We start from the raw sequence: 66,315 nt of genomic DNA on the forward strand, positions 1-66,315 counted from the left end.
CCTTAAATTTCTTCAAATAAAAAGTTTCTCACACTGTTTGACAATGCTACGTTCTGTTTTTTCACAAAATCTGTAAGATCTATGAAATATTTCAACCAAGGCCCATTTTTATGGCTGCTCAATAGTGTGACCCAAAATGAAAAAACCCTTTTACACTAACAAATAATATTCATTGTATTTTTCCTTATAAAACCTAGACAGGACAGACACATTGAGAGTTTGATGGAACTTGTGCTTGTTAACACGATACTCAATTTGTAACAAAATAAAAAATACATTTTTTTCAGCACCAAATAAATGGTAAAACAAAGTACCTCAGGACAAATGGTGCTCCCGGCAACAGTGTGAAAAGAAGTTACTGTGGCAGGCGAAGCGGTTGGTCTCTATTCCATGGCTCTGTTAATAAAGGGGGCAGTGCATTATATCATAATCTATAATATTACTTAACACTAAATCTGTATTATTCTGTATTACACTCTATTGATCCTGGAATGTAGCCGTTCAGTCAACGTCATTCCCAAAGACTGGGTCGAAACACAGACACTTTAAGTCCTCCAAAATACCTTTATTTGATCTCATTTATAAAATATTTAAAATGTGTATGTGTGTATGTTACTAATCTCGCGTTAGTAAACTGCATCATATTTTGGATGGCCATGCTGTAGGCTCAAAGACCTCTTGTGGAGACTTTCTCAAAACCCCATTTATTGCCTGTTCTATACTGACTGCCCGCTGACTCCTCACTACTCTTAACTGCCCCCCCTCCCTGCTGGTAAGAGCCCCTATTGATAACACAGCTGAGTGCATCTCTGACCCCCGGCAGCTTCTCTGCCACCGAGTGTTTCAGATGGTGTGTTTGGCTAACGGACCGGTACACACTGTGAGTAATTGTTGGCTGCATTCACTCAATTCCACAATACAGCAGTGGAGAGATCTGCACTCCACTGAGCGTGCCTTTCTATAGTTATTATTGTGAAGGTGGTTCAAGCTAAAACAAAGTGTTCACATGCATTTAATGACATTATGAGCATACCGATGTAAATGCTAATATGCCCCTTGTTTTGTTTGTGTGTCTGTTCTGTATCTTTGTGTTCTAGCTGCAGCTCCCTGAAAGCCTAATCGTCTGCTGAGCCTTTAAAAGCTGCACTAGCCCACTCCCTCGCTTTCTTGACTTCTGGGAACAAGACTTATGTTGCGGTCCTCGTTTTTGCATTTTTGTAAATCAATAGTTTTAACATTGCAGTTGATTTGGAGCGTGTCTCAATGTAACAATGCAGTGTGAGCTTCCAGTCTCATCCCTATGAAGATGAACTTCTTTGCATATCTTTCATCATCACTCAATCCTAATCCTGACAGCCTGCTAAAGGTGTCTTTGTGACTCGCCAAATCTTCTTCACAATGACCCGGCCCGTCTTTTATTTCACCCGTATCCTCTCCTGCATATTAAAGCTCTGTCATTGTGCTCCACCTCCGATGTTTGAACTGATCGTGACAACGCCGGTTGTCAGCGAGAGACCGCCGCACAAGTGAACATAATATATATTCAGTTGTTAATACGTTTATTTCAGCTTCAAATAGGCATCAGTTGTCCGACTCATGGGCTGAAAGCACAATCAGCCTTCAATCACCAATATTACAATGAGAAGACGTAGCGCCACTGCTCATTTCTCCGTCTCTTCTCTATACACCCACTCATTCTCGCTGCCCTCTCTATCCTCGTCTCTCCTTCTATTTCTCCCAGTAATTGTGAATTAATCAGACTTCAAAGTGCAACAAATTAGAAGTGATGTCAAATCCTTGTGGACAGCTTTACAGAGAGTCGGCCTAATGAAGGGAAATGAAGTGCTGAGGCTGAAGACAGCTTGACCTGTGCAGAGACACCGATAGTACCCAGAGACATGGTGCAGCATTACCGATCACATGGTGGTGAACCACTGCTGGGTACCACCAGTGGTTCAAAAATCTGATTTGTTGGATTATATATTTTTTCATCTTAATGATAATGATTAAGAAAAAGTTAAGTTTATCTGAATAAAAGTGTAACACTGCTTTATCTTTCTCGTAAAAGGACCCACATAAAGGCACATACATTGTTGGATCTTTCTGATTATATATTCATTATGAAAAAATATATAAAAGTCTGTAAAGAATTGAGGCAGGGAGTATTATTATTCAAACATATCCAATAAGGATGCAAAACAACACTGTGGTTGAATTAAAAATAAACAAAAAACAACCTTCCCTGTTTTTTCCCCTACTACAATTCTGTGAGAGTATCTCTTCAAGTGCTTTCCCCTTTCTTTTCATCAGTGTTTTCCACCTCAGCAGAGATAGGCACATACATCTCTCCTCTCTACTTCTCAGTTCCATTTACTGCTCCATGTCATGAGGCTATTATTGTGCCGGCCTCAGGTTCAACCTGAGTGGATGGATGGTCCGAGAAAGTTGCTGTAAAAATAGGGGACTGTGATGGAGAAGAGGATAGATAGGCGAGCTGAGGACGTCCAGGCACTTCCACTCTCCCGATGCTGGACATGTGACTCAAGTCTGACAGCGTGTCCTTGTTGCCCACTGGTTTATGATGCATGTCATGTGTAACCATGTTGCCAGTTTGAATCCAGCCAGCAACAACGCTTCATATCAAATAAGGGCAAACTAAATAATCATATTAATGCAAAAACAGCATATGTTGATCTGATTCGTCACACATTTGTCAGCAATGATGAAAACAGGAACTCTCCTGAGTATATCTCTAATTATGACAAGGTAAGTAAAAATGATGACTTAAGGCCAGTGTTGATGCACATACCTCTGTACTAATGTGTGTGTGTGTGAATAGGAAATCATGTGTATTCACCTCTCTCTCTCTGTGTGTGTGTGTGTGTGTGTGTGTGTGTGTGTGTGTGTGTGTGTGTGTGTGTGTGTGTGTGTGTGTGTGTGTGTGTGTGTGTGCGCGAATCTCTTTGGGGACACTCTAAATCTGCTCCACAAGTCACGCACCCTCTCACCCTCAAGCTTCAGAATGTCACTTTAAGATAACAACTTCGGGGCATTTCAGGGAACACACTCAGTTTATGCCCAGAGACTCTGTGTTTGTGTTTGTGAGGATGTGTATGTTTGTGTGAGGACGTGTGTGCGGTGCTTAATAGGGCTCCCGGCTCCATTTTGTGATGTAGTTATGTTTTCATTCTAAAGTTTTCATAAGAAATTGAAAGACCCATTTTTCGTTTGTTTTGGAACAGCAGTGGAGCGTCAAACCTCTTTTCATACAGGATAAGACATTTGGGGAGTTTTGCGTGTGTGTGCTTGTTGTATGTCTTTTGCGCATCTAAACCATATTTAACATGTTCCTTTTTGGAAAGAATTTGCAGTATAATATATAATAGGTAGTCACAGCACTTACACACAGGAAAGAGTCTGATGTTAAAAATAAAAATGAATAACTTTCAAAGCATTAATATAGCAGCAAATTATTTGCTAGGTAGAGATATTCTGTAGTGGAGTAATAAAAACAAACAAACAAGCATTTTAAAAGTTATTTGCTTATAGTCAGACCGACCTAACAAACCACCACTTTTTAACCTTAACCCTTTCACAAATTGTCATCACATTATTCATCCTTTTTTTAATTTATTGTAAAAACAATCCCAATAATATGGTTTATTTTGGATCACACTGTTGTAGTAAACCAGCCGATGTGTGGCTTGCTATTCACAGTGAATACAGCTTGGTGAAATTCACCAAGCACCTCTGGCTGATGTTATGAATAATAAAAATATCATTGGCTAAAATATTTCAATTTACCTTTTGGTCATGTTAGTGTGCTCTAAGTACTTTTATCATGCAATTATTGTATGATGGAGAAACATGATTGTATGCCATTTGTTTCTGCATCATGTTATCATGTTTCGTCTGTGAATCCCCTCTACTTGTGTTGCTATAGCAACATGATGCTGCTGATTTGCTGTAAAAATGAAACAAACTGCCTCAAAAACTGACAGTTTACTTAATGTGACCAACATATTTATTTCGTTTTTCAGTTGCATGGCCTTGAAAAAGCAACAGGACCCCAAATATGCACTGTACGTGATATATTAAAACAGAAGAGAAATACACAAAGTACAAAACCAGTTTGACACCAGTTTAGAGGACAATAAACATTCGGAATAAAGACAATGTCACCAGGATGACTGCACCTTACTGCTTGCTGTCAGAGAAGAGACCTCATTAAAACCATTATTTGTTCTGTTGTAAACTTTGCTTTGTCACTTCCAAACACTTTCATAATTCATAGGCCACTGACAGCAGTATTGAAGTACACACACACACACACACACGCACACACAAAGGTGGTGTGTGTGTGTGTGTGTGTGTGTGTGTGTGTGTGTGTTCATGTTATGTATCTCCACTTGATAATGACAAATGCCTCCATGTTTGCCCTTCCTCCTCTCTGTCACTTACTGTTGCTTCTGTTTTTTATATCTTTGTCCTGCCCCTAAGCATAACTAAATACAGTACTTCTCTCACACACACACACACACACACACACACACACACACACACACACACACACACTGGCAGACATATTTCAACCACAGGGTTGTCACTTCTGCTCCTGGCAACATGTCACCCACCCACAAAATCCCCTCCTAAAAAAAAGGACAAGGGACAGAAATACATCCATGTCTCGGTTTTGTCGTCATTTCATCCTCCTAGCCAAACCGAAGACCACACACACACACACACACACACACACACACACACACACATGCGCACACACACACAGTCAACAACTGTTTGTCTTAATCAAAGTGATGTTTCACAGCATTGACGCTTATTCTGTCTGAGTGCAGAGCAGAGTGGAAGGCATGACACGTGTCATCGCCACATTTGGACCAGTCACACCGAAGGTGGCATCTCAATTTGTTTACTAAGAATGACAGAAATGACTTCTGAAATGTCAACAGGAAAACATCCTTGAATCACACACACTCGCATCACACAAATAAAAAAAATGGAAAAAGGTTGACGTGGACCTAAAAGGCGACGGTGGAAATGCCAGGTGCCGTAATTTACATGTTTATTTTTAACGAATTCATTGCTGTGGGTGCAAATGTCAACAGTACATGGTATGGTAACTCGTATTTGTCTAGTTTGCCCTCCCTAAAATGGGCAGCTCTGCTGACGGTAGACTTTGTGATTGTGATTGTGATTTTCTGCAGACACCGCCCCTTTTATGTGAACAAGCTCACAGCCGGATTAAGAAACCCTGTTTGATTTACCGACTTTGATAACCACCGTTTTATTAATTTAATGACATTTGTTTTCTTCGTAATCTTATAATTTAGTGTAATTGAATTTTCTTTTATCGTATTTCCATTATTGGAATTATTTTAACTTGCGTTGAAATGTCAGCTTTTTAATGGCACTGCAGTCGTGTGGTAGTTAGTTTTTTCTCATTAACATTTTTCCTGAGGGGATTCGTTTTCATCGTTTAATATAGGCTGTGTGCAAATATATTATTCTCATGTAGATGAGCGTGACATTCACGTTGCATGCATCCTTGCCATATGTACCTTGCTATACGGTACATTTGCCTGTGATTAGTCATACAACATCTGTACCAGCCTAAGTTATTCCCCCCCTCGCAGCGATTATAAGCTCAAGCAGCCATACTGGATACACTGGTCTGTAGCAGTAGTGGAGAGCTCATTTCATCATTTGTTCTGGTTTACCAGTACACCTTCACGCTGTATAATTGATCATTTTCAGTATTTTGAAATGTAATTCCCATTGGTAATGATATGCTCTTTAATATAACATTAATAACAACCCTTTGGTTGTTATGTGCAAATGTTGCCCAGCAATGCTGTTTTGGAGACACTAGTGCATCATCTCAGCTCTGTGACCAGATGGTAAAAAACAAAGCCAGATACCATTTTCTGTAACGCTGAACATTGTATGCAAGTACCTCACATGCACAGGTCAAACGCTGAGCCATAATGGTTAAATGGATTCAGTTGCCACAGGTGATTACTCACAGGAGCATCTGGCCTTTTTGAAAGAGCACAGTTTGTTTCAGCCAACCACTTACTGGGCAGATTAACATATTGCCCATGATTGTTTTCATTAGTGTGTAAATGCCAGGGCCGTCCCAGTCCTGGTCCCTGAGGGAATCAGAACAGGCGAAGCACACTGCCTGTTTGATGGGCAGGAAGGTAGGGGGCTCGGGGAAAGCTAAGGCATATTCATAAGGCATATCTGTAAGCCCAACCCTGCATGAAAAAAACAGGCACTCTTCTACATGATGTCTCAGTGGTGCCACTAATCTGTATTATACTGTCAAGTTAGGACATCCACAAGGGGAAATGCCTCCCATTCATTTAATTCCATGGATTATTAGCCGCCTCCTCTCATGTTGATTCAGTGCGTCCATCTGAGCAGCAGTGATCAAGGTTAAACTCCGCCGCAGAACTCTTTCAAATCCATCTTTTTTCATACACTTTCCATGGAGGCAAGGAATGGTTCAGATATCTGCAAAATACCGAACCAGTTTAAACCCAGTAACAACTGAGCTTTCAGCGACTGCAGGCGGAGGGGAGATAGCAGCAAGCTGTATGGCTGACAATGACACAGCAGGGGGACTCACATTGTGGGGGTTTTGCAACTCTTCATCTGAGAGGGAAAAACCTTTCTTGCATGCAATCCCACAAGCGCCTGTCAAGGTGCTTTAATAAAATTCTGCTCATAGACCCGAGTCTGAATGCGGCTTCCTACAGCAGCCTGTTGGTTTCCATCAACATGATCGCTAATACTCTATTCTCCATTTGGATGTGAATTGCTCTTCCATATATTTTACCCTACATTCATATCATATTGTACGAATAACATTGCTAAAGATAAAGCTAAAAGTGCATTATAGCTAAAGTCCGTACCTCATTTAGGCTAAAAAATCAATCAAAAAATCAATGTGATCACACAGAAATACATGAAAGGACAAAATTATAGCCAGCATAGAAACAATTTAACGTGAGTTTATGGATCAAATCTCACGTCAGATTCAGGCTAGGGTTGCCAACTTTCTCACTACCAAATAATGGACACAAGGTGGTGTGCCACAGTGCACTGAGGTGTGGATATTGAGTTGAGTGAATATACAGTATGGAAAAGCAAAAATGTGTATATTCCATTTTGTGTATAGCTTCATTATTATTGAATATCATTAGGTAAGCTCATGTGAATAGCATGAACCTCAAAATAAATGCAAAATCACGTTTTGGACCTTTACAGCAAAAAATAATACATTTTAAATGCGAAAGAGGAAAAGAGCGGCATCATGACTCATCAAGTCTATTTTTATAGAGTCTTCTTGGGTTTAACCCACAGCTCTTTCTGAAGGTTTATCCATATTTATTAGTATTTTAACTTTTTGCAGCAATTGGTCCATTTACACTGTGCACCAGTGGGGGCATGTGATTGGATATGCAGGACGTCCTATCTTTTGTTTTCGGCTTTTGGGAAGGCTTAAAGAAAAGACACCACCATCCAAACTCTTATAGCCTACTGAGTTTCGCTTCTCAAAGAGCTCCAGGAGCAGTTTTTTTGTAATGTGGAGAAACTGTGAAGCCATGATCTCTTTTTCTGGGAATGTGTTGCGTCAGCTGCAAAATGCATATAATGATGCAGTCATTGACTTTAAGGTAATTTGAATGGTATGCCTTGATGGACCACTAAAGAAAACAAATTGCAGCAGCACGCATAAGTGCACCTAAAGGCAGAGCATTACATGGGCAGCAGGCACGCACACAGTGTGTCCTCATCAGGATGCAGACAAAGGTCGCAGGAAATTCTGTCTCCCTCGCCTTCTCTCTTTTCTCCGCTTTCACGTTCTTACTCTTATCATCCATCCATCCGTCTTCCCGCAGTTATCCAGAGCAGCAGTTGCATAGCTGCATCATCCCCTCCCCCCCCCCCCCCCGTCTCTAACACTAAAATGACCTTCACCAGCTCAACACGCCGGAAGATGGGGAAGACAGAAGCAGAAATGTAGGAGGAGGAAAGTAGAGGAAAATGAGAAGAACGGGAGGGAGGAGATGTGGTAAATGTAGAAACGGGTAAAGAAGGCAAAGATGATGGAGGTGTATGGGGGGGAGGAGATGCAGGGTAGATGGCAGGAGGATGATGAGAGAGAAGAGGAGAGAAAATGATATGAGAACAGGGAACACAAAACCGAGGAAGATAGAAAAATACTCTTTTCCCCATGAAATATGTGAAAAAAAGATGAGTGGAATGATAGCACACTTACGGAAATAAATCCTTGTTCTGCACATCATCTGCTATCTGGCTTTACGTCACCCCCCCTTTTAAGCCTCTAACTCATTTTAAGGTAAAACCCCCTTTTGTCCACATGCCAGTGGATATCAACCGGTGATGCAGAAGATACAGTATATTTCCTGCTAACAAAGATAATTGAGTCTCTCCTGGAAGAGCAGTGTCTCGTGTGGCTGGAATGACAGGAGGAAGATTCACTGTGTCCATGTGTGTTTGACCTTCTCTTTAACCTTGTTTAGCCCTGTTTCACTACACTGGAGATGAGCACACGGTGGAGAGAGAGAGAGAGATGGAGTAATATAGTAAGAACTCTCCCACAGCGCTCCAGGCTTTACTGCCTTAACTCTGACTTTCTCTCTCCTCCTCTCTGACTCATCGCAAAGTCATGAAATACTAAAGCTGTTAAAGAGAGATTATTTAAAAACAATCTTATACGTTCAAAAGGGAAAGCCGTGACTGTCAACTCCAGCAAAAGACCTAAAGAGATATGGGGAATATCTCCCCTCTGTCTTACTGTCTTAATGTCTCTATCTCACTCTTTTCTCTATCTTGCTTTCCCACTCCGAGTATAATCGTCATTAGCATTTCAAAAATCCTATCTTTATGAGTCATGCATCGCAGGCGCTCTGGTGAGTTTGTCATTGCTTGGTTATGAAAACGGGGCAACTCAGCCTCCCCACGCAAGATCCAATTCAGGGTTGTCGGAAGATATTTCACCTCCCACAAATTCACAAAACACAGTCTGTCACAGCAGCGCATAGGAACGAGTGTAGCAGGATGCAGGCAAGGACACCGAAGATCAGATGAAAATGTCCTGATCCCTGGATTCAGCACTAAATAAAAACAGTAAGAATAAAACAGGTCGGGGAGATTTGAAGTGACAGTGTTGACATGTGTCTGTAGAATAACAGTAGTTGAAGTGAAACACACTCAGAATGCTTTGTGTTCAATATGAAAGAGATGAATTAAGTCAGAGAGGAGATTTAAAGGTTGGATTTTGAATTTCAAAAACAAAACATAACACTTTATTTAACCTTTTTAAAATCTTAATAAATCTGAGTCCTGTTCACAAACAATAAACCTCATCTGAAATTTTTAAAAATGATCCTACTTCATAGATATATTTAATCCAAAAGTTTCCTCTGGGCAAACATTGGGATTGATGCCTCTAGGCATGGCCGCGGCATAATGTTTTTGGGGTAGCCTATTCGTCCGTCTGTCCATCTGTACCATTCTAGCTCAGGAAAGTTTGATGCTATTCCTTCAAATTCGGATGAACGGATAAGATTTTGATGGTCGAAGGTCAATGGTCAAGGTCACTGTGACCTCACAAAATACATTTTTGTCATTAAGAATTCACACACTATGACAAAATTCCCAACTCTGTCTCCTGCCAAATGTTTTCATACAACTTAAATACACTCTCAATTGTATTTTTTGCCGGATTTCGGATGCAGTTCTAAACAAAACAAAGAATGCTAAAAAAAACTATTTTGTTAGGTTTGGACAACAAAACTACTTGGTTAGGTCCTCTTAATCGGGTGCCATTAAAGTTAATAATCCGTAGGATCACTGACATGCATTCTTCTGCACTGATTTGAATGTTTTCTCTTCACAGAAACGACGTGCAGTACCTTTGTTAAGGTAAACTCTGGTGCAGTGAGGAATAATGGGATCCTCTGACTTTAACGTTATGCCTGAGATCAGATGCTACATTAGCCACAGATCTGTGCATACTGATATGATATCTCACTATGTATTTATTTTCTTGAAATAAATATATAATAAGCTTGTAACTTTTTATATTATACATATGATAAGCTTTAAAAATGACACATTTGATCACACATACACACACACACGCACGCACACACAGCAACAGGGTGTCTTTGAGGGTTAAACTGCTCTACAACCATCTAATTAACTGCCAACATCCAGGAGATTAAATTCTCAGTATGTAGTCACTCAAAAACACACAGCTCAACACGAGCAAAAGCAATATTTTAAAGAGCCTGTCCACATGCACATCCACACTCAATGACAGCAGCAACCTGCACAAAAATACAGAAAAAAGTTGGTGAAGGTGAAAACCAGTTATTTCTATGAAAGGAGTGAAGTTTATTTTTCTCCTACGTCCGTCTTTTGTGAAAATATTCTCATCCCTGACATTTGAAAACTCCCCCAAAAAAAGAACATGGAGGGAGGCAGTGCGGCTCATCATCGCAGCAGCTTCAAGAAAACCCAGAGAAGGCATCTGTTGTTGCTGTTAACCATGAGAGGTGGAGAGGAAACAATAAGACAGATAGCAAAGTGTATCAGCAGAGTGAAAGGGAACAGCTTCTTGCTGTTGTTATTTTTTGCCATATTGCAGTGAGGAGTGGCCTTCTTGAGAAGGACATTTCCTTGTTGAACACATTCAGTTTTTTTGTATTACTAATAAAATCAGGTCACGGTAATGTCGGACACAATGTGACACACTTGAGGAGGCATTAGAGCCTTTTTCATGCTGCTTCCATGCATGATGTTTTAGGTGTCTGCTGGTATATTCCTCCTGATCAATCACAGAAAAAATGATTTCAGGTGACATTAATGCATTTCCAGTACAGTTTTTGTGGAGTTTGATTGCAGGAAACCGTTCTGTTGACATTAAAATGTGACAGCAGTGTCACATCTTTTTGTGCAGAGGTTTGGTTCAATGTTGCAGTGATTACTCTGGTGAAGCCACATGACTGCTGTAGCATTCTGAGCGCAGGTGTCAGCTACGGAAAATCACGGCGACGATTAAGCGTTTGATAATCACAAATTGCATTAATACCATGCTTGTAGTAAGATGAGGGAACTGAAATGTCAGAGTAGCAAAGAAAGCAAACAAACAAAAAATTACATTTTCATCAGTACAAGTTTTCATTCTCAGGAAAGAGTTGGAGGAAATATTACAAAATCCCAGTGGAAATGATACCTTTGCTCTGAAAGAATGGATAACAACACTGAATTATATTTTGAAGCATGTAAATGTAACATCTAAAAGGTTTAATTTAGTTCAGGATGTAGGTCAGAAGGTTAATGAACCACACTGTTCTCCCATGTGACGAAGACGTCCCAGGATGTCAGTGCTCCGGGCCAACTCTTTGTTCCTGTGCTCATCAGCGGATTCAGTACATCAACAGGGAGGCCAAATAAACCATGACAAATGTGAAGTTTAATTAGTGAGTGCAGCTGTAACAGAACATTTCAGAAGCTGTTGCTGAGGACATGGCACACTTGCAAAATGCAGAATGGTGACTGTTATCCGCCATCTGTGCCTTACAGAATAGTCCATGAGTACTCAAACATCATTCAAACACGAGATCATTATCAGATCAGTGTCTACTTTATGGATGCAGGAAGCATGCCAAACAGGACGGTCATAGCATGGCACTCTAAACGTCTTCAAGCATTTTTTATTTCTATTTAATTTGGCTATTTATATCAAGATTCAATGTCCTGTTTAGCCCAAATAGCCAGATTGGCGAAGCCTTTGACCAGAGATTTGCGAGACAATTATCTCCTCTCTGTGGAAAATCATAAAAGTGATGCCTACCAACACTTTATACCAATGGACGATGTTTCAGTCAGACCAGGACAAACTTTAACTGAACTTACCCCCCATTAAAGCTAGCCAATTAACATGTCGTGTCTCATTTGTGCAGAAATATGTCTTGGCAAACAATAGTACAACAGTACAGTCACCATGCTATGGTTTTGTCATCATAGTATGGTTGTCAAGTTATTTCAGGTAACTCCATCTAAAGTTGCAAATTGTTGTATGTTTTCCTTTGTGTTTGCATGCAACTCAAACAATACAACAGGTTAGTTAATGAGCTTTGAAGGTGTTTGTTGCCGAATTTTACGAGTAGTTTAAGAGTAGGTCATTTGGAAAAACCACAGAGATTTTGACTTTGAACGCATCGTCATCATCTAGCAAATGTTATTTATTTAATATGACTATTATTTGGTTATTTATTTGGTTTCAAAGACCTGGTGAAGAACAGAGCTGGAGGACAGAACCATTATTATTGCAGATTATTGAAATGTCAATGATACCAGAAATGGAATATCCTTGCTATAATATGGCAGCTGTGCATTTCACCAAGAATGCAGTGATCTCTGTATCTGTAGAAACAGAGGAAAGTGGCCGAGCCCTGACCTCTGACCTGTGTAATGCTAGTACACATTGCAATTTAATACACTTGTCATCACTACATGTTGTTCCCGTTGGGTTCATCATACTGCAGCTAATCCTCTTGTTCTTGGCAGACATGTGATTCTGTACAATATAAACGGTCTGAATATGTCCTCCTCCACACCTCGATGATGTTTTCTTGGTACAAAATTACAAGGTAATCCAGTGGAGCAGCAAATCACCCTCCTCCTCATGTACACTTATAGCTGCAATCACATTTGCTTTGAGGCTTCATCGCAAAAATTATAAAAAAGCAGCAATCGCCTTTGAAGTTACAATTTAGACCTGCCGAAACGCTCAGGTACAAATTCCATGCATCAAATTGACGTTGGAACGTTTGCCGTAATGTCCTTTTTATGTATACCCTTGTAATTTACTGTGACATGTTTTTCATGTTTGGAAGCCTTGAGGAATTGAGTTAAATTAAATACATGTTCTGTGTGTGAGAACAAAGCATCCATGCAAGATGTTTTTGTAATGATGGAGGTAAAATGTTTCTTTCTTCTCAGATTTTCAGAATTTTTCCTTTTATAAATCATTTGCATGAAATAGTAATGAACATAATGTGAACAAAAAACATTACACAACAAGGTATTTGAATATTTTAATATCAGTCCGCATGATTACACAAACCCTGCTGCTAGCTAAGCCTTAGCTCTGTTGATTAAAGGATTTGTCTGTCACTTGGTTCAGCTTTTTACTCTTGGTTCTATCATCACTCTCTACACCTACATGCATAATGCATGAAAACCTTTTTAGTGGTTAATATTGGTATATGCTTTAGGCTATTTGTAATGTTCTGTGGTTGCTTTAATCTCCTTTGCATCTTTACACTAGTAAAACATATTTTATACTTGATTTGTGCCTGCAAATTGTTTTTTTTTAAATCTAATATACTGCATGTCCTCCATTATCAAGTTCATTTTAATTATTTCTATTTATATCCATATTTTATTTGATTTTTTATTTGACTTGGATTTACAAACAATTTATATAGTATATTTTTTTTATCTCTGCTCAGGAGAATTAAGACCATAGAGTATTTTTGTCTTTCATGTTCTTTGTCCTAAAGTGATGTAATGTCTCTTCCTCTGTAAATAAACAAAGGTCAGCGGTGCATGTTGGGGTAAAGCACAAAATAAATGAAGGAATGCTTTGAACATCACAGCTGTGATTATCCAAGGTATGCTCCCTTTTTAAACCTTATTTCCAAATGTGTTGAATATTAATAGAATAAACAAACGCTTAAGCTTATTCAAATTGACAATCACACATGACTTAGGGATATTAAATATAAAAGAGAGGCTTAATGAACTTATCATCAAAATTCTGCATTTACTGTATATTTGCCTTTGGTGCAACTGCAGCAGCAGATATCAGCCATAAAGCCATTTAATTTGCTCAGTGTAATATTATTGGATGGCATCACTCGGGCATTTTATCTTCTTTCTACAAACAATAATTAGTTGGTGGCTACATGGAGGTATTCTTCCTTGGTTTGTGAATTTGAGCCTAAGCAAAGCCGGAGAGTTGTTGAAGGTAAACGGAGGGCCTTGAAAGTGTTGAAATTGTTAAAATACAACATTGCATTTTCTCAATAAACCTCAGTTCTCCCCCATGTGAAGATCCACATCTCAACCTGAAATGCAGGTTGGTACAGTAGCAGTTTTTATCTTTCTCACATTTTCAACTTGGTATGATGTTGTGTAAAAATTCTGAATTAAAGAATGTCATCTCCTGGTCTCCTTTTTAACAGGACAATTGGAGGTGTTGAAAGGGAACAAAATTCCCTTGACTATGTGCTTGTCGAAGTGTTGTCCGTCACTGTCCGAAAATACAATCAGATTCACTTTTCTTGGAAGTAAGAGTTGGTGTGTTAAAACAACACTAAAGAGTATTTAGTGCCTTAAGATAATGTTTCCAATATAGTTTCAGTGGTTCATCACCTCAAAACCGGGTGAATGGCACTTCAGCATTCGCTCTGCGGCCCTCTATCTGCTGTAACCGCACTATGTAACTTTGCCTCGTCGGGTAGTGGTTTTGTAGTTCTAATGAGACTACGAATTTGACCTGCTTTACAAAAGCCAGTAGGTGGAGGCTCTGCGTAGAGATCAGTGGGAGAACACCCGGCAGGTGCGTGGAAGATACCTTGCAGCTAGGTAGTTTTTAAATTGGCGTCATGGCAGAGCCTTCAAAGAAAAGGAGGAGTATAATGTCTGATGAGGTTAAGAAAAGAAAACGGGAGCATGACAAAGAATGAGCTCGTACGAGAGTGAATATCGGACCGGCTCACACTCGTTGGCGAGAGCTGAAGGAGGCTACAAAATGCAAGACAGATGGTGACTTGGCTTTGTTGCTGCTGGACTTGTAAATAATACCGGTAATCATTTTTTTTCCAACAGTGTGCATCTGTGTACAATACATTGTCGATTATTTTATTGGCTCATGTTAGCTAAGGCGTTAGCTATTGTGCTAATATATATGTAACTATTGCTATGGCTCATGTTAGCTAATCTTAGCTAAGGCGTTAGCTACTCTACCTTGTCACTGGACATCGTTCAAATCGTTCATCGTTTCCAGAGCCGGTTCTGCATACAAACAAATAACGTGCGTGCGACGGTAGGCTGCGGTAGGCTAAATTATTTACGATGGCAGTAATGGACAATTCCCTTCCAACCTGTAGGGGGGCCGAAGAGGAAAAGTTCTTAAGTGCTGCTTTAACTGCCTTTTTCTATGAAAATAAAACCGAAGGAACATGGTTAACAAATATATTTCGGCTCCCAAAACTTTACTGGACGGAGACAAACACTGTGACCTAAAATATTTGTTGAAAATAAAAATGGGCCTAATTATGTGAAAGACAGGCAGATTGAAATAGTTGAATGCAAAATCGTATTCAACAACACACGCATGGGATCACAAATTCAAGCTCCTCATTAGATGTCTTGTGTTCAATAATTCAAATATGAATTGTCTTGCCATGTTGATGTTAGAGCAACAGAGGAATTATTCCTGTCTCAAACTTTTGGTTTTAAAAGTGTACGATAAAAACTTTTAGTCGTCCATCTTTCAATATTGCGAGAGGAAGTAAACGTCAGAGCTCAGTCATGCAGTAAACAAGCTTGTAAATCGAGTCCGTAAATGATACGCTGCTCTGCGGTAGAAATCCCATACTGTGTTCATTCAAGGTGTGTGAGAATGAAAGAGAGTCAGCAGTTCTGATCAAACAAGCAGAGCTTGTGATTTACTGAGTAAATGGGTTTTATTACTGCAGAACAGGGTGACATGGCAACCGTGATAAGATAACTGATATATTTTCTTCTAGCTTTTACGATGAACACAAATTTTCAGCCGAGGTAACAGCTAACAGCATCAGCAGGACCTTAAGAAGGCATCAAAATATTAGAAGGCATCACAATTTTAAAAAAGATATGACTCACTTATATTTCACAGACGAAAAATTACTTTAGTTTTTGTCAAAAGTTCCTTTTGACTTTACAGACACTGACTCATGTTGTGCTATTTACACCGTGTCTGGACATGTTGACCTGATGAAGACCAGGTAGGGTCATACATTACCTTTTTTAGTCCAATTTTGAAGCTTTAAGCCAGAGTGATTAATGTCCTACCTACCACGCTCCCTTCATTGAATCCTGCCTTATTATAGGACAGGATGTACACGCCGCAACCTCTCTGCCAGCTCCGAAATAGACCTGAACTTCAATGTCATCCCTGAGCATTTCCAACACATTTGATGAAACACATTCTATGATGTTGTGGGGATCACGGGTAATACATGAATCTGTCCCGTAAAGAGGCTGAGGACATGAAACAGGACAATGATGGAGCAATGACCTTGGAAACAGAACTGTCACCACATCTCTCTCTTGTGTCCAATTCACCGACGCTGGCTACTTTTATCATCTTGATTCATTTCAAAATTGTTCAAAAGAATGTGTTTTTCATGAGCAGAGCCAAATAATTCTCTTCCTCCTGTAAAGGTTTAATTCAGCCACCGAAGGTGAGAAAACTCAATTCTGTGTATGGAGGAAAACCGTTTTGCTCCATGTTGCTGTCATTCTCTTTTTTTCCCACATACAACATACATACAACACACACACACACACACACACACACACACACGTGCACGCACACACGCACACACACACACACACACACACACACACACACACAGACACACACACACACACACACACACACACGCTTGCACACAGAGTGATGTGTGTTCAATATGAAAAGCTTATTCCAGGGAAACCCATCTGATATCTGTTTCAGTCATTACCATAATAATTGGCACTCTACTGCACAGAGTAAGAGCCTGGTGGACTTGAATTGAATAATAACTAGAGAAGAGGAAGGAGGGGGCACACTGCAAAAAATATCAATCATAATAAGCATTGTATTCAGTCTGATGGGCTCATTTCCCCCTTAAAACTAGAGAATATTTATGCCCTGTGTGCTGCAGGAATTCCTCTTGATTTCAATAGTTTGAATCATCCCAGGATTTGTCAAAAAGAAGTGTCATTATTTCAAAATGAGGCATAATAATGGGAGACAATTGGTCTTAGAACACTCTTGAAACAAACAAATGAAAAGATGTATTTATATTATTAAAATAAACTTCACAGCTTCACATATTTGTAAAGATTCGTGCATATATTTTTTGCAGTGTAACAGTGAGATGAGCAGGTAATACCAATGAGCATCTGTTGAGCACAGCCCATGATGCTACTTTCACACCGTCTGTGCTTCTGCTTCACTGGCTGACAGCCACATGGATCTCACCTCCTCTGAGATCTGTCGGCCGCCATGTCGTATGAAACATTTCACTGCAGTAGCTGCACCATGTGAGGTTTTTGATTGCTTTTGTTTCACCTTTTTTAATAGAATTCATTCGCATCATTTTCCAAGAGTTGGAACTGCAGTTTGCAGTGGTGATGAATGGCTTCCTGTTGATGTGAATGCAACACCGTACGGGTTGAACCACTTTTACGACAACTGAGATTCATGCTCCATTTGAGATTTTTACTGTTCAACAAATCCACAGGTCAATGCCAACCCCTTGAGGGGTACATTGAGCACCATATTTTGAAGCCTAGGCGTACTGAACAAGCTGTGTGTCTCTACTAACCCAGTTGAACAGTACATTACGTTCCTAAGAGTGTTCATTAAGGGAATAAAAATGTGTCCATACTTTACTATATACTTTATACTAAATAAAAGGCAGTATAATCAATATTTGTGGTAGAACTCAACATCATATCTGTTCAGCAGCTGTAAGGAGACGTAGTTACAAATGATTTCATCATGTCTGAAGTACCACGGATGGAATTCCTGCTGTATAGCTTTGAAGGTGAACTGTGCTAGACAGTGAGAAGACCTTGAGATAGCTGTATACTATAACAGGTAACTCATTTTCCTGGGTTTTTGCATAGACTGTTTCCTGTTTTATTTTGAAGGTTCATGTCTGATTTTACTTGCTACTGGCAGTGTTGGGTATAGTTACTTTGGAAAGTAGTTAATTAGGTTACAACGTTAGCATCAATTAAAAGTAATCAGTTACGTTACAGCGTTACCTGTGAAGAAAAGTAACGCGTTAGAGTACTCATGCGTTACCAAAAATTAAAAGCCGTTTGCAGCTCCTCGCACATGCTGCAACTTAACTGACACACACACACAGCCTCCTTTAAACGCACCGAGAAGTTGTGACAATGATGAATAACGTCAGTCATCCAACCAAATTAACTCTGCAGGATAACAATAAAGACAGTTAGCAATATGCCACATAGCGCTTTACTAATTAATATTTTTTTTGATCACACAACATATGAATCAAATATCACACCTACCCAGCCCAGGTAGCCTATATATGAGCACCAAGATTAGGTAACTCCTGAATTTTTTTTAACCCGAATGCAGTTATAAAAGTGCATAAAGTGCGCTTACTTGTAAACACAATCTGAGGTAAACAGGTAGCAGATTCAGATCCATTTAGAAATTAACGACCAGTCAAAGATCTAACAGAAATTTTAACAGCTGGATCTATGTCGTACTTTGTAACGCATTACTTTGTTACTTTGTAACGCGTTACTTTGTAACGCATTACCCACAACACTGGCTACTAGCATTCTGTTATTAAAGCTCACATTTGATTTATTACCAGCCTGGGGTGATATGCATAATATGGGTCCACCTTTTGAAGTGAAACCATAAAGGTACAAACCTGACCAGTAATCGAGCCGTCAGACACCCCTGATCCTCAGCCCCAGGTTCTCAGCTATACATCCAATCCTCTCTCCTCCAATCTGGCACACTAGCTTCCAATCTGCTCTTTGTGATGCTAGCATCCAGTTTGCTAGCCTCCGACCTCCATAGCAATCTGCATGTTGGACATCAGGATGCTCGCCGTCAGCCTGAACCTTGGCCCAATGGTTTCTAGCCTTCACTCCAGTCGATTAACCTTCTGTCTGCTCCTGACCCAGAGCCAGCTAACCCCCTGTCAGATCCTGACCCTGAAGACTTTGAGGTGGAGGCTTTCCTCGTGACTCACCTGGCTATCTCCCCGAGGAATATTGGGGTTGGAGACCCTAGAAAGCAGCGTGGGTCTCTGGAGCATCTATCACTAAAGTTACAGAGTGACCCAGAGTTTCTGCAGGTCAGCACCATGATCAACAACCAGCCAGACCCTGAATCAATTCCTGAGTTTGGGTTTCCAGCCAACTTCAAGCCAGTTCCTGTGTTGACACCTGCTCCTGGTTCTCTGATGGCCGTTTGGCCAAGACCTGCTCCTGGCAGGTCTACTGCACTGTACGCTTATTTACTTACCTTCTCTGATTCGTACAGTTCCATGCTTTCCTGCACCTGTAGGTTCCTTTATGGTTTCTGGTAGCTTCTGTTGCCCCCCTGATGAGAAATGAAAAATGGGAAAGACAAACAGCTGGGCTGGAGGTCGGCTACGCACGTATCTACCCGTTTCCACCAAGGTCAGGGATGAGGTGGTGTATGAATCATATAATTAGTTCATAAATCATTCAGTGGATGAAGAGATAAAAATCCAATACCTGGAAACAGGTAAACAGGACTGTCCAAATGCTACAGTAGGAACCCCATCTCCAACAAATACATTTTCACACAACCAAAGTGCTACGACAAACACAATTATTATTTCTGGCAAATTTTGAAAAAGTAAATGCATTAATCATTTGTTTGAGTGGGAAACTGGAAAGGAAATGATCAACACTAAATAAATGGTAGTTTTAATGACTGACCTTTACACTTTCTTTGGCTGAGGTGAGGGAAAGATTTTGGTTTTGATTTAATATTATAAACGTCAATATATACCATCTAATCAGTATTTAATAACCCATTCGCACTCCCATCTCATCAAATATGGCAGCTTGGTCAGTGGCCCCACACATCAAACTATGACACTCTACAGACGTATCCTTCAGTAGCAACCTAGGGCTGCCTTGATTGGCCACGGCAATTATGATGGGAGTAAAGGAAGAAGTTTTAGCTGCAGTACCAGAAGCAATACACATTCCAATATACTGATACCTTGAATTTGATACCAATACCCAGTGGTGTGGTGGTAGTTGATGAGGTGGGTGTACTGCTAGGTAGATGGGTAGGTTACAGAGGAGGAAGTGGGTATACTCTCCCATATATTCCAATGGCTTTCTGGCTGATAGGTGGGTATACTGTAAACCACCAGAAAAAGAAGTGGGTATACCCCGTATACCTGCGTATACCCTCCACTACACCATTGCCAATACCACAATGGCAGACAAAGTGGTCAGGGTTATGTCACCTACGTATTGTTCGAACTACCCTGTATGATGAAAAATTATACTAAAGATGGACCCAATGTGTGTAAAATTGATGTCAAGGGGTCCTGACCAAGCATGTGAAGAGTTGTGAGGAGTGAGAACTTATCGTATTTAACCCAGACCGCAATCTCTCTCAAATCTTAACTGCAAGCTATAAATAAAACAAAAATAAAAACATTCCTCATGCTTTGGAAGCCAGGAAAACAAATGAAATACCTTCAATAAACACTTTTATTGTTTGGGAAGGTCCAGGCTCCACCACGTTTCTGCTAATGCAAACTGTATGTGTATGAGTATAATTTTAGGAGACAGGTTTGGCAGGAGAATAAATGCGACCAGCTGAAGGCTGATGGACCAGCCGGTGAACGACGTAGGCCAGAAGGGCTGGAAAATAGCCAATACACCTTTGATTTATACATTTGAATGTGTCTAGCGTCTGCGTCATGTTTTGTGTCTTCAGGTTCATGTAACAGGATGATAATTGACTGTGTCTTCTGATGGGGTTTCACCTCCTCCCATCTCCTTCTATACGCTCTCTCCATCTCCTCTCTTTTTCTCCAGTCGGGTCAGCACAGGATGCTAATTTAGAGCAGGTTTGTTCCGATTCGTCGTGAGAGGCTCACAGTTACACATGCCACACCTTCCCTTTTTCCTCAACGCCTCAATTTAGCGTGACCTTCCCAAAGCTCTGTCTAGCCAATATGTCTCATTACTGCACCATGGGGGGGCTGAGGCACACACACACACACACACACACACACACACACACACACACACACACACACACACACTCACACACATAATTAAAGAAAGCACAAGAATACTGACAGGCGCACACCAGCAAATCAAACAAGCAACATGATACACATAGCTCTGCCACATCCTCGCTCAAAATACACATACACACACAAACACACACATTCTGCAGATCATCAGTGACTGACAGAAAAACTCTAGAGAAAAAGAAATAGGTCTAAGAAGTGAGACAGCGTAGAGGCTTGACAGATTTATGCACATACACAGAAACAGGAGAGGAAACCTGCTGCAAAACAAGGTGTAACCCACATGGTTACTAAACCCATTTTTGTAGTTTAGATGTAGTACCCCCGTTTCCCCACTTGGTGGCACAGCACCCCTGCGAGTAATCGCCGACGCATTGAACGTGCCCCCGAACGTGACCTGTGCATGATCACAGTGTGCACCGTCCGCCATCTTAGATCAAGCTGAGACACCGAGCAGAGCGGTCGCACATGAACCGAGCTGAAGAAACGGGGTATGTTAAGTGAACAAAACCACGCTAAAACATCAGTAACTCTCGAGCAAAACCTTCATAAGTCTTCTGTTTATCAGGCAGAGTCGTTACGAGCGTGTGTGAAGGAGCGGGAGGCTGAGTTTACCGTGTTAAGTGTCCCTGAGAACTCCGGTAAGAAAATGCTAAGTTGCTGAGCAAGCCTCAGGCTAGTTGTTGCTATTAGCATGATAAGATAAAGTTCCTGTGACTGAAATATGTTCATAAAAACCAGTCGGAGTCCATGCTAAGTTCATGCTATGTTTCGTTAATGTTTTAAACCTACTCTGGTACCTGCTGTATCATTGTGTATATTGAAAACGAGCTGTAAAAAGATCGCTAACAACCTAGCGCGAAGCTAATGCTAGTCGCCGCTATGCTAATTCTGGGTGTTACCTGTTAAAGGTGATATGAATGCTAATTGTGAAGCTATCTAAGCTAATGTGTGCTAGCTGGTTAAGCTAATGAGCCTTTACTGTGACTTGAGATGAGAAATGGAGACAGCTATGGTACAGAAATGTGGTTAAATGATACCGGGTCATGCTAATTATTTTTCCGGTCATTGAGATGAGTGTATTCGGTGTTTTTGCACTAGTGATGGTTTAATATGTATTCTGTTAAAAAGAATTTATCCTGTTTAGAGTTTATACTGTAGTCTTTCTGGCTAATAACAATAATAACACTACATTCTCTAGGTTCGTAAGAGCTGGTAATAGTGAACAATTTGTCCATGGGACGCGACAGCAAAAACACCAAAGACATCTTAGTTATAACTGATCACTTCACGAAATACGCTGTTGCGCTTCCAACGAAGGATCAGAAAGCAACAACCGTGGCTAAGAGTCTTTGGGAGCAGTTTCTGATACATTACGGGTTTCCAGAGCGAATCTTAAGTGACCAGGGCAGAGACTTTGAGTCACAGCTGATCCACGAACTCTGTGCTCTCGCGGGTATCAAGAAAGTACGCACCAGTCCGTACCATCCCCGCGGAAATCCAGTTGAAAGGTTCAACAGAACTCTCTTGAGTATGTTGGGAACGCTGAGAGAAAAAGAGAAGAATCACTGGCGTGATTACGTGAAACCGTTGACTCATGCGTACAACTGTACGAAAAACGATGTGACGGGTTTTAGCCCGTATGAGTTGATGTTTGGGCGCCGGCCCAGGTTACCGGTAGACATTGCATTTGGTTTACCTGTCCAGCGTGGAGCTCCCAAAAGTCATTCTCAATACGTGAAGAATCTGAAAGCGCATCTTGAAGAAAGCTACCAGATTGTTGTCAAAAATTCTGCAAAGGTCGCAGAAAGGAACAAAAAAAGGTTTGACAGGGTAGTAAGGGAATCAACACTCCAGGAAGGTGATCATGTGCTTGTACGGAACCTGCGGTTAAGGAACAAACACAAACTTGCAGATAAGTGGGAGTCAACTGTGTACAAAGTCTTGCACAGAAAGGGAGACTTACCAGTTTATACAGTGCAGCCCACTGATGAAGACGGTCCCAAGCGAACGCTGCATCGGGATCACTTGCTTCCTTGTAGTAATCTGGTAGACGACGAGGAGCCTGAGCAGGTCGCTCCAAAGGTACACCGTCCCAGAACGAGGAGCCAACAGTCTCAGTTTCACTCCCAAGAGAATCATTCAGAGTCTGAAGATGATTCATGCGATTGTCCAGTTTCTTTGTCTGTCATTCCTGAGAAAAGGTTCGTTCAGGTCCTTGAGCTTCCTACGGGGCAGAATCCCCCTGTGAATCCAGCTCCAGAGGCTGATTGTTCGTCAGCTCATTCCACACATTCCGAACCTCCAGATGTACTTGCTGCCAGCAACTTACCTTTCTCACCTGCAGAGACAGGTGGAGTACTTCCCAACTTGGCTTTGGTGGAAACAGAGGTTGCGGTTGAGCAAGCCATTGAACCAGACCTGAACAGAGAAAGCATAGCCATGAGCGAAAGTCAATCAAAACCAACCGGAGATGTAGTTGACACACATGTAGTCGACAGAGATGTAGTTGACACACATGTAGTCGACAGAGATGTAGCTGACACAGATGTTGTTGAGACAAACATTGTTGCCCAAGACCAGAATGACAAAGATCGACAACAGACCAACACAGATATCACTAATCAAGACAAAAACGAGAAAAATGGACAGTTGACTGACATAGACACTGACGACCCAGACTTGACCACACGGAGGTCTGAAAGGTTCAGACGACCCCCCAAACGCTTTCATTATGATGAGCTAGGGAAACCTTTAATCTCCTTTGCCAAAAGTATCTTGGAGAGTTTCAACAGAGCCCTTGATACTATAGGAGATGATAGTTACCATGCAGTCCAGGGAACTGAGCATGAAGGGACTCATACAGATTCAAGAGGGGAGGGTGTAACCCACATGGTTACTAAACCCATTTTTGTAGTTTAGATGTAGTACCCCCGTTTCCCCACTTGGTGGCACAGCACCCCTGCGAGTAATCGCCGACGCATTGAACGTGCCCCCGAACGTGACCTGTGCATGATCACAGTGTGCACCGTCCGCCATCTTAGATCAAGCTGAGACACCGAGCAGAGCGGTCGCACATGAACCGAGCTGAAGAAACGGGGTATGTTAAGTGAACAAAACCACGCTAAAACATCAGTAACTCTCGAGCAAAACCTTCATAAGTCTTCTGTTTATCAGGCAGAGTCGTTACGAGCGTGTGTGAAGGAGCGGGAGGCTGAGTTTACCGTGTTAAGTGTCCCTGAGAACTCCGGTAAGAAAATGCTAAGTTGCTGAGCAAGCCTCAGGCTAGTTGTTGCTATTAGCATGATAAGATAAAGTTCCTGTGACTGAAATATGTTCATAAAAACCAGTCGGAGTCCATGCTAAGTTCATGCTATGTTTCGTTAATGTTTTAAACCTACTCTGGTACCTGCTGTATCATTGTGTATATTGAAAACGAGCTGTAAAAAGATCGCTAACAACCTAGCGCGAAGCTAATGCTAGTCGCCGCTATGCTAATTCTGGGTGTTACCTGTTAAAGGTGATATGAATGCTAATTGTGAAGCTATCTAAGCTAATGTGTGCTAGCTGGTTAAGCTAATGAGCCTTTACTGTGACTTGAGATGAGAAATGGAGACAGCTATGGTACAGAAATGTGGTTAAATGATACCGGGTCATGCTAATTATTTTTCCGGTCATTGAGATGAGTGTATTCGGTGTTTTTGCACTAGTGATGGTTTAATATGTATTCTGTTAAAAAGAATTTATCCTGTTTAGAGTTTATACTGTAACTTTATGGTTAAAAACAGATAAAAAAGCTATGGTTAAAAGATAAATATTGTGTTAAAAATGTAAATTCTGATTTATTGAGCTGTTTATAAATATAAATAGAGCTTTATTGAAATAAATAAGGTGATTTATGTTGAATTATAAGTTCATGGTAAATAATAGTCATGGTAAAAGTACTTATACTGTACTGTAAAAAAAATATGCAGTCTCATTTAAAGCATTTAAATGCAGAGTATCCTTTATTTGGGTATTTATGTGAAAGAATTAGAGTGAAAAGTGAAAGTAGAAAGATGTCAATTGAATAGAAAGTAATGATTATTTGTTCTACACTCTCTGTGTAGACTGGTTTTTTGTTCGACGGATTAAGACTTCGGATCCAGAATTCCGAGCCAAGGGTTCGGTGGCGAGCCAATCCAGCGAGAGAAAGATTCAGACGGAGCGGGTCCCAGCCTGGCCAGCTGTGAACCCAATCCGAGGAGCCCGACATCGATTCACTTCACACAGATAAGAACCCATACACAAATCTACCCGGGTAGTAATTGAACATTGGACTGAACATTACACAGAACATAAACGCAATTGAACCCTGAACTCTGACCTTCGAAAAAGAGAAGGATGGACAATTTTCTTTGAACTTTTTTATTTTGACAAATTAAAGAGCTCTATTTTTCTGTATTTTATTTTATTTTTTATTTTCATTCATTGCAATTCAATAATTGTGACAATAAATTGTTCACTATTACCAGCTCTTACGAACCTAGAGAATGTAGTGTTATTATTGTTATTAGCCAGAAAGACTACAGGCGCTACAAAAAGGTGAATAAACAGACACAGAGCGTACACAGGGTGTTATTTGAAATAAGTTTGAATATTTGGGAAGAGGATGGGTGTTTGTGTCTGAGGCCGTAAACCTCCTCAATATGTCTGTCATGCACTTGTGTCGTGGTCACGGGGCGACATCACTCTCTCTTTTTCAGCCAAGGTCAGAGACTGAGATGATCAGTGTCTCGAAATCAGTTAATTCATTCAAGTAGAAAAAGCAATTTCTTATTCTAATTTCACATTTTCTAACCTCTGCCAAATTGTTTTTGCTCTTTAATCTTAGTCTATTTATACTTCTAACGCTACTTTGTCATGAACCAAATGAATATTCAGTTTGACACATACTAACGATATTATGCTGTGTTATGCACTCCCATTATTTTTATCGTGCTGACCATTTGTCTTGTTCTCATCGAGCTCCTGCCTAGCTGCTCCAATGTTGCTACTGAGTTGCCTTTCAGAGCCTTGATTGGTCGGTTGACTTCCTGGTTGGCCCAAGCTGCAGCTCGTTTACTCTGACGACCTTGATCCTGTTGAAAAAGGTCACATGGAACTCTCATTGTTTCGAGCCTATATTGCTGGCAGCAGCCTGTGGTTTATGTCTGTTGGTTTCTTTGTTTGTTATTTTGGGTTCATGGTTTAGTTTGTGTTTAGTCTAAAATCAATACACGTTTCACTTTGAACTTCCGTTTTATGTTATTGCCCTTCTGTATTGATTTCCACCTGTTGGCTGTAACATGCTGCTGCATGAAACAGAAAGTTACTGTTATCTAGGTTGTATTGTTGTTGCCTAAAATGTATTTTGCTAATAACAACTTAAAGAATACTTTTACATGTGGTGCACCTAATTTGAAGGAAATACTTATAGTGTTATCATTGTATTTGCTGTGTTAAGTCACTGCAAAAAGGCCTGTTCTTCTCCCAAAACTCTGTTTGCTCCGTGAAATATGTCAAGGAATTACACCCAACTGGGACCTGCAGTCACTCATTTTCCACAAAGACAATCTCCTGTTGCTATATGGGTGACAAATTACTATTCCTCAATGGAGCAATGCCAGAGTATGCACTCTGACATTTATGGGCTGAGGGCCTCCACTCATTTAAAGATATCCCAAAACATTATTTACCCTACATGCCACCTCTGTCTTATTTTAAGAGATGCATATCTTTTTAAAAGGCACCCAATTAATGCAACATCGACCAGACCCAGGGTCAGTATTTTCCAACTCGCTAAAGATTTTCTTCTGTGTGAAAGGTGGACCTATACTCAGATGTCTGAACAAACATTTGACTGTCTTGTAGAGGATGTGATCTCGGAGGATTCTATTATTCTGAGACATGGGGAGAGGTGCAATATTGGTTTTTCTTCTCTCTTTTCTTACAGGCTTTACTTGGATTCATGTATTATCTCAATAACTTCCTCTCTTTGTTCTCACATACGACTCAACATGGGTATGCCAGCCATTAGTCTGCTATCTGTCCTACCAGCCAGCGAGGTCATACTTTTGCCAGATATGCTCAGATATTATTCAGACTTAAAATGCTACAAAATATTTATGTTCCATTCCAATGCAACTTCAAGCATCAGAAGTCTGTGCTGTCATGTCAACGTCCAGACATGTTTAAAGACACAGCTTCGGTTGGTGACACCGATATGATATGAATGCACAGAGACAGCTAATCGAATGTGTGTCTGTGTGTCTGTGTGTGTGTGTGTGTGTGTGTGTGTGTGTGTGTGTGTGTGTCCCTGTCAGAGGTAGCTTGTGTTGATAAATTGTCTCCAGGTGACGTGTGTTCATGCAGTGTCACTCATTTGTGTGTGTGTGTGTGTGTGTGTGTGTGTGTGTGTGTGTGTGTGTGTGTGTGTGTGTGTGTGTGTGTGTGTCACTTTAATGTAATGGCTTTATTGACCTGAGGCCCAAGGACACCACAACACTCCCCACCTATATGGTTGCTTAATGGACGGCTCTTGTCCTCCTCCTCCTCGTTTCATCCTTCATCCATTTCCCCCTCCCTCCTCCCCCCCCTCCCTCCTCCCCACACACACACACCCATCATCTCCTCTCGTCTCATAGACTCCTTCTCCTCCTGATCCTCGCTGCTCTTCTTAATCTCCTCAATCTGTCCATAATCTCCCGCTCTTCTCAAAATCCGACATAAGTGAACTGGAAAGAGCAGAGAAATGAAAGTCAAGGAAACCGGATGTTGATTATAACACACTCTTACACACATTTTACATGCTCCATTTAAAGTGAACTCGAGGGTCTGGTCATTTATCTGTCAGATGAAATAAGGGGATGCTTGTATACGTGTGTGTGTGTGTGTGTGTATGTGTGTGTGTGTGTGTGTGTGTGTGTGTGTGTGTGTGTGTCTATCTGGATTTAAAAAGATGGAGTAAAGATATTTTCTTTGTGCGCTGCAACCTGTGAAGATGAGATCTTCTCATAATTCCATTGGTCCTCTCAGCACCATCAGCGTCTAGATACTGAACCACCAGGGGTGGTTGTCATCTGCTGTCTTCACAGCTTGTTAATTAATGTCAGTATGGGGTCTAATCACCTCAGTCTCCTGTGTGAATTCTTTACTCTTTTGCAATGCCGGTCGCACAATAAAAACTTTAAAAAATGGTCATCTGGTGGTAGTGAGTCATTCCTGCAGCTTTATAGTGTCAGAGACAACAACACAGCAGGTTATTTCCTTCACTACATTCACCGTGCCCTCTCAATAAACATCAGCGCGCACAGATCAATGAACTATGAATTTTTAATCGTGTTTTTTTTGGGGGGTTTTTGGGTTTTTGTTTGGGTGATTTAAAAGACAACAGTCCAAAACAATAACTTTCCGGTTGAGAGTGTTCTGATAAATAACTTTCAGGCATTAACCTACAAAATTGTTCTGTCAAAAATCCTTCACGGACAAGCAGGAGCAGAATTGTTTTTAATGGATTTCATTTAGCAGGTTCCTCCATGGGCTGACTTTAAATCAAGCAAGAACAACGACTTGAATGGCAAGGTTTCTCAAACATCAATTCCCGTCCACCAGTTTGCTTACTATTGTCAAAACCCACCGCAGAGCAGCACGTCGTCATCTGCTCCAGTCAATTAACAGTGAGGCTCAAATAAACATGGCCGCACTGACAGCCCACACAGACGACAGTTATGGAAATAAATAGGTGGCCAAGTTAAACTTGAGCTCCTTGAAAGTTGAAAAAAACTGTGATCAAATCATTGAGCTATACTTAGCTGCTGTTTCTCAGTCAACTAAAGTTCAACTCAGCTTTACTTTAGCCTGTTTTCCCCCTAAAATCTGTTCTATTCCACTTTAGATTTAGTCAGAGACCTTACTGTCATAGAAAGCAAATGAAACCATCACAACAATGTAGATATCATATCCCCAATACAGAGCAGTGTCGAGTAGCACTTATATGTCCCTAAGAGGCAATTTGTCACGCGATGGATAATTAATACAAAGAAGTAGATAGGTTAACGTTGTCAGTGCTGTAATCATCAGTCACTATCCAGAGGAAGCCTCATAGCACAGCTGCTAACAGGCCACATTCCATTCTGTTTAAAACACCATAAAAGACTTCATATATCTGTTAGTGCCACTTTTAGTGTGATCTGTGCTCTTTGCATAGCTCTGACTTAATACAGTACTTGGAAAGAGAACGTGTCTTCTCCTGCATAGTCCCGTGTATGTGGCTTTTCACATCCTGCTGCCCTTTTTTATTAAATTCTATTCTTATAAAATTAAATTTAAACATGATATGTACCAGGGTTTTAATGTGAGAGACATCCTCTTGTGTTAATGGGACAAAAGGCCCATGACTGGTGAGGCACCAATCACATACTGGCAGCGTGAAGCTTTTTATGCAGCTAACAGAGGTATGCACAGAGCACTTTCTCTCCACGGTGGGTGTCGGTAAAGCTGACACTTTACGTTTTTCATCGTGGATTCAAGTGTGCATTATGAAACATGATGGTGACATGGATGAGAAAGTGCAAAGACAACACAACTTTAATCATTATTATAGTTGTTGCTAGCTATAAATCACTGCTGAAGTGCTGAAGTTCTCATTCTTGCACTTTTAAAACATTTTTTTTTTACAGTTACCAAACAGACTCGGGTGCTTTAAAACCCTGCTCTGTATAGGAGTTGTACCGACTGTGAATTACAAGCACAGGAAATTAACGACGCATTAAATTCACATTCGTGATCTGGCCAACTGAGATGCTGCATGTAAGAGAAAGTGTTGTTAATCGCATCTGGATTTCATTGGGACACTGGAAATGGAACAAGTAGAGGAGTTTAATTTGGGAAATTACCCATTCTGTTCCACTCTTTGGTTTTATACTAATTCAGTCAAATAGTTGTCACCATGACCTGTCAGTCTTTCTCTTTTTTTTCCTTCTTTTCCTTTATTTTGCCTCAACACTGTGGCAGCAGATGACCGTCAAATCCAGCAGATGGACTTTGACTTGATAAACTCGTTCCACACCGAGCATTGATTCCCACTGTAATAGTTTATCGACCGTAATGACCCGGTATCAGCTTGGCATACAAGCTACAGGAGCTCATATCGTCGTAGAAAAGATGGATTGTCAGGTGTGAAATCACCCAGCGCTGTAAGCCCCGGCTCAAAATACGAGTTTCAAGGACACTGCAGGGTGAGCAAGGCGAAGTGTTTTCTTCCCAGAAAAAGAAAAAGGAAAGAGGGATCAGCCAACCACCTGAGAACGAGGAGGAGATTGTCATTCAGCAGGCGTCTGATGGCTGTCAGGCAGTTCTCCTCCACTGCAGATGTGACGCAAACATACTCTCCTCTTTCCTTTCACTCCGCTGTGTCATCACCCTCCTCCCATCCTCTCCTCTGTCCTTTCCTTCTTCTTTCCTTTCCTTTCTTTGTCTTGACTGCTGTCTCTCTCTCTCTCTACTTTCGCCTTCTCTTCCCTGTTTTTCCCCCTCATAGCTCCCTGCCCTCCCACCTCTTTATCCCCCCTCCTTCTTTCTTCTTCTTGCAATCCTCTCAGCGGAGATGAGTGGGTGGAGTGAGGTATTGTGCCCTGGAGATTGTTGTGCCATCCGCTTTTCAGATGGGCCAGACCTTGTCTATGTGTTTTATCCATGTGTGTTTGTGTGTGTGTGTGTGTGTGTGTGTGCGTGTGTGTGTGTGTGTGTGTATGTATTTGCAGAGCCTCAAGCACCACAAGAAAAATGGACATTCCCTTTTTACTCCGGCTTAAATAAATGATCTGAGTTACTGGTTCATCGTCGTTGTCTTCCAAATATATAAATCTTACTTAAAAAATGACAGCTTATTTTCTGTTTCTCTGGCTTCTCTGCATTGAGCCATTTTTCTTATTTATTTTATGCATTCTTCTTTCTGATTTTCTTGCTTTTCCCCCTGTCTCATTTCTCTGTCCCCCCATGACGTGTCCTCTTCTCCTCTTATTCATTTTCATGTCAGCTCAGAGAGGAATATATCCCTCTCTGCTCGCTTCATTTCCACATATCTTCTCACTTACCCTGCCTTCGTCTCCTCCCCTCCTCCTCTTTGGCCATTTTTAGACAGTAAATTCCCTCCTCTCCTACAGTATGACTCTGTGAGTGTCTGAGTGTACATGGATGTGTGTGTGTGTGTGTGTGTGTGTGTGTGTGTGTGTGTGTGTGTGTGTGTGTGTGTGTGTGTGTGTGTGTGTGTGTGCATCCCTTACTAGTTCTTAAACACTGACACACACACACACACACACACAGAGACACACGCGGACACAAAAGCTGAGCAATATGCCACCACTCACCTTCTCAACCCTCATAAATTCCCAAACACGCCGACTGTGACTGATATTATACGTCCACCAACAGAGCGCTGTAAACCGAATGCAGTTTTCACACACATAATCCTATTTGCATTTGAGGAAAATGGAGAGGGAAGGCAGTAGATTAATTGACTGTGCACAGGGCTGGGCAAGAATAAAAGAAAAATGATGCATCGTTGGACAAATCGGTTACTGAATGATTACTGAACATCAGTACTCATCTGTGGTGTTTTGGCAGCTCTCTCAACCTAATGTTGTGCTGTTATTCAGGTCATTGGGTTTGTTTACTGCGGCTGAGCCAGAAGGTGAGTGTGTTTGCTTTTTCTTTTCTTCCATCAACTCTCTGCAAGGTGAGCTGCGAGTTGAAATTCTGGAGGCCGAAACAGTGTTTTTCCTGCCGAAGCTAAAATCATCGTCTTGTCCTTTTTTTCATGGTCTAAAGGTCATGTTCAAGCCTTCAAGCCCAAAATTAAAGGCAGTGGTGTTTGATCATTGAGTCACTTAGGGATTACATCTGGGAAAACAAATATGTTTATACATTTAAAAGCTTATTTCTATGTGATGTGTTGGGCAAGATATGGACCCCAAATTTTCCTGGAAGGCCGTGCCATTGGCATGTGAATGAAACACATTAGATCCTGATAGTCAGGCGGCACCTTGCATGTCAGCTTCCGCCATCAGTGTATGAATGTGTGTGTGAAAGGGTGAATGTTGACATGTACTGTAAAGCCCATTAAGTGGTGGAAAAGCAGCATATAAATGCAGGGCCATTCACCATTTTACCACCTGAATGTGTTTAAATGAACCTAAACAGGGAGAAGAACTAGTGGCTCACGAAGTGGAGCCCAGCAGGTAAGAGAGAGTCATGTCATATATGAGTAATCACCCTGCTAAAATACTTGAAGTGCTACTAATAGTATACGACATGGTACATTTATGTTCGTCAAAGAGAAATGTGGATGGAGTCGTTAGCTTGTGGAAGAGGTATTAAGACACTTGCTCTGGGATTCTTGGAAGTAAAAGGCAATAGTTGGTATTGGACCGCCCTGGAAAACGTTATTGTTAACGTTGGATGGATGTTGAAATGCGCTTCATACTACAGGTAGAAAGATTGCTCTGTTGTGCTGGCTCTCCGTCTCTTGCGCATGAATTAATGTGGGAAGGATTTAATTAAAATCAGGCGATTTTTTCCCCTCCCCCTCTGTGGCTCCATACATCTGCAATATAGTAACATAATATATGATATAAAACACAGCACCGGTGACATAGAATAGAGATCTCCATCTGTATTTCTCCTGGCTTCACTCCAACTGCCTCCATGCAAACCAGAGCCCAAACCAAATCAATCTGGCAACACAATTAGAGAGCACAGAGTGGTCCCTCGTTAGAAATAGATTAACTGAAATGCATAGCAAACAAGCTATTTCAAAGAATGCAAAACTGTACAATGAGAGCTCTCTGAGTATGTTTTTCTGGATTTGGTACAGAAACCTGTTCCAGACTTTGAGTTTGACCTTTGTGTTTAGAACAAGCAGCAGGCGACTGCAGTTGTTTATCATTGTAGTTGTTGCAAGGACATGTTATTAGAAATTAGAGGAAGACTCATTCTCCCCAAATGTTTGTTGATTGATTGTACTATTCCAGACGAACAGAAACATGAGTATCAGTTTTGGGGTTCTTATAATGTCAGAAAAAACTCTTTGTTGACAGTCACCAGATGTGAAGATGCTACATAAATGCTTACTAACTCTGAGGCGATTGCTGATTATTCTAAGATTTTTTTATTTTTATTTTTGCCACAATGGGTCTAATTTGAATTCAGGATAAATGATGGTTAGATTGATTTAAATGCATCTGAATGCAGCAATAAAGGGCAATGTTTGTTGAATGATGTTCTCCACTGCTTTGTAGATGTTTCATAAAGTAACATCAAACGCTTAACTGTGTCTGCAGTAATCTTAGTGCTTACATGCACCAACTTTCAACTCTCCTGCCTTACTAGCCAGGTGTGTGTGTGTGTGTGTGTGTGTGTGTGTGTGTGTGTGTGTCCACCCATCCATCCCTCCATCAGGAATCTTGACAAGGTACATGTATCATTTAGCCCTGAGCCGTCTGGCCTTTCCTATAAGCCACTGCTGCCTGCAAGATTAATGACTATCTTAATCGGACACCTAGAGACTGTTAATAGGTGGACCTGCAGACAGAAGGACCTCTCTCACACTCTGCAGGAAATGAAACCCTCGCTTGTTTGGTTTACCTTCGGTAGATTTACAGCATCTGAGCTTTAGGGTTACTTTTACCATCACGATTAGACCAGGATTTAGTTTGATTATTCATCAGATCATCAGAGATGGTCAAGATCAAGAAGAAGATAAAAAATGTAAAGTAAAGAACAAGTACTTAAAATTGATATTTACTTGTGCTTGTCATAAACTGGCCTAATTTAGATACATTTTTTAAAACAGATTTATTTCATGTTAAAGTACTTCGCCATCTGTTTGATAATTTTTCAGAGGCACATACCAATTTTGATATATTGCTAGAGAAGTAATATATAATATAAATGAGGTATTTAAGTACTGCCTTATTGATACATAATAACAAGCACAATACACTATATAATAATTCTCCTGAGAAAAGGAGGAACCAGGCTCTGGAGACTTTTGTTGCAGGTAAAAAGAAGAAGAAAAAAGGTGAGTGACTGTGTACAACTATGAATATTGCTATGAATACTGATGTCTTCTCAGTCATTTGCCAGTAATTAGATAAATGAATGCTTATTAGCCAGTTCCTAGTTTATGAGTGTGCATGCAATGACTTCATTAAATCTCCCGTAATATAGAATTTATGGAGGGAGAACTGCCACTTAGCGGTTCAATAAGGACCTATTAAGTGTGTTTATAATGCTTTTCGGATTATACTCATTGTTATAAACCGCAATCTAGCCCCAGTATATGAGCATCAATTACCGAGACATGAATGAGGTTGATCATTTTGTCATTTCAGGTTGCCGTCTCTTTCCCCCTTTCGGTTTTCTGCCCGAGTGAGCTCAGACGACAGTCAATTAAGCGCAGACATGCTGTATTGTGTGTGTCCTCATGTTACAAAGAGCAGAAGAGACAGCACCTCATTCTCCTCATTGTGTCAGATACTCATTCTAACAAGTTGGCATATACATGATGTACCTCCGCTCGCCTGCCATTCAAATGCACCTTGATGATTTCCTGCTATGATTCTCGCTGGCTTTTGCAGTCATGTCGGCTCAGCTGCTTAATCAGATGTGTCTCGATGGCACTTTTTTCTTTAAGACGAGATGAAAGTTGTTCTCCTCCGCGTCTTCGAATAGGAACTCTATAGCCACATATACAGGCGGAGAGATGACTAATTCATTTGTTACGCTATATCAGTGCACAGGTTTATGAATATATTTAGTGGGAAGCGAGGCAGAGGTAGTATTCTGTTTTGCTTCTCAGATTTGTGTGTTTTTCTTTCTGAAATAATAATCCTTAAAGTCCTAACCAAAGTGTAGTGTAAGCCAAGAGAAAACAAAACACATCCTTCAGCTAGAGTCCTTCTGATTGAGCAGAATCTACAACTGCAGTGGAATGGAAACACTGAAATAAACATAAATTGTATTATTTGGTCACATTCATGATTTCGATATCACCTGACCTCACATAAGTGAAACATCTGCAGCAGCACAACTGGAATCAACCAAAAAAAAAAAAATCACTGTTCATGACTGCAGATGGAAAAATGACCAACTGACAGCTGAAGAAAGAGGAATTTATAGTACTGGTAAATTTACAGTTCTGAGTCTCTGGAGAGACAGCGATGACTGAAAACCTAAATGACCTCGAGTCCTCCGGTGGAAACATCACGTCTCCAGAGGAGGGTTGAGTTATTGTGTAGCACCTATGGGACCTTCCAATCGGCCATACAGTAAAGGAGGAATACTGAGCAAATCTTTGCGTGCCCAAATACATGGACAACAGTTTGGGTCTTTTGGTGGACATTTCCTGCTGCTTCTCAGCTCTCTAATTCATTAACCAGTTCAATCAAGAGCTGTCAGGGTAGAAAATACTCCATACTTCCATATACATGTCTGTGAGCATTAAAACCTTCATCTGTTAGACGTCTTCACATAGAAAAACCAAAGTAGGACTACTACATGTTCTGAAAATGAAACAGATGTAATGAAATAGCTATTTAATGTATTTAAAGGTATCAGTGGTAAACTAATGACTGGACCAAATCTGATATTTAGGACAAAGTGCATTGTGATCTGAGAGTAAGTGTGTGTGTGTGTGTGTGTGTGTGTGTGTGTGTGTGTGTGTGTGTGTGTGTCATTGGTGGATCTGAGAATAACTCTAAAGTTCAGACTGTGCTTGAGGCTGGCTGTCTCATGCCGCGTGTCATCAGTCTGACAGTTTCTCACTCACACAGTGTAAAGGACGGAGAGCAAGGCTGGCACAATGATATGTTTATTGAGAGGCTTTGGATAATAGAAAAGGTGGTGGCTGCTGCTGGAATATCACAACCATTGACAAAAAAACATGGACATGAACTCCCTTTATCTAGACATATATATACACACTCACTCATAGTGTGTCTCTCTCTCCTCTCTCACACACTAACACACACACACACACACACACACACACACACACACACACACACACACACACACACACTCACCACTCCAAAGAAATATAAAAAACCCACGGCAATGCACAGGACAAGACGGTAATCACAGTTTCTACAAGCTCATTTGGAAATGAAAAAATTTCACAGTAACACATATATGAGGGAGATTTTCTTCTTAGGCACGGCAAAAGCAATTAAGATATGTATCTCAACGACAACAAAATAATGATTAAAAATAAAACATTTTGCATGTTTCATAAATCCTCTGGGGTCCAGATGGACTAAATGTTTACACTGGATTTCAGGTACACCCTCTATCTGCAGCCCACGGGGACTCAAGGTCAAAGGTCACACTCGCACCAAAGGGGAAAATGGTATAGGGGGACATGGCAATAGAGGTACAAATACATGTCTTCATGTTTTCGCTTACTGGTACCAGAGTAAGGATGCAGTCCATCTGGTTCCCCCCCCTGTATACATCTTTATATTATCTCTCTTCCTATACATATACACACTTAGGATTGGCAGAACTTGGGACTGGAACATTTAATATAAATGTAATCCCAGGTCAGACAGAAGAATGGCTATAAGAACATTTGTCAGTCTACATACAGCTCCACTGTCCAGCGACGACAACGCTTTGAAATTATCATTTACGAGTAAATCACACACAGACAATATCACAGACAGTTACTTGAGCCACTTTGCTTTTTCTTTTTTTTTTGCTCTTTTTCTATATTCGCAATTCAAGTTCAGGAAGTTCACTGTGTTGTCCCGTCTGTGCAGAGTGCTTCAGGAGTCCGATTAATATATAACAAGGTAATCATTGATAATTTAGCGGCCCTCTTCTGCATGCTGATGCAAGAAGAACACCAAGGCAGACCCTCACACTCCTCCTCGTCTTTGGAAAACCTTGTGCTCGGATTGGACGGTCACTCTCTCGGGTTTTAATACATCCTCTGGCGCAGCTGGACTGTGGGGAAAAAAACGGGAGCTCTTTTGACAGGATGTAGCACACACTGTAGCTTTGTACTTTACAAAGAAGCGCCGCTGAGAAGTAAGCTGGTGTTTTCATTTGTTATTTGTCAATTTCAACACAAATACTGCATCAGAAAAGTAGAACCCCGAACTAAAATAGATTTGCTGTAAATTAGAATTTCAAACATGAATTGAACTTCCATTTACAAAATGCAGTTGGTTTCTGGATTGTGATACTTCACAAAATAAAGTTAAAGAATGATTTGAATGTTTAGTCCTCAACATACAGAACCATGATTGGCTCTTCTCCTTTGGGGGGTTCATGTTTTTACACTTTCACACTCTTCCTATTCTGAACGGTTGGCTCTGTGCTACTGGCTGAATTAGCTACCACAGTGATACTATTGCTTCACATACGGCATATTGACAAATGCTGGATGCTCAGTGGCAGTATTCGGAGCAACGACATACACGTGCAGCAATGGAGTGGCATGAGGGGCAGGATTTTTTGCCAAAATTTGTTAATTTGAGATAAAACTTTTTTATCTTCACAGCTAAAATGGTTTATCACAGTGGAGATGGCATTATAGCGCAGTGTGTTGGTGTGTGTGTGTGTGTGTGTGTGTGTGTGAGTGTTTTCCTGCATGTGTAACAGAAGCGCTTGTTTGCTGTGTGCTTGTTTAGATAAGCCTGTGCCTGGATGTACGGCTTCCAATGTTTCGGAGCTAGTGTGTGTGTGTCGGCTCAGCAGATGGGAGTTTGATTCTCACGACGCAGGGAAATCTCAATCCCACAATGCACTGGGAGCGGCGCCAAATGAGGAAGCAGCAGCAGCAGCAGCTATGGGGGGACCAATCGCAGCCTGAATGCTGGGAACATAAAGTGCTTTCCCTCCCCTTCTTCCTGTCACTATTCCGCAAGGAATGGCCATTGTTGTGCGATCCATCCACATGAATTGAGTCTAGAGAGCGCGGGTTAACTCTTAACTCCAATGCATAAAACACACACATGTATCACAGACGAAGTAAACCGATTAGCACAGATCACGAAGGAAAATGGGGACAGAGTGAAGTGGCGCTTCGTTTCTGAGCGGACAAAAGCAAACAGAATCGTCTGGAAATTCTGGCTTCAGAAAAACGCAAGAAAATTCCCCAGAAAAAAAAAAAAATGCCTCATCACTCTCCGGTCTATAGGGGGAATTATTCCAAATTTAGGCCCACATTTAAATGGAATCTCTTCCTTTTGTCAATGCCATCCCAAATCCCCCGATCGGTCTGAAGGAACGTATTTTGTCAGATTGATGAGCCGGGGGGAGAAAGAGAGGGAGTTGATCATGTTTTCTCAGTGCCTTCATGAAAAAGAACAGCAAAACCTTAAACACAGCTTATAATACATCAAACGGTGACAACTTCCAACGTCGACGCTTACATGAGTATTCCATAATAACCAGTAAAAGCACATGAATGCACCGAAAAACAAAGTGCTCCCTTTTAGACAATCGATGAAATCAAAGTGTGTCCAACCAACTGATGACATCACATTCCCCACCACGGCAAGGGAGGTTCAGTTTTGGAAGAAGCAGGTCATTGTTGTGGTGCGTGGATGAGCGTGTGTGTGTGCGTTTGTGAGGGTTTGACCGACACGTGACTTCGACGCCAGTCCACTGGAACTGAAGTAGCACTATGCTCAAAAAGCATCTTAATGTTTGCTGGGATTTTGACTGTTAAGATGGAAACACCTCTGAAACGGCATTTAGTTCACTGAGGAACAATGAACATCTTTGCTGAATGCCAGACTAATGACATTAAGGCAGAGTGAGGCTGGTGTCATTGCAGGTTTTTGAACATGACACCGTGGAAACGGTTTCTCTGTCGAGACATCAGGTGAGTTATGATCAGGGAATAAACTTCACCATATCAGAGCTGGATGACAACTGATATTTGTTCATAACCAAAGGTCAGTGTCGGCAGCGATCCAGTATCTATGACAGCAAAACCATGTATTGAGATAACTCTTAAATGTTCGCTTGCTCTTCTAAAAAAAACAAAACAAAACAAAGAAACGCATAGCCCTTCTTTGGCGGCTCTGGAACAAAAAAGGACGCCTTCACTTCCCTTATAACCAATCACAGTCCAGCGGTGGATTGTCAAAATAAATCGCTACAAACGGAGCAAAGTAATCAAACAAAAATGGAGGTGGGAGAGAAGGTGAACGGTTGGCCCAAGGTAAAGGGTCTTTACTCCAGTTTACTCCAGTTAGTCGTCCTTTCGTGCGATGCTACTGCAGGCCCAGCAGCTGGACGGTGGTCTTCCATAGGCTCAGCTGCAGCTGGGGGTCAAAGGTCGGCGGTGTTGTCATCTCCCTGCGGCCATTGGCCCAGTAGCCTCCTCCGCGGTCCCCTTCCAGGGCCGGGGACAGAGCAGCGAACAGCACCATGACAGCGCCCTCCGCAGGAGTCTGAGGAAAAACACGCAAAAACACAAATACATGAAAATATATAAAATATTTAAGAATCACTGCACACCAAATAGATTAACATCAAATGGAGTTGGAGTGACAATTCAACAACATGAACAAATAACTGGTCTGGGTATTGCGTGTATGCGTGTATGCGTGTGTATGTGAGTGGGTGCCAAAGGAGGGCTGATGTCGCTGTGTGTTAGTGTCAGGGAGAGGATGGCTCAGTGTGTGTGTGTGTGCCTGTCTGCATGCGTAAGTGTGCGAGAGTTAGTGTTGATGCGTTTTAACAATGATCTCAGTGTCAGCTGTGAGACCGGGAGCAGGTTCCAGAACAGAAGGGGGATCACATCCTGCGAGCGTCAACAGCACACTTGAATACTTTGTGTTTGAACCGGAGCGCGTACGCATTTGTCTCTCTCCTCTGAATTAATTATTATTTCGCTTGCAGGGCAAACATTTTCAGCATAAGCAACGATACAAGCAAACACAATTTGTACCACATTATTCATGTCGCTGTTTGTTCACACATGGACAGTTTTAGTGGGGAAAGTGAGTACTTTTGTGAAAAGGTAATAAAACAATTCATTTCCATGGCAACGTAATAAGACAACTCATTTCATTGTTCATTACGTCTGATAGCTAATGACAGTTTCAAAAGTAACTGTTGGACCTTCGCCCTTATAATTTACTCTTTGGATGCTTTTCTTAATTAAAACCCACGTCAGCTGCACTAAAAGCTATTCATCTTAATTAATTCTTCATAGACTAGTTTTGGTTTTGGTCATATTGTATCCAGTGGTATTATACATAAAATTGATCAATATTTTTTTTCGGTAGGTATTTTAATATAGATATAATATCTCATCGGCAAAACAAAATCTGCTAAGTCACAGCCTTTAGTGATGCTCCGGTCAGGGTTTTTTAACCACACCTAACCCTCTAAAATATGCATGGATCCACCAATCCTGACCCGCAATCCACCAACTTTATGTATTATAGTAGCACTACTTTTAGAAGTGAGAAACAAGGACATATACGTCGTTCTTTATTGTTGAGTATCAGCAAAACAAGTAGCCTTTTAAAGAAGAAATGGACCGTCTCTCTTATTATCTTATCCCCTAAAACTAAAGGATCAAAAGGAACTTTTCTACTTCTTAAAGTAACACCAACGATTGTACAACCAATGAGAATTTGGTAACACAAGAGCATAATGACCAACAATTATGATGGTCTAGCATCTACTTTTATTTTTATATATTGAGAGTAAGATATACATCTACCTCCTTGATTGTCCTTTTGTTGTTTGTACTCTCTCTGTACCTTTTATTTTATCTATCTATCTTCTTACCTTTGGCTCTACGTGCACATAAATGTTATGGTTAGATAAAAAGGTGTCATGGTAGGAGAGAAACACAGTTTGTGTGTGTGTGTGTGTGTGTGTGTGTGTGTGTGTGCGTGTTAATGATTACATGCATGAGTTTGTGTGATTAATGTGTTTCTGTATGTGGGGCAGAACCATCCCGAGGGTTGTGCTCGGGGGCAAATGCCTGTGACAATTGCAGTGTAGGGGCTCAAACATGCACACACGTCTCCTTCCATTAAATCCCAGGGACATTAACAGCAGCCAGTGGCCGGCGCTTTAAGCCAAGCAAGACATTTTTTTAAAAATATAACACACAGTGAATATGGGTAATATTTTCCTCCATACATGAGCCCACGCTCGCCCGTTGATAATCTGCATAAGAGTAGCTGGCCAATCCGGATGGGCCAACCCAGACACACCACTGCTAAGCCAGCCTTATTTCTTTTCAGCCAACACCAATCGGTCATATCCACTGGATGGGTCTTCACAACGCCTGCTACAAGTGTCTCGGCATGGACCACGGACTGCAGTCCTTGCTTAAATGCCAAACACGAGGCATTAAACACAAAACCTTATTCCACAAACCAATGGGTTACATTATGATCGAAGTGGATTTGACGAATACAAGCGGCAGAGTGGCAACCCAAACAGAATCTTCACTGAATCTGGCTTCTGGTGCAGAGCTGTTAACAAAGTCAGCTTCCATAATTCGAGGTAAGCTTTACAACTAGATGTTAAAGTAATGTTGGTAGCTAACTGCATTAGTAGCTGTGGTCACAGTAAAACTAGTGATTGAGAAGATAAACTAATGTTTACTGACATAATAAATAAAATGAGACTTCCATGCAATCGGATTTCTTGTTGCAACCAGAGGAATCGCCCCCTGATTGGCTTCACTCTTCAGAAGCAGAGGTTGGAACATGCAGAGAGTGGTGTTCACCCGATGTCAAAGCACTCAAACACACCAGGCGCTTCCACCCTACAGGCATCAGGCCGAGACCTTCAAATAAGTATGAGCTATCAGAGCCTAGTGTCACAGTGCTGTGTCCATGAATGCTATACTTAGTGTGATGTTGACAGAAAATACACCTCACCCCGAGCCGGTGATGATGCATTTACAGACCTCAACACCAGTTCCACCCCCAGTTGTGGCCACCGTTTCTATCTATTACAGATCGCTTTCGCAAAAAAATTCTCCAGGTTACCAGTGGGGTCTTTGGCTGTATTACCTGGGGACGACTACACCTCACGCCAGTTTGAACCTGGAGGGTGGAGCACATGTGTCTGTTCCTCCATCGATCTCCAACAGTTTAACTTGACATACTAAAAGTTATAAAACTTAAGCTCTCCTGTCGACAAGCTTGTGACTTGGAGTGCAGATTTGTGTGATCTCTTAGATACTACATTTTACCTTCTAGAAATTGACACTGTAGTCATTTAGCTAACGGAAACAAGGACAACAGCGGAATAAAACGCCATTTGAGGTATCGAGGACTTAAAGTCACAAAAATGAAGGCCGCAACCTAATTAATGAAATCAAATCAAGGGTTAGAGAAAAAGTACTGTGAGTTGAGAGGGAAAAGCACTCAGAGGTAAAGTAGATGAATAGAAAGTATACTCTGGAACATGAGGGAAAACGCTCAAACTAAAGCTTACACGGTTAATTATGCGTGTACTTCAATATTTATAACATTTCTGCTTTGTTCTCTTTCAGGAGGACATGAATCAAATGTAAACGTCAGAACAGTGTTTTACCCTGAAAAGCAGGCGAGCAATGGTGCTCTGTGCCAAGCTGAGGGGCGTCCAGAGGTGGCGATAGAGAGCAGTATCCACCATGCCAGGATCCACAGCACATGAACTCAGTGGGGAACCTTGATGCCTCAGCTCCTGGTGCAGGTGGGAACTAAATAACAGCTGGGCCAGTTTACTGTGACAATAAGCAGCATGGGCTGAATAACACTGGCTGCAGAGAGAGAGAGAAAGCAATAAATACCATCAGACTGTTTCATTAAAACCATGAAATGTGCCTCTGTCTAAAAATAACAAGAATAAAAGGCAGGCAAACAGCTGTTTCTCAGTTTATTCTAATAAACACAATTAGTAATATTTTGCCATGTCCTGTTAAAAAAGGCCACGTCCTTCTTACAGTGGACCTTTTACAAGACATCTCTGAATCCTCAGGCTCCACGGGCAATTTCGGCAAATGAAGGTGTCAATGTGAAGCATCTGAAACCAAACATTCCACTGCAGCGCTGCAGTGCCAGTTATTTACAAGGATCTACAACTCGGGGGGTTCCTGTCCAGCTTGCACCAGCTATTGGCAATAAAAGGACCAGCAATTGCAGTTGTGTTTACAGCTTAGATTTTCAACCAGCAAAGTAATTGTAATATCATTTAGCTGTCATTGAAATTATTTACATATCTCCTGGTTATTTATACCATTATACTGAATATGTGTAAAAGTTGTCATACTAAAAACACATCTGTGAAACAAGACGAGACTGTTTGAGTATCTAAAATACACTTTATGATTCTTTTTATTTTAGTTTGGTAGTGCAAATGTAAAACACACACACACACACACACACACAGTAGATTTTTTTTAGTAGTTATTGCTTTCCTTAAAATAGGATGTTTAACATTACTTTATATGGTATAGCACATTGTGAGAGACTGACCACACTGGTGTCTGTGCTTTTCCCACCACAAGGGTAATGTAACACAATGAAGATGTTCAGGCTGCTAATGCTTCTGGACAGCAGTGCTGCTAACTGCAATGATACTGAGCCAACTGGAGCCAACAGTTTTCCCACTAATGCCAACCGGAAAATGAGACACTTGCTTCAGTGATGCCAGAGGATGTGCACGTTTTGTTGATTGGGGTTTGTTAATATCCTGCTGGTCATCTGACCGATTTCACAGATCTCATCAACTTGATCCAATGTAATTATTACTAACAGGAATGAAATGTATGGAAATAAGATCCCAGTCAAAACAAACTGCAAATATGCTTCTCATATGGATGAAATTGTGTGGGATTGTGTGAGCCTACCAGCTATTTAAATCATTAAGTCTGATCTCGCTGATGCGGTGGGCTGAGGAGGAGACGTTGACCACACGCGAAAAGGAACCGCATTTCCCAGAATCCTTCAGTGTGTCTAGGAGCAGCCAGGTCAACAAGAAGTGGCCTAGATAGTTTACGCCAAAGTGCTGCTCAAATCCATCCTCAGTACGGCCCTCAGGAACCAGCATGACACCCGCTTGACACACACACACACACACACACACACACACATTTAAAGCACACAAAAATACATTTCACTGTTTCAAGTTGAATGTATTCCAAACGAAGTGAGCAATTGACAGAACATTCGACAGAATCAAAGGTAAATCAAACATAAAAGGTTTCTTTAATTGAAGGAGGAAGTCATTGTAAATGTGCTGAAATATAATGAATGTAAAAATTTGTGAGTTTCAATGCATCTCTTTTAAATTCAGTCAGATGAGGGCATCTAAATGATATCGCCATGTAGAGGATTTGTACTTTTCTCATTGAATACTTGGTGGACAGACGGATGGAAGAACATGACATTTTCATCACTCACCATTATTTACCAGAATGTTTAGCGGCAGGTCCCGCTCCTTGAAGCTCTGGACAAACTGACGGACGGACTGCAAAGAGGCTAGGTCCAGTTTGGTGAAGTCCACTGGAATGGACACGGACACACACACACACACACACACACACACACACCCACACACACACAGACATGTCAGGCCCATTGTAAATGGATTATTTCTGGCTGTAAGACATCAAAGAGTGTATTAATCATCTCTTACAGCGAGGCTCGGTGGGTTGTTAAACGACAATACTGGCAGCGCTTTGCTTCTGTTGCTTCAGCACATTTTTTCAAACCTAATACTTCTCTTTGAGCTCCATCAAATCTTAACAAATCATTATATCAGGTCTAATGTGTGATAAGACACAGGTAAGACAGCAATGCAGGAGCTGGTATCATCAGAGCGTGAAAGTGACTTTGTATGCATATACTGTATGCAGAGAAATTACTGGAGGATGCAGTATACTTAAAATGTTTAACGGACACACACTTCTTGTGAGGAAATCTACTTAGTAATACCTACAGAGAAATAAGACTCCCCTTAACTAGCCTAAAGATCTTATATGATTACTCTAAATTGTATGGTGTCTGTCCCGTACATCTCTGCTCCAACCTATGGAAATGTGTGTCATATTGAGTTGCCACATAAGAGCTCCGGAGCTTTGTATGCAGACTTATTTTGTTTTAATCCTTTCTTTTTTGTCTTCTTCTTGCTGCTGCAATAGATAAAAGTGAAGATATTCATCTCTCATTCCGCATCAAGCTCCCCGTTGTTGGAATGACCTTCACAATCCACAGGGCTGCGGTCACTCCCAATCTCAAAAAGTAAATTGAAATCTCACTGAATCAGGCTTTAAATGTTCACACTGAATCCTCCACTGCACATTACTACTTGCACACATTACTGACTCATTCAAATTCTAAGAATGTAAGATGTTCCTTTTGTTTTTTGTATGTAAAACTGATATAAATGCAGAGCGAGAGTAAAAACAGCATCATTTACTGAATTATGTTCCCTCGTGTCATATTTCAGGTTTGCTAATGTGTTTGCAACTGCAACAGGTCCAGGTGTTTTATTAGTTTTTTCCTCAGGCTGTCAGGGAAACCACAGCGTTATAATACTCAAAGGTGGCATTGTTTTCCTCTACTCCTGATAGGGAGGTGAAGGTGGTAATATTTTATATCACAGTATCAGCGAGAGCAATGAGTCTGGGATCTCCAAAGACACTGTAAAATGAGGCACCAGGAGGTCATCTGTAGTGACAAGTATGTCTCAAGATGCACAAAGCCTCAGGATCATTCATGCTTGAACTCATTTTTATACTTAAGTCATATTATAGGCCTCGATCCAACCAAAACCCTTTATCATGCATGGGATATTAGGGACAAACCCCACCCAGATTCTTAAATATCCTTCGTCTATGGGCTCTTAGGCTCTGAATGACATTTTTAGCAATCCTTTATGCTGCCAAAGTACTAAAACATGAGTGCACTGCGATAACAGACAGAAAGAAGGCCACGTCTTTCAAACATCAGGAACATGATATATTGTTCCGCCCTATAACTCCAGTAATCCTGCAGAGGGTCAAATATAAATGGACAAAGACAAGAAGAGGACTGAGGAAGCAGAGTTGATTGAACTGATAGCGGGAAAAAAAAGCTGCCATGACAGATGAGAGTGCGGCTATTCTGATGAAGGTCTGATAACAGCCTTATCTCCAAGCCATGCCACTCACCTCCTGCTGAGTGTGAGTTTGTGTGTGTGTGTGTGTGTGTGTGTGTGTGTGTGTGTGGGTGCATGTTTATGTGCAACAGAAAGAGAGAGAGGAAACAAAAGACAGAAAGCAAGTATGTGCATTTGAATGACTGCGAGCCTGTATATCTCAGTGTGTGTTTGGCTTGTAAGTATACCAGCAGGCCAATGTGCGTGTGTGCATTAGCCAGACAAAAGGCACATTGTGCCTGAGTCCTGCCTGTCAGCCCTCTTCTCTCCTCTTGAGTGGGCTCTCTTGGGGCCGGGCCTTTTCAGACAGACCAGTCATATCTCGAAAAGCCCACCGGGGGTGAAACGCCATCGATCCGGTGTGGGCCTGCCGCTGGCAGCCCTCAATTAAGACCCCAGGATCTCCTATAATGCTCCGCTTCCTGGACTCAAACACACCGACTGTGTTTTTATTACAGAGGAATTATTTGCAATCGACGACAGGAGCTGCCTCGGGAGTCACACACATGCTGTTTAAGACCCAATGGATCCATCCACATTATCATTTCAGCTCCATGTTAACTTAAATTAAACTGTGAACTGCAAATTAAACGGCTACTTAATTATTCTTAAATTAATTTTGACTTAATGGAATAGCAAAGCAGGTGTGAGTCTCTTAGTGCTAAAGTGGGTTCATCAAACAGGCAAGAGCGGCTGATCCTTTATGTGGTGGAGAGTATAACAGCAACAACCATTTAAATCACACGTTACTGCACTCCCTGCATAAATACTATCTTAAAATTATTATATTATTATTTTTACAGAAAGCGATTTCAGAGAGAAGCACACAACGGTCTGAAATATGTTTTAAGCATATGTCGAGAATCTAAAAGTGCCTCAGCAGCCAAAACAGGTTCAAAAGATAAAGACAGAAGCTAAAGCCTAAAATTACAGATCACATCGTAGTGAACCACCACGTCACAAGTGCTTATTCTTGGCCCCATGTTAAACTATCATTAACTCGAAATCCAGAAAACCAGCTTGTAAACAAATGAGCAGAGCCCGATAGTTGTCGGAGCCTGGTCAGCGTTGGCTGATGCTAGACTATGATTGGCTAGTCTGCGTTCGAAGGGCGGGACTTAGCAAGAGGTCAATGGGTAAATTCTTAGAGTAAAATGAACTCTGTGGCACATCCCCATTAGCAAAACAGGTGGGGGGAGAGGATGACTGCTGAAGGACAACGCTTGAGTCTTGCCAGATTTAATGCCATCATTTTACAATGTCTTCGTCCTTTTCGTCCTCAACAACCAGTGAGAAAAACTGCCACAGAAAAGTCCCAAAATGATCAAGGTTTGATAAGTCGTTTGTATACTGAATACAGATTTGATCAAATGCATAAATCCCACTTCCAAGCTTAATCATTAATACCAGTTAATTAAAGGGTCAGCGTGTCACATTTCAGGGGATCTATTAGCAGAAATGGATGCCGGCAAATCCTACACACGGTTGCTTCAATCATGTTATTACAGATGGACGTTTTGTCATGGCAGTGGGGAGCACAGGTGTAAATGATCAAAAATCAATGATGGATTCCTGCTTCAGTTTCAGGGTCCAGATATTTGTCATGCTGGTTCACTGTCACACTGTCATGGCTTACTGGGATACTTAATAGAATAAAGCCATTGTTAATGTTACAAGTAACACCAGTGCTTTTTTTGATTTTGTGAAGACGTACAAATGCACTTTTTTTTCAGCGTGTAACAGTGAATGATTACGAAAATCTCAGTTTTTTGATTCACGCCGCTAGATTTTATTCAAAAATGACCACGGTCTACATTCTGAACCGCCTAAATCCGATGTTAAAATGCATCACTGTTCAAGACATGAAATGTTCTCTTCTGCTTACCAAACGTGCTTTACTCACAGGCTTTAAGATTGACAGTTAACGCCTTTATGGGCTATTACATTTTGGCATCTTTTTTTTTCTAACAGTTTGGACTGAAAATACAAGATATGAATGCGGTCGAATGTGAATCTTTGGACGTGTTTGGAAGATCAATTTTATACATTTTTGCTGTAAGCAGAACACAAAAGATGACAGTCGAGATATAAATCCACCGGAAACTGAAGCCAGTTGTAATTTCTTTGAATCTTCTCACCTCTCTTCTGTCTAAATAACGAGTGAAAACATACAAACAGATGAATGGAAAATCCCTCTGAAACAACAGAGTGATATCTAAGAATATTAGATCTGGGCATCGTGCCAGCGTTGGCTCCTCCGAAGACATTTTCATGCAGCCGATGCAGGAGAGAGGAGGCTTGCTGGTGCCCCAGTCAACTCCAGCTTGTAGTGTTAAAGGGATGATGAACTCAGGACAGCTGTAAATCTATTCAGCTTACATTGTAAAGCTGAGCTTACACACACACACACACACACACACACTCACACACAAATAATACAGCACTTATACAAATAAACACACACATACACATCACAATCACTCAGAAATAATACACAGAACATTTGCAGCACCACAGCTTTTAACGAATGCACATGGTCATAATGTGCACAAAACATATCTATACTTTAACTTGGCTGGTTCAATCCCTTCTATGACTAAACATAGGCAAATTAAAATGAGTGAATGAATTGGAGTGAAAGATCTTAGGTAAAATGCTAATAGTTTTTGCAGGAAGGGAGCAGCTGGGTTACCTAAGCAAGAGAAAACGTGTTGAGCAGACACACACAGGTTGCCTCGATTCACGCTGTAATTTAGGCCCATGGACTGAGGCGAAAAGTGTTACTTTCAAGTGCACCGTGACTAAAGTTAGCGGACAGACGGCCCTTCCTGTGGCAAAATACAAAAATATCCTGTGTCGTTTTGTGTGTATTTATAATTTAAAGTAAAACGCTTAAAGCCTCATTGACTGAAGCCCAATTGCAGTCTAAAGTCATGAGCATATTTCCACAGGATTTCACTCAAGGTTTTCTAGGGACAGTACCTTTGTTACACAACGCAATACAAGTAAATTATACCAAATGGTTGTTCAACACAAATACCTGGAATATTCCTACTGAATATTCCTTTTAATAGTGTTCAAAGTGCCTCCAATAAATACAATCTGTATTCTATGTAATACGAGATGCTTTCTCGTGAAATGAAATTCTTTGTCATAGGTGATACCTTGAAATCCCTTCAAGGACCTCAACGGTTTTCCACAGGTGTCTAGTTTGAGACCGACCTCTGCAGCCGACATGTTTATTACGAGCTGTCTCCTATTTCTCATAACAGACAAATGTGCAAATACTAGGAAGGATGCCAAAGGGCTTTTGGACAGAGATGTTTAAAGCACCTGCCTCAAATACTAATGAGAATCCATTACAGTCTCATTCAACACACACACACACACACACACACACACACACACACACACACACACACACACACACACACACACACACACACACACACACCAACCCATTCTCATTCAGTGCACAAGCATCTGGCTACAGACAACCCCTTGTCCCCTATGCCTCAGTGCCTGCCAATTACAAAAGAAGTAATCAATTCCACCACGGCTCCGTCCAGGGAAATCGACTTCAATGACACCAGCTACATGGCCGCTGTCTCTGTACCTGACAGCTACTTACACACAAGCATGGACCCAACCAGCCAGCTTCCTGCTGCTCTCCACTGCAAGGCCAAGTACAGTTACCACAGGTTTGCTATTATTTGATGATCAGTGTTTTACTCACTGGATTAAATAGTGTGGGGGAAAAAATCTTCAGTGGGAAATGAAAGCTTAAAATGTGATGTGATTATTGTTATATTTTTAAAGCATCTAGTAAGAAATCAAACTGTCCTTTCTCTACATAAAAAAATTAAGTAATATTCAATTGCAATAGAGGGACATTGTGTAGTTAGGAAAATAACCAAGAAAAGTGGGGAAAAAAACCATAAGAATTTGTTTTCGTAGTGTGATGAGGATGGTAATGGCAATGGATGGATGCCAAAAAGACTTCCGAATACACCGGTGAATTCCTACATTTTAGGAACCTTACATTTATTTCACATTTCGCCACGATGACACACACACACACACACACACACACACACACACACACACACACACACATACCTGCCACACGCTGTCGCAGCTGGTAATAATAAACAATTAGTACAAATCTTCCAACCCACAATGGAAAACACCTACTGATGAGTCTTGCAAGGTGATAAAGACTCAAGGCTGTTTGGTACAGAGAAGAATAAGTCATGGGTCTCCTTAGTCATGAGACATTGGTGAAATTTATGTTGCTGTGAAGGTCAGCCGAATCAATTTCTCAATATGAGAGTTACAGAGAACACTGTAAGCGTTAGCCAGTGGAGTAATAAATCTCGTTTGTCTCCTTTGCACCTCCATTTTCCCTCCACCTTGTCTTTCTTTTCCCCCCTTTTATTTTCCTAGATTTGCCCATTTGTCATGTTCTCCTCCACCCCTCTGCCTCCTACCACGTCCGTCTCCTTCCCCCCCTTCACATCCGACTTGACTAATCTCCTCTTGTTGTCTTCTCTTAGCCTTTTCCCATGTATCCTCCTCTTCCTGACGGCAAACCCCTGACATTTAACAGCCTTCACTCTCTATATGAGTGAGCAATTATATGTGTGCCTTGTAAAAAAACGTACAAACAAGCCTGAGGGACAGACTGCCACAGATTTGCCCATTATCTGCTAAAGGTGCATTCACACCATAAGTGACTTTTTCCGTGCTGCGCTATTGCATACAAAGTCAATGCAAAGATGCGAATACACACGATAACAAGTACATACATGAACAAGCATTTGTATGCATTTCTGCATGCGTTCTCAGACATTTGTAATGTTACCTTTGGCGTCTTTGTATTCTTCACAGATCCTTCTGACGGCCGCCAGACCCTCCTGCTCATCCCTTCCACCTGAAAGAGAAGGAGACACATAGATTAATACAATGTCTGACAGGCCCCGAGAGGATTTTAATAAGATGATACTGATTTTGCTTTTCTTCTTAAGTCCTGTGATCTTTTAAAAATGTATTTCCCAAAAGGGTTCTTGAAACGAAAAGAGATACAACCATTTAACCCTTGGGAGAAAACTCTGGTTTCCAGGGCTTTGAAAATACAATCAATTATATCATCAAATACGTATAATATATCAAATAAAAAAGTAAGCCTGATGGTAAGTGGCAATATGATTTCAAGTCATCCCACAGGAAGAGCAACATTTTCACATTTTTCTATTGTCTGATTTTGGTATCTGACCAGCATTTATAGACAAAAAAGAATAATCCATAATCCTGGTTGTTGATATTTTTGGAGGGGAGGCAGAGAACTCAAAACAGCAGGTACTAAAAAGAAATAGAACTACAAGTCCTACAAGGGCTGGACGATTCATTTTGATCGGGATTTAGATTTTGGCTTCTCACGATCATGAAAACACTGTAATCGAAGAAAAACGATTAATCTGCCGCCGCGTGCCGTGTATGCAAATTACTGCCCTGTAAAAGCACAGTGAATGCACCTGTGTTGCCTGCAGCTGCAGCAGTGAGTGTGTGGATCATTGTGGAACGAGCGATGGACAACATGGCAGAAAAGCAGCCTTTAGTTGAAAAGAGAGGTCGGACAATTTCGGTCATTTGGAGACACGGACGTGGAGCTGAAGGAGATTGTTTGCAAAGTTTGTCATGCCGTGGTGTCTGCACACCAGGGCAACACGACAAATTTATTTAACTATTTAAAGTTCCGCCAATCTGTTTATGTTTTTATAAATGCATAGGCAAGTTGAACAAACAGAAACTTACACTGTGTGTTACTTGAACGTTAGATAGAGCGCATCAGATCAGCTAAAATCTTTCACGCGTTCAGATGCCCTGGTGAAATATACAGTCACAGACTCTCTGACTCAGGACAGAGTTTCTGTTCACAGAGCATGTTTGCATACAAATGAACCATGCCTTTATGACAGAGAGAAGGAAATATTTAGAAACCCAAGGTGAAAATATTAGAAAAACAAACGGGGATGAAAGAAACTGATAGAAACACACAGACGTACATTTCATAAACTCACTTCCTACAAATCATTGCTGCCAATGCGAGTTAATTAAGGGATTCCATTGCAGATCAGTGATTCACAAAATATCAAACAATAGCAGGTTCCAATAAGATTTGTTGCATACAAACTCTCTTTTTAACCCAAACTCATACAGACAAATAGCCAACATGCACACTCTAATTTTCTCTCGACACACATACACACACTAATCTTGGATTATTACACAGGCCTTTTCAAGGGCACAGCATCATTTACCCTGATGCACTGCGGTTCAGGCTGAGCTGAAGGATGCGCCTCTGCTGGGCACGTGGCACAAGGGTCACACAAACAGAACAGAAACACAGTGATCTCACATAAATGAACAGTTTGAGACATCAAGCCGCTCTTCAACAGGCGTCTCTGCTTATGGACCAGCGGTCGCTGAAAAAGCACAAATACACATGTCTGCACAACTGCTTTCGGTCAGAGCTCTCCCTTTAAATAGCCACCGATTAAAAATATGCCCTGAGGTATTAATTTGCCTACTAAATATTTTGAGCTGGGGAGTTAAAAATGTAACCTAATTAATTTACTTAAATAATCTTGCTGAACAAATGGATAAACTGAGCGTGTCACAGAGTAAGAAAGTCCCAACTTACCCCGCATACCTGGAAAATTATACTTAACCAACTTGCAATTCATTCCACAATTCAAACAGGATGAAAAAAACATTTCTCTCTCGACGTTGACAACCCTACCTATTTTATCCGGTCCCTGACACCAGAAGGGGAGAGACTTTGTCTCTCCATTCCTTGATGAACAACAGTTTATCCATGCATCCACACAGTACTTCTGAGTAGCATCTCTGGTTATGATTTCCTATCAGCTACCATTAATGTGGGTACTATGCTTCATTCTTACCGTGTAAGAAGGTGGTCATTTCTCACCACTTCCAAGGCCTGACTTATTGGTGTAAAAGGATGTGTCAAGTAACACATTTGGCCTCCAGAGACTTGCTTCCACTATAGCGATTGCAATAATGGAGATTTTCCAAAGAAAAAGATGATTTCTTATGTGAGTCCAATTCATCAAGCCCACATTACACAATGTGTTATGGTAAATGTAATTTAATGGCACTTTGGCTGATTAAGTGTTTCTGCCATTGGCATCAGCCTTCATTTAAAACTTTCTATGAATGGAGACTTTACTATTTTGATTTCTTTCAGATATCTGAATTGCAAAATTAAAATACTATGTCCAATTAAAACACAAAGTTTAGTTTTGATATTTAGGTGACTAAATATATTTTTATATTAAAAAAACAATCATCTTTTCTTCCTGTAAAACATAGGTAAACTGACCAATTGTAACTGACCAATCTGCAGCTTTAAGCGACAAGGGACATGATTATGAAGCACTACTTTCTAAGCCCGCCCACTTTTTAGCTGAGGATATAATTTAAATCCCTCTTGTAACTTGTAACTGTACAGAAGCTTAAGACGCTCTAACTTCCATTTCTTTAAGTTACCAAATCTGTGGATCAATGATAGCTTATCTAATCTCAAGTCCACAATAACTGTTGAGTCCATTTTTGCCAACAATAAAATTCAAATGATGCTTATTGTATTCCATTACTCAAGAAGAATTGCATTCACACAGTCGCTATTTGTGTTGACATTTTTAATTTCCATTCATTCATTTATTTTCCTTTGGAAGGATCTACTGGTGCTGCTTTGCACAACATGCATGCAGTTATTCATATACAGTATTTCTAGTCAGTTGATTCATTCCATTCCATCCCTATTTTGCTGCTCATATATGAATTTTCTATTATCTTACCTTAAAAAACACTCCAAATGGCACTATTTTAATTCAAAATCTACTCAAAGACACTTCAAGAACAATTGCCCCCTGGTTAATATCCAACTGGTGTTTGACAGTGCTGAGGCTCAAACCATAACTCCTCATAACACAAGCACTATGCTACCACTCCACCTGAAATATGTATCCACTCCATTACCAGAGAGGGGCCCACTTTGCCATAAATATTCTCACCTCATGAATTATCTCGAGAGGTGGGGCTATTTGAAATGGAGATCCTGTGGGATCAGCTTCAATACAGATGGATTGTATAACAGACAATTGACTAACAAAGTTCTTAATGTATTGATTTTGAGAGTGTTAGCTAGGGTTCGAGTCCCGCATCTTCTGCTCAAACCTCCAAGGATACACCGACACGGACTTGGCGGTATACACACCGCATGAATAAAGGAGAATTTTCTTATAAATGTTAAAGCTTGCAACGTGAACTGAATGGAAAACGTAGTCTCAGCCTTGAAGATCAAGAGCATCACCTCAAATGCTTGCTTAGTGGTACTGGTTTCATTGCATTGCGTAACGCCACATTCCCTCCTCATGCTCCTCTCTGCTTGCTTGACTCTACACAGTCAAGCAGTATTATTAAACAACATTGGTCCTGTACGTTCTCCGTTCTGTCAGCTGATTTTCTCAATTAATCCAATGCTTGCTCAAAATGTCAGAAAATGGATAACAATGGTAATTGCAGTTCTCAAAATAGCATGGTGATGTTGTCCCAGAATAACCCTTTGAAACACAAAATTGCATTCCTCCAGAAAACTGAGAATTATTTGTCTGTTGACCGAGTCCCTCTTTACACATACAGAAATCACACACTATTATAGTTCAGATATCTTTTTAAATTTCAGACTGTTGTGTGCAAGTGTGCAAGCTTTGATTCAAACCATGAAATCAAGTTATTTAAAGACTCGGATAAGTTTCTCTATTTTCCCCATGCTCGCTGTATAATTGCATTAAGTTGCAGTGAACTTGCCTAAGATTTATACTTTGTTTATTTTTCTTTTGGGTTGACAATTCATGCCTAAAGGACGGGGATGAGAATGGGGAATAAAAATAATGGAGGAAAAGCATAAGTAAAAGCCGTTATTTCATGCCAAAGAAAGTTTGTTTGACCAACTAGAGTTGCAATTATTACAAATACAGATCATGATGTTTCACCTGAGCACCTTCACTACACCTTGCTGTCATTTTTAAATGAGCTAATACATTTCAAGTGGGTATTTCTACAGAATATAAAATGATAAATCCCTGATGAGCTGTTACAAATGTAAAAGTTAAAACGAAACTGTTACTGTAGACTACAAACAGAGAAAAGGGAGCAAAGCTTGATCTTCTTATTCGAATGGGAGCAGCAGATATGACATAGAGCCCGACGGGAGTGTACATTTGAGGATATGCAAATAACAGCGAGCTCAACTAGTTGGGGAGTGTTACTGGAAGAAATCTTAGATGAAAAGGAATATATGCACTTGAATGCACTTGAAATATAATTCCCCAGCAAAACCCTCCAGACAAAAGAACAAAGCACAGCAATACAAACAATTAAACACAATGCCATCATACCACTCGTGTGGTTCGACCAGAGAAACAACAGATGTAACTGATCAGGATATGAACAGCTAGAGATGCCCCCAGGCAGATTATGCGGAGGCCCCGACACTGTAACGGATCAGTTGAATGGTTGTTGTGCAGTTAGTTACATACGTTTTTTATAAGATTGTTACTGTAATGATCATGTCTGGAAAAGCAGAGAAGTCTTGGTTTCTAAAGGACAGATTATACTCTCTACATCTGAGAGGATCCAAGTGATACTTATTTTGAGACCTGCTCATGTCTGTGGGCGTCCGAGCACCACCTAAAACCTGAAGACCACGTGGGATGTAAGATAAACTCTGCATCCCGGTGTCTGTGTCAGTCTGGGTTATCAGCAGGTTTTAAGCTTCTTTGGTGGAAACCGTTGACAATGGCCGTAGCCAGCAATGAGGACGCCTATAGTTCCGGACCTTGGGAATTATTTCCCAAAAATCCACTGTCACTGCATGTGATTGGCAGGGCTATCCTACATTATATAGGTTACTGTAGCTAAAACATTTGGACTGCAGTGTGGCATCTTTCCTCTGACTCAAATTGGAGTTATCAGACAGTCTGAAGGGAATACTAACACACAAGCAGAGCTTAGAGCAATAGAATATGACTTTATTCTTGTAGCCCAATATTGTGATTTTATTCTTGAAAGCAGATATACCACAGATATGTGGAAAATATTTTGAATCAGTTCTGAATATCGGCAGAAGTCTTGCTGAAACACATGAGCTAAGTCCAAATTAATGAATGTATCAATTTCATAAGAGAACATCTCAAAGAGATTACTTCCACAAAGCAAAGACACAAATGAGGATGGAATGCGTGTCAGCGGGGATAACATGACGTGGGGAAAGTTGAGCTATAGGAGAATAAATATTTGAAAGCCATACAGAATGCCTGAGAGCCTTACTGCATTATATTCCATGATATTGTGAACTGTCACCATCAACTTTTTGTTTTCCTTTTCATAAATAACATTTTTTCCCACCATAAAATGATGCAGTGATGTTTTTAACAGGATACAGGAAAATAAGTGTTTGACGCTGAGTACATAATCCTTTCTCTCACATAAATACAACCTTGCTTCAATTCACCTTCAAATTACCAACGGTGAAGTGGTGTAATTTTGCTCCGGTGGATACATTGCACTAAAAGAAGAAACTTTGGAACTCACTTAGATCAAAACCGTGGCTATGGCCCTGATGTGGTTCAGATCAATTCTGTGATAAAACTGGAATTATGCTTCTGCTAAGACACACAGATGTCTCTGTGAACACAGAGAAAATCCCTGTGTAACTGTAGGCTGTAGAGGATCCGATGTGCACACCTCCTAAATCCTAACATGTTGGGACGACCCGTGTATCAAGTAAATGTTTTACGAGTTGTATCTAAAGTTAAAAAAGCAGTAGTTGGAAGACCATGCCTCTCTTTAAGAATTGAATTTGTCTATACTTACTAACAAATGCCCACCAACAACCTGTGAAGCTAAACGGAGCTTTCCGACTCTCGCTTGGATCCACACCATATCAATTACTGCTCCAGGGAAAGGTCCGTCTATTAGCTCACTGGCAACAACATGGCTTCATCACACACAGAATACAAAACTCTCAACCAGCAAGAGGCTCTTCCTGTAACATCCCTCGGTTATCGGCAAGCACAGATATGACTTGAGAGAACAACATTCTCTTTGGTCAAAAAGAGGCCTATTTACAGATTTGTCAATGTGCACCAAACAATTCTTCAGAGCCTAGAGTCAGAGGGCTTGACAAAATGCTAAGTGTGTGAAGGAACTGAACCGTTAATCAGAGATGGAGCCCTGAACTGCATAACATTAAGGAGAAAGACAGGGAAGACATAGGAGGTGTGATCAACATATTTTAGAGGTTGGTTCCTGGGATACAGGATGAGTTAGTGATGTAGTACATCAGCTTGACAATAGATACTTAGGCACTTCAAGGAAGGAAGAGAGACATGTAGATGGACATATGTACAAAGGGATTAGTTCAGCTGAATCTATATCAATCATATGATGGTAGCAGCTCTAAATTCAAGACTAGTGATTTTGTTAACATTTTACACAGATGCTTTTAAAAGAGTTGTCAGTGTCCTCGGTTTGGTTATTGGTTGTTTTTTTATGGATTTTAAATAACAATTCTTGCCTGTTTTACAACACATTTCATCATGTTTAAAAATGTATACTTTGACTTTGTATATAGTTATTGTCTTCTCTATGTCTGCGCTCAATTAAATGATGGGGTTTCACATAGATGAAAAAAAAAACATGGTATGAAGCCAGAAGCAGCCAGTTCCTTTATAAGATTTGGTTGTACTGCATTTATCTGCGACAGTAAATATTACTTAATAATTAATGGAACAAAAGGACATTGTTTTATGCAACAACAACAAAAAAAGCCTCTCATAGGTTTCAATTATGTTTATAGTTTGAACAGCCTTTGAATCCCAGCAGAGCTCCTAAGGCTTTACATCATCTCACAGTGGAACATCACATATTTTCTAATGATGAAAACAAACAGTTTGATGTAATTTCAAACCTCAAGACAAATCAACGGAGGCAACTGATTATCATGTACTTTTGACTGATATTAAGGATCTCTGACAGTGACAGCCTTTTCAAGTAGGCATTCATAGAGGATGCCTTAAATATGACTGGCACCATAATATAAGACCATACATCTGTAGCCTAATATCTCAGCAACCAAAACAACATGGATCATGGATCCCACTCCATTCAGCAAAAAGATGTACTGCTTTCTTCCCCACTCAACCATGCAGATAGTGTGACAATAAAAAGAGTGAAACCACGGAGAATTCTGTGGAGTATCCTGTGTAATCGCTACCACTGTTTGGAAGATGTTTTGAAAAGGCAATTCATTAATAATGAATAATAATATGCTTTCCTATCATTGTCGCAAAAAATCCCTTTATTCATGATCTTAATTTTGTGTTACTTTCTAATAGTTAGCTGTCCTCTACTCATCTTGAAAAGTCTCTTCCCTTTATTGATGCTACACAGCATGACAAAACTAATCTCAGCCTGTTTCGCGATGATTGAGGCGCCATTATCTGAGACAAGGCTCAGTACTGCCATCAGTTTGGCATCTGCATGCAAGCGCTTTGACAGATCGGTTTGTCACATTTGCTGCTATGCACAGGTGACTCTGACGGGGACACCGTTTGAACTCTGTGGTGATCATTTCATTTTTATGTGATGTAAATTCAAAATAATCACTTCATTTATCAATGTGTCCAGCCTAATGCATAAAATTGCACATTTGTCATTTTTAAAGCCCCAACAATATAAAGGTTATTACTATAATAGCAATTATTGTTGCTATAATAGTTATGTAAACAGCCGGAAACAAGGCTCTTTTGATCACATGTCCCTTTAAAAGGCTATATAGCCTGCCCTTAGTCCTGTTTGTGTGTGGTGTGGTGCTTGATACTGTACCTATGATAACATGCGCCCCCAGCCTGGCCATGTGGCGGACTATCTCATAGCCGATTCCCCTGCCTCCTCCTGTCACTATGGCAACCTTGCCATCTTGTCTGGGCATCACTGGCAGAGGCAGGAGAGGACACACAGATATCAGGGAGGATGCCATTTGATAAAAACTGGCTATTTCAAAACATGAAAGGTCCTTCTAGTAACACCTGTAGATGGTCTGCTAAACTTGTATGGATGATGGATGTTTGCAGAATAACTTTCCTTTGCTTTCTTCAATAATTTTGTATCTTACATATTCACTATTAAACTGGTAGTGTTTATTTTTTGGTGGAGCACACTTGAGTACGTTACTTCCAGCGATATAACTACCTTATTACAGGCGTCTTCATTGACCTGTAGCCGATATACGTTCTGTCGTTTTAACCAAACTGCGTTATAAAAAGTGTACATTTAAACCAAATCAATTGGCTACAAATATAGACACTCTTCAGGAACATAATTGGAGAAGATTCAGAGACACGAAGCTCTTCTAGTGTATTCGGCACTAATAAAACACAAGAAGATTATTTCTTTCACTCGTGTTTACACTTTTACTTTTCTCCTTACGTAGCTTTAGCTAACGTTAACTTAGCTAGCACTGCGGTGACAGTCCAAACCGATATAGAAATTGCTCCTAGTAAAAAGTTGAAATTAACATGTGTAACATCGCTACTAGGATTTAAACTGCAATATATCAACGTTCATACATCACAAGACCAGCAGGTTATCCCGTTACGGAATGTGGCAACTAAACTACACCATAGCAACTTAGCTTTAGTTGAACCAACCTGGCAACCTGAAAGGTCTGCTGAACAGTTGGACCAATAAAACCTTCAACCCAAGCAGGTAAAGTTTGATAACTGGTAGAAGGTATGACCGAACAGCCGATAACATCTCTGCCTGGATTCTGTCACGGAGTGAACGGTGCAGAGCGGAGCGGAGGAGAACGTGCGGAGGAGGAGCAGCTCCGGGTGAAACGTGTAGTTCCGTCTACGGGATACGTTCCAATAAGAAGTCATCCATCCTCGCTTCCCTCCTTGTCAAACCTTTCAATACATATTTACAACAGACAGACAGTGGAGAACGTCAACCTATTTTGAAAACCATCGACACACAATTTTAAAAATAGGCTTTACTTGACTTCTTGCTCTCATAGCTGTCAAGCTGACCTTGGGGGAAATGGATCCTTTCTATCTATCACTTGTGGAGGTGGGATCCGAGGTGGGACTCATAGCTCCTGCCTAGGTGCTTGGTGTGTGTGACCCTTCTTTGTAGATCCATCTAGCATATTGCTCCCTTTGGCTAAATCTCATTTCAACTGCAGTCAGAGAGGTCACTCACGAGAAGCAACAGAGGCATGACATAATAGCTTCATCCATAATTTCCGGAGTAGTGCAACTCATGTCTGCAGCTCTCCAGCTGCCTGTGTGGCTGGCTGGTGGATGTTGGGGTTTTCCTCTCATGGGATCACTTAAGTACATCACACCAGTCGACTCTTATTAGAGGCTAGTCGTGCTGCTGTGATAATTAGACAGATAGGACCTCAGCTCAGAAAATCACTTTTTTTACTGCCATTGATCACTATGATTTAATCAGCACAAACCTTTCCCGGTAAAAAAAAAATCACATAGCCTAATGTGGAATTTCCAGTATGCTACATGATACACTGAACTGGTTTGTTGCATATCTCAATGTATTTCCCATACATTCTCACATAGGCGTATCTAGCCCGTTTTTAGGGGTGCTTTAGTATATGGGAATGATTGCCCATAATACAATAAAATGTACAATTTTTGTTTGAAAACGTTTTTTGGGATCATTGGGTGCTCAGCAACCCTAAAGCTCCGTTCCTAGAATTGCCACTGCATTTCCATATCACATTCTTTCATTTGGCCCTTAAATAAATGAGCAAATGTAAAGAAGACATCTTTATCACTTGAGTATCACCCTATTTTCTTCAGCCAGGTTTATCACTTCCACCTCAGCCTCATGAAGCAACAATTGATCACATGTTGCCAAAGTGCACTATGTGTAAATGTAAATGATTAATTACATTGTAAATATATGCTGAATGGTCAGGGTTTTCTTCATCAAATGAATGATATTCATACGTCTACCTCTTTTGGAGCAAAGCATGACCCGTTACGAATAATTGATGACAGTGAAGCAACCAGCGATTGATTGATTTGAACTGTATAGCATCAAAATGTGCAGATTTAAATAGAAACAGGTTCCTGATTCAGTGTCAGGTACACATCAAACTTATAACAAGGACTAACAGGTTTATGTTGCTTGATGGTATTTAATTATTTAAAAAAAAAAAAACAGTTCAACCCAGAGAACTAAAATTAGCGAAATGTCTTTTTTTTCCCTTCCTCTTCTGTCCCCATTAATCATATTACAACAATACTGATTTATCTAGTGACCATAGGCTAAATACTATAAGCAATGCATCAGTATGAACACCTAATAATGTGACATATAATATAATAAATGGTCACAGGGAGCATTTTTTGGTTGAAAAAGATCTTTTGATGTTCTAAGTCATTATTTTCCATTATACTTCTGTACTTTATAATTTTAAATTTGGGTCTTTTATTGTATCATTCTATTACTCCTATTCAACAATAAAGAAAGTGGATATAAGTGGAATTTGAGCAGTTCTAGCCACATTTGCTGAACAGAAAGAAAGAGCAGCACTGCATTTACTTGCATATGGTTTGCATCTGATAATTCAACAGAAAATCGAACAAAAAAGAAACATTTGATTGCCAGGTGATAATCACACACCACAGGACTAAACATGTGACCCAAAAGAATGTGACAAAACGAGATAATTTGCTTTACAAGAGAATAAGCTAGTAGAAGCGCTACGTCCTCGTTTCTACAACACATATCTGAAGGGACGCCCGGCAGTGATGGATTGTGTTTGGCGAGCAGCGCATGAGCCAGCTGAATTATCACTGGCACTTAAGTAGACCGGCCAAACTCTCCATGTCTTTCATTTCAACTAAATTACAATAATTTCGGATAAAGACAGGTCTGTGACATTCACAATCACTTCCCTTTTCCTTTGGGCAGGGAAATCATTAGTATTAGTTTGTGCCTTGCCCACTATTCAATAGTTAAGGTCAGGCTGAAAGCGCAACGCTGACAAGCAGTTGGCCCCAGTTATTAAAGTCTGCTTGGAAGGCAGTTAAGTGAGCAGCAACATAAAGAGACTGACTCATCACCACTGCCCTGATGGAGGCGGAGGGCGGGAAGCTGTGTGTGTGTGTGTGTATTTAAATGTGCATGTGCTGCTGTTAATGCGAGCTGAGAGGACGTGTGTGTGTGTTTGTCCGCGTGTGTGAGTGTTTGTTCTGCCGCAGCCTGAGAGGTTGGGGGTCAGCGAGGCGAGCTGCCCTGCTATTGTTAAAAGGAAATCGCATCTCACGCATGACTATGGGATGATTATTTGGGATGATGGGACATCAGGGAGACAGTTCTTTACACACAAACACACAAATGAAGACGTGCGTACACACACAGGAGACAACAGGACATGACAGGAGGGTGTGTGATGCAAATAACATGTGAGCAGCATCAAAATAGCTCAAACCAACAGTCATCTAGTCTTATATGACAATCGCTGGCTGGCTGCGAAGCCCGACTTGTCTTATTTTGTAAATCCGGGATGACAGCAGCTCTATGGGATCTCAGGAGCCCGTTAAAATGCAATCTTTGTTTCACGTTCCACATTCCTGGTAAGAAGAGAAGGTTGAGGATGTTGTATATATTCAGAAGAAAACGCCACTAACCAGTTTTTGACACGCTGTTCCTTAACACTTTACCCAATGTTTGGTTTTGTTGCTAATCAACCGTCACCCCGGGGAGATGGCAGGTGAAATGTTAGATTGCGGAGAAAAGGTGATGTTCTGGGTGCGTCATGGGCAATTTCGGCTCCAAAGTGCAACAATTTATGGGAATTGATGCTGTCTTTTTTTTGTTTGTTTTCCTCCCATTTTCAGCTGCCTCTTCCAGAGCTTTCCCCTGAGACGTCTCCTCTATCGGAGAGACAGACAATTGAGATTGGACTGAAAGCTCAGAGACCGAGTCAGAGCTGCAGGACACACAGCGTCCCACGCCTAATGAGACACACACATGTGTATCACCTAGGAAAGACATTTTACAACCAGAGGCATTAGCGTCTGCGTCTCTTTGTGTCTAAACAGCAGCAGGTGTTCGTCTATCTGGGATAAGCGGTAACAGATGACAGATGGATGTGTAAGGAAGACAAAGAGGTGCTTAAACAAGCCACCACCTCGGTATATCACCGTCGATATGTTCTCCTGTTGTTTGAAAAGAACAACATCAGTGTAACACTGGAAATGAAGAGAGAGGACGCTGTTCTTTGCAATATATAATACTTTTACTCAACTTTTTTGCTATAATGTTATTCACTTATCAGATATTCTTTGACAGCTCTAATTAGGGGGGTTTACCTGGGGGAAAAGATTTTACATTACAGAATTTATATTATTATCTACACCCGTGGTTATGTCTTATTTGACTCATTAAAATGTACAGAGCCAGGCTAGTTGTCTGCCCTTGCTTCCACAGAAGTTTGCCTCCAGGGGTTTCTGCCATAAATCTTTTTACGTACTTGGTTAGGTTTAGGAAAATATCATGGCTTGGGTTCAAATAAACCCTTTTTGGCAAACTTAGGCTAAGCTAATCTCTTTGTGGTTCCAGCTATACAGACAGTGTTTTTTATTGATCTCCTCATTCAATTTAAACTTGATTGTTATTGTCACATATACAGGATTCGACCTCTAATCTCATCCTAAGTATTAGGAGCAGTGGTGTAAAGCAATTTGGGGTTCAGTGTCTCACCCAGGGACAGATGATGAGTTTATGAGTGCTTTTACTTCCCGTCTACAGGAAGTCAAGATTATTTTATTACTGTAGGCCAGTATCACAGTGTCTCAAAGCACTTTATTGACCCACCACAGCAAGAGTTTTCAACCGCGGCCCGGCTCTCTATGAAGACGGAGGGAAACTATTCCAAAAACAATCGCTTCAGATCGCAAGACAAAAGAAATAGAAGGAACCTCAGCAGAGGCAATTCAGAGAGCGAACCCATCTCCACAGATGGCTGTTGGAACGGAGGGTGGTAAAAAAAAAAAAAGGTAGTGGGCTGTACGTGGACAGATTTGGTAATTGTTGTGTCCCCTCAGCTGCAGCCGCCACAGGCTTTCCATGGGGACACGAGCCAAACGCCGGCTTGTAAACATGAAAGTGAAACCTGAGATTTTTGCATGTGCTTGCAGTGGGCGACTGCACACAGACATCCTGGATCCGGTCTGGGACTCACACCCTGCTTTTGATTTGAGGCAAACTGATTCACAAATGCCCAGAGGGGAATAAATTAGACTTTTGTTTTAGCACTTATAAGTAATTTATAAACTGAGCAAGTGAGAACGCAAGAGTCTGCTATATGTAATTGTGCTCAGATTGCTTGTCGGCCAGTTAGAAATAGATGTGCAGGTGTTAAGCATGCAGTAATAAGGTCCTGAAAAATACGTTATTTTCTTTTTTAAATCCAGTGTGGGTTTCCTATATACTGTAATGTTACTTGGAGCATGACACAGATTTACATAACAACATATTAACTTCCTTCTGCATGACCACTTGAACACACCATTCTTTGAACTGAGATTTGTCTTTGCTTCCAATATTCAGGCAATTTTCATGTAGATGGTGCGATACCATGCTTCCTTTTTAATTTGCTTCCTCCACCCACAACATACAGTTTTGTTTCCTTTTTAAGTGTTTTCTAACAAATGTTGCGCAGCCCGTTTTACAATGAGAATAAATTAACCTTATAACTTGTAGTTTAAGACCAGAACAAAGGCATTTATTAAATGCTATGGATAGTTCCAACATCAAGAGGCTTTCTAATGCGTGTCTTAGATGCATGCAGAAATAACAGTATTTATGTGTGCAATGAAACCATCCTGTTGGGAAACAAAGGTGTGGAATCCAGAAACTCTATGTAGGAAAATTGTGTTTAATTAGCATGTTAAATATTCTCTATTCTAAATACTGCAGCTTTAAGGTTTCATTTCCAGATTTTTTACCTTTTGTAAATCAATAAAGTTTTTCATTAGACATGTATATGATACCTTCATTAATTTAGTAGCTTCAAGTTGTTAGCTGATATCTGTTCTCATGGGCCAAGTCATTTCGGAGGTCTGTCGATATAGTAATCATTTGTATGCCAAATACTATTTGCAACTATTCAACACTTGAAGGATGTATTGAAAAGTATAAACTATTCACAATTAATGCAAAAGTAAAAACATCATTGCATTACAGCTTCTGCTGTGACCTTAAACGCTACATTTCAGCAACCTAAATAGAGGTTTCTCATTACTGTCTTCTGGGAGTGGATGCCTTTCCATTAGTAGGTGTAGAATGAGGAGCAGTGGGAGGGATATTTGCTTTCACCAATTAAATCTGTCATTAAGTCTGTACAACACACACACACACACACACACAAACCCAGTGTATTTATCACCTTTAATTGAACAGCGTGTGAGGCTTCTATCTGAAACCTGTTGTCAGGACTGCAACGAGTCTCTTGCGCTCTCATTTTCTCTCTCTCTCTCTCTCTCTCTCTCTCTCTCTCTCTCTCTCTCCTCCAGGGCTATGTGAACACAGGGAGACTTAAAGGTGGTGTGTGTGTGTCTGTGTATGTTTTGCTTCATTGGCTTTAAGCCCTTCACTTACCCCTCTGTTTAACCCGACATCACCTCAGCTCAGTCATGCTGCCGCATACACACACGTATTGTTTTGGGAGTGTTATTGTGGTAGAGAAAATGAAATCAGATATCGCCCATTTGAATGTGATGCTGCTACTCATTACTCCTGGTGTGAC

General features: G+C 40.8%; 2 protein-coding genes and 1 long non-coding RNA gene across 3 annotated transcripts in view; 2 read left to right on the top strand and 1 right to left on the bottom strand.

Annotated features, from left to right (window-relative positions):
• Nucleotides 1-26, top strand: part of asmt (acetylserotonin O-methyltransferase) — a 19,564-nt gene extending 19,538 nt beyond the window's left edge. Inside the window, exon 8 of the mRNA XM_084022058.1 lies at nt 1-26. This exon is cut by the window's left edge and continues 315 nt beyond it. The gene's annotated coding sequence lies outside the window, so the exon portion shown is untranslated.
• A 24,134-nt stretch (nt 27-24,160) lies between these two features.
• On the top strand, nt 24,161-25,643 carry LOC311021986. Its single transcript, XR_014598070.1, has 3 exons — nt 24,161-24,285; nt 24,363-24,435; nt 25,295-25,643. It is a non-coding gene; the product is annotated as an uncharacterized lncRNA (long non-coding RNA).
• An 11,303-nt stretch (nt 25,644-36,946) lies between these two features.
• Nucleotides 36,947-60,326, bottom strand: LOC311021475 (polyprenol dehydrogenase). Its single transcript, XM_084022059.1, has 7 exons — nt 60,182-60,326; nt 59,358-59,465; nt 51,247-51,315; nt 44,645-44,746; nt 44,092-44,299; nt 42,795-43,002; nt 36,947-39,673 (listed from the first exon to the last, which is right to left on the bottom strand). The coding sequence occupies exons 1-7, from the start codon at nt 60,285-60,287 to the stop codon at nt 39,494-39,496; spliced, it is 981 nt and encodes a 326-aa protein (XP_083878185.1). The 5' UTR covers nt 60,288-60,326; the 3' UTR covers nt 36,947-39,493.
• Nucleotides 60,327-66,315: the final 5,989 nt, after the last annotated feature.

This window comes from Eutrigla gurnardus (assembly GCF_963514095.1).
Source record: "Eutrigla gurnardus genome assembly, chromosome: 12".
NCBI lineage: Eukaryota > Metazoa > Chordata > Actinopteri > Perciformes > Triglidae > Eutrigla > Eutrigla gurnardus.

Coding starts and splice junctions, on each gene's coding strand:
- LOC311021475 (XM_084022059.1), bottom strand. CDS start 60,287: ATGTTATCGGCTGTTCGGTCATACCTTCTACCAGTTATCAAACTTTAC. Junction 44,300..44,644: donor AAACATTCTGGTAAATAATG/GTGAGTGATGAA, acceptor GTGTGTGTCAAG/CGGGTGTCATGCTGGTTCCT. Junction 39,674..42,794: donor TTGCTCGCCTGCTTTTCAGG/GTAAAACACTGT, acceptor GTTTTTCCTCAG/ACTCCTGCGGAGGGCGCTGT.